A 70,907-nucleotide genomic window follows, 5' to 3' on the forward strand; every position below is an offset into this window, starting at 1 on the left:
ACAGGCACAGGGCTCTTAGGAGACCTAGGGCAGTCTATTGTCTAGGCACGTCGCTACATGTACAACACCCTGTGCAGAAAACTTGATTCTGGGAAGAGCCAAGTAGCTAGCTAGGTCTCTTTTGTCCTCTTAGAAACCACAGATACTTACGCTGCGTGTCAATCTGGAAACAGGACCTGATGGGACTAGCCTTGTTTCCCATCATGAAAGCTCCTTTTATGCGCCTTGAAGCTAAGTGAAAAACACTGTTGGTGTCGGGCTTATACACACGACAGGCATGGCTGTGAGAGGGAAAAAGAGGTGTCACGAAGAAACATGGTATTCCAGTTTCTGAGTCAGAGCTGATCCTGTCCTGTTCTATAGCTAAAGGGAAACTCAAAGTGAGGCCTAACTTCGAAGGAGGGCCCTGATATGCCTTACAGCGGGTTAGGCGTGCAACAGCTTCCATGAGGCCTTAGTCGCTCTCCTGCTTTAGTTGAACGCTAGTAAGCTTTTCAGGCCGCCTAGATCCCTCGCGGCAGCACTCGTTTCCGTACAAGGATACTGAGTACCCGCAGGCTCCCCTGGGCTTGCTGGGCCGCACTCAGACCCGTAGGCCCATCAGGGTGCCCCTGGGTAGGCCGAGTGAAGGGTAACCCGCTGCACTCTTCCTTGGGCGAGCTAGATATCCCCAGCTCACCAACGGCTTCATGAACACGGTTCTAGCAAGGCCAGCATACCATGGAAGTCGTCCTCGTTGCCCTAGTCTGGGCGGTACTGAGAAAAACTCTCTGCTTACAAGTCCTTCTAGGACCTCATCCCTGAAGTCACCGTATCTCTAGGAGAAAGGCAGCTTGCACAGCAACTTCCACTACAGCACAGTTTTGTGTGGAACACTTCAGGTTTTTGGGAGAGGCACAGGACCCTAGGAGACCTAGGGCAGTCTGTCATCGAAGCAGTTCGCTACACGCAGAGCGCCCTATGCAGAAAAGTTGAATCAGGGAAGAGCCAGGGAGGTAGCTAGGTCTCTTTTGACCTGCCAGTACCCACAGACACTTATGCTGCATGTCAATCTGGTGATGGTGCCTGATGCGACTGGCCTTGTTTTCCCACCTTGAAAGCTCTTCTTCTGCGCCTTGAAGCTCCCTTAAAAACACTGTGGTTGTCAGGCTTATACTCACGGCAGGCATGGCTGTGAGAGGGCAAAAGAGGTTTCACGACGAGACAGGGTATTTCAGTTTCTAAATCAGAGCTGATCCTGTCCTGTTTTATAGCTAAGGGGAAACTCAAAGTGAGCCCTCGCTTCGAAGGCGGCCCCTGATATGCCTTACAGCGGGGTAGGCGTGCAACAGCTTCCATGAGGCCTGAGTCGCTCTTCTGCTTTAGTTGAACGCCAGTAAGCTTTTCAGGCCTCCTAGATCCCTCGCGGCAGCACTCGTTTCCGTGCAAGGATACTGAGTACCCGCAGGCTCCCCTGGGCTTGCTGGGCCACACTCAGACCCGTAGGCCCATCAGGGTGCCCCTGGGTAGGCCGAGTGAAGGGTCACCCGCTGCACTCTTCCTTGGGCGAGCTAGATATCCCCAGCTCACCAACGGCTTCATGAACACGGTTCTAGCAAGGCCAGCATACCATGGAAGTCGTCCTCGTTGCCCTAGTCTGAGCGGTACTGAGAAAAACTCTCTGCTTACAAGTCCTTCTAGGACCTCATCCCTGAAGTCACCGTATCTCTAGGAGAAAGGCAGCTTGCACTGCAACTTCCACTACAGCACAGTTTTGTGTGGAACACTTCAGGTTTTTGGGAGAGGCACAGGACCCTAGGAGACCTAGGGCAGTCTTTCATCTAAGCAGTTCGCTACACGCAGAGCGCCCTATGCAGAAAAGTTGAATCAGGGAAGAGCCAGGGAGGTAGCTAGGTCTCTTTTGACCTGCCAGTACCCACGGACACTTTTGCTGCGTGTCAACCTGCTGATGGTGCCTCATGCGACTGGCTTTGTTTTCCCACCTTGAAAGCTCTTCTTCTGCGCCTTGAAGCTCCCTTAAAAACACTGTGGTTGTCAGGCTTATACTCACGGCAGGCATGGCTGTGAGAGGGAAAAAGAGGTTACACGAAGAGACAGGGTATTTCAGTTTCTGAGTCAGAGCTCATCCTGCCTTGTTATGTAGCTAAATGGAAACTCAAAGTGAGCCCTAGCTTCGAAGGAGGGCCCTGATATGCCATGCAGCGGGATAGGCGTACAACAGCTTCTATGAAGCCTTAGTCACTCTTCTGCTTTAGCTGAAGGCTAGTAAGCTTTTCTGGACTCCTAGACCCCTCGCGGCAGCACTCGCTTCCCTACCAAGGCACTGAGCACCCCCAGGCTCTCCTGGGCTTGCTGGGCCACACTCAGACCCGTAGGCCCATCAGGGTGCCCCTGGGTAGGCCGAGTGAAGGTCACCCGCTGCACTCTTCCTTGGGCGAGCTAGATATCCCCAGCTCACCAACGGCTTCATGAACACGGTTCTAGCAAGGCCAGCATACCATGGAAGTCGTCCTCGTTGCCCTAGTCTGAGCGGTACTGAGAAAAACTCTCTGCTTACAAGTCCTTCCAGGACCTCATCCCTGAAGTCACCGTATCTCTAGGAGAAAGGCAGCTTGCACAGCAACTTCCACTACAGCACAGTTTTGTGTGGAACACTTCAGGTTTTTGGGAGAGGCACAGGACCCTAGGAGACCTAGGGCAGTCTTTCATCTAAGCAGTTCGCTACACGCAGAGGGCCCTATGCAGAAAAGTTGAATCAGGGAAGAGCCAGGGAGGTAGCTAGGTCTCTTTTGACCTGCCAGTACCCACGGACACTTATGCTGCGTGTCAACCTGGTGATGGTGCCTCATGCGACTGGCTTTGTTTTCCCACCTTGAAAGCTCTTCTTCTGCGCCTTGAAGCTCCCTTAAAAACACTGTGGTTGTCAGGCTTATACTCACGGCAGGCATGGCTGTGAGAGGGAAAAAGAGGTTACACGAAGAGACAGGGTATTTCAGTTTCTGAGTCAGAGCTCATCCTGCCTTGTTATGTAGCTAAATGGAAACTCAAAGTGAGCCCTAGCTTCGAAGGAGGGCCCTGATATGCCATGCAGCGGGATAGGCGTACAACAGCTTCTATGAAGCCTTAGTCACTCTTCTGCTTTAGCTGAAGGCTAGTAAGCTTTTCTGGACTCCTAGACCCCTCGCGGCAGCACTCGCTTCCCTACCAAGGCACTGAGCACCCCCAGGCTCTCCTGAGTCGAAGATCAACATTCAGACACGTAGACCCTTCGGAGTACCCGTGTTTGTGCCGAGTGAAGGAGAGCATGATGCACACTTCGTCGCGGGACCTAGATTTTCTCAGCTCACCAATAGCCTCAGGAACATGATTCTAGGAGGTGCAGCATGCCATGCAAGTCTGCCTGCTTACAGTAGTCCGAGCTGTACTGAGAAAAACTCTTTGCTTACAATTCCTTCTACCACCTCATAGCTGAAGTCAACCTACCTCTAGGAGAAAGTCGGCTTGTGGTCCAAGTGCAACTAGAGCACACTTTCTGGTATAATGCTACAGGCTTTTGGAAGATGCCCAGGAGCCAGGACACCTAGGGAATTCTTTCATTTAGGCAGTTCGCTACACGCAGAACACCCGGCATAGGAAAGTGGATTCTCCAAGACCCAGGGAGTAGCTAGGTCTCTTTTGACTTGTTAGAAAGCACAGATGCTTCTTCTGCGTGTCAACCTGGAAATGGCGGCCTTAGGAGTCAAGCCTTGTTTTCCCGTCTTGAAAGCTCCATTCAAGCGGCCTTAAAGCTACCTGAGAAACACTGTGGTTGTGGGACTTGTATTCACTCCAGGCATGGCTCTGGAAGAATATGAGTTATCTCGAAAGAAAGCGGGTGCTTCCAGGCTCTGGTTAGGAGCATATCCTGCCCTGCACTAGAGCTAAGGGGAATCTTGACGTGCACTCTACCCTGGCCTACAGCTCTGATTTGCCCTCCAGAAGGGTAGTTGTGCAGCCTTTTCCTTGAGTCCTTAGTCACAGTTCTGCATTAGTTTAAAGGTACTAATCTTCTCAGGACTCCAGTCCCACTCGTGCCAGTACCCGTTTCCGTACAAGAACTCTGAGTACCCCAGGGCTCCCCTGGGCTTGCCGGGCCACACTCACACCCGTAGGCCCTTCACTGTGCCCCTCTGTAGGCCGAGTGAAGCATAACAAACTGCACTCTTTCTTGGGAAAGCTAGATTTCCTCAGCTCACCAGCAGCCTCTGGAACACGGTTCTAGCAAGTCCAGCATACCATGGAAGTCTGCCTCATCGCCCTATTCTGAGCTGTACTGAGCAAAACTCTCTGCTTTGAAGTCCTTCGAGGACCTCATACCTGAAGTCACCGTATCTCAAGGAGAAAGACGGCTTGCATTCCAACTTCCACTAAAGCACAGTTTTCTGTGTAACACTTCAGGCTTTGGGGACAGGCACAGGGCTCTTAGGAGACCTAGGGCAGTCTATTGTCTAGGCACGTCGCTACATGTACAACACCCTGTGCAGAAAACTTGATTCTGGGAAGAGCCAAGTAGCTAGCTAGGTCTCTTTTGTCCTCTTAGAAACCACAGATACTTACGCTGCGTGTCAATCTGGAAACAGGACCTGATGGGACTAGCCTTGTTTCCCATCATGAAAGCTCCTTTTATGCGCCTTGAAGCTAAGTGAAAAACACTGTTGGTGTCGGGCTTATACACACGACAGGCATGGCTGTGAGAGGGAAAAAGAGGTGTCACGAAGAAACATGGTATTCCAGTTTCTGAGTCAGAGCTGATCCTGTCCTGTTCTATAGCTAAAGGGAAACTCAAAGTGAGGCCTAACTTCGAAGGAGGGCCCTGATATGCCTTACAGCGGGTTAGGCGTGCAACAGCTTCCATGAGGCCTTAGTCGCTCTCCTGCTTTAGTTGAACGCTAGTAAGCTTTTCAGGCCGCCTAGATCCCTCGCGGCAGCACTCGTTTCCGTACAAGGATACTGAGTACCCGCAGGCTCCCCTGGGCTTGCTGGGCCACACTCAGACCCGTAGGCCCATCAGGGTGCCCCTGGGTAGGCCGAGTGAAGGGTAACCCGCTGCACTCTTCCTTGGGCGAGCTAGATATCCCCAGCTCACCAACGGCTTCATGAACACGGTTCTAGCAAGGCCAGCATACCATGGAAGTCGTCCTCGTTGCCCTAGTCTGAGCGGTACTGAGAAAAACTCTCTGCTTACAAGTCCTTCTAGGACCTCATCCCTGAAGTCACCGTATCTCTAGGAGAAAGGCAGCTTGCACAGCAACTTCCACTACAGCACAGTTTTGTGTGGAACACTTCAGGTTTTTGGGAGAGGCACAGGACCCTAGGAGACCTAGGGCAGTCTGTCATCGAAGCAGTTCGCTACACGCAGAGGGCCCTATGCAGAAAAGTTGAATCAGGGAAGAGCCAGGGAGGTAGCTAGGTCTCTTTTGACCTGCCAGTACCCACAGACACTTATGCTGCATGTCAATCTGGTGATGGTGCCTGATGCGACTGGCCTTGTTTTCCCACCTTGAAAGCTCTTCTTCTGCGCCTTGAAGCTCCCTTAAAAACACTGTGGTTGTCAGGCTTATACTCACGGCAGGCATGGCTGTGAGAGGGCAAAAGAGGTTTCACGACGAGACAGGGTATTTCAGTTTCTAAATCAGAGCTGATCCTGTCCTGTTTTATAGCTAAGGGGAAACTCAAAGTGAGCCCTCGCTTCGAAGGCGGCCCCTGATATGCCTTACAGCGGGGTAGGCGTGCAACAGCTTCCATGAGGCCTGAGTCGCTCTTCTGCTTTAGTTGAACGCCAGTAAGCTTTTCAGGCCTCCTAGATCCCTCGCGGCAGCACTCGTTTCCGTGCAAGGATACTGAGTACCCGCAGGCTCCCCTGGGCTTGCTGGGCCACACTCAGACCCGTAGGCCCATCAGGGTGCCCCTGGGTAGGCCGAGTGAAGGGTCACCCGCTGCACTCTTCCTTGGGCGAGCTAGATATCCCCAGCTCACCAACGGCTTCATGAACACGGTTCTAGCAAGGCCAGCATACCATGGAAGTCGTCCTCGTTGCCCTAGTCTGAGCGGTACTGAGAAAAACTCTCTGCTTACAAGTCCTTCTAGGACCTCATCCCTGAAGTCACCGTATCTCTAGGAGAAAGGCAGCTTGCACTGCAACTTCCACTACAGCACAGTTTTGTGTGGAACACTTCAGGTTTTTGGGAGAGGCACAGGACCCTAGGAGACCTAGGGCAGTCTTTCATCTAAGCAGTTCGCTACACGCAGAGCGCCCTATGCAGAAAAGTTGAATCAGGGAAGAGCCAGGGAGGTAGCTAGGTCTCTTTTGACCTTCCAGTACCCACGGACACTTTTGCTGCGTGTCAACCTGCTGATGGTGCCTCATGCGACTGGCTTTGTTTTCCCACCTTGAAAGCTCTTCTTCTGCGCCTTGAAGCTCCCTTAAAAACACTGTGGTTGTCAGGCTTATACTCACGGCAGGCATGGCTGTGAGAGGGAAAAAGAGGTTACACGAAGAGACAGGGTATTTCAGTTTCTGAGTCAGAGCTCATCCTGCCTTGTTATGTAGCTAAATGGAAACTCAAAGTGAGCCCTAGCTTCGAAGGAGGGCCCTGATATGCCATGCAGCGGGATAGGCGTACAACAGCTTCTATGAAGCCTTAGTCACTCTTCTGCTTTAGCTGAAGGCTAGTAAGCTTTTCTGGACTCCTAGACCCCTCGCGGCAGCACTCGCTTCCCTACCAAGGCACTGAGCACCCCCAGGCTCTCCTGGGCTTGCTGGGCCACACTCAGACCCGTAGGCCCATCAGGGTGCCCCTGGGTAGGCCGAGTGAAGGTCACCCGCTGCACTCTTCCTTGGGCGAGCTAGATATCCCCAGCTCACCAACGGCTTCATGAACACGGTTCTAGCAAGGCCAGCATACCATGGAAGTCGTCCTCGTTGCCCTAGTCTGAGCGGTACTGAGAAAAACTCTCTGCTTACAAGTCCTTCCAGGACCTCATCCCTGAAGTCACCGTATCTCTAGGAGAAAGGCAGCTTGCACAGCAACTTCCACTACAGCACAGTTTTGTGTGGAACACTTCAGGTTTTTGGGAGAGGCACAGGACCCTAGGAGACCTAGGGCAGTCTTTCATCTAAGCAGTTCGCTACACGCAGAGGGCCCTATGCAGAAAAGTTGAATCAGGGAAGAGCCAGGGAGGTAGCTAGGTCTCTTTTGACCTGCCAGTACCCACGGACACTTATGCTGCGTGTCAACCTGCTGATGGTGCCTCATGCGACTGGCTTTGTTTTCCCACCTTGAAAGCTCTTCTTATGCGCCTTGAAGCTCCCTTAAAAACACTGTGGTTGTCAGGCTTATACTCACGGCAGGCATGGCTGTGAGAGGGAAAAAGAGGTTACACGAAGAGACAGGGTATTTCAGTTTCTGAGTCAGAGCTCATCCTGCCTTGTTATGTAGCTAAATGGAAACTCAAAGTGAGCCCTAGCTTCGAAGGAGGGCCCTGATATGCCATGCAGCGGGATAGGCGTACAACAGCTTCTATGAAGCCTTAGTCACTCTTCTGCTTTAGCTGAAGGCTAGTAAGCTTTTCTGGACTCCTAGACCCCTCGCGGCAGCACTCGCTTCCCTACCAAGGCACTGAGCACCCCCAGGCTCTCCTGAGTCGAAGATCAACATTCAGACACGTAGACCCTTCGGAGTACCCGTGTCTGTGCCGAGTGAAGGAGAGCATGATGCACACTTCGTCGCGGGACCTAGATTTTCTCAGCTCACCAATAGCCTCAGGAACATGATTCTAGGAGGTGCAGCATGCCATGCAAGTCTGCCTGCTTACAGTAGTCCGAGCTGTACTGAGAAAAACTCTTTGCTTACAATTCCTTCTACCACCTCATAGCTGAAGTCAACCTACCTCTAGGAGAAAGTCGGCTTGTGGTCCAAGTGCAACTAGAGCACACTTTCTGGTATAATGCTACAGGCTTTTGGAAGATGCCCAGGAGCCAGGACACCTAGGGAATTCTTTCATTTAGGCAGTTCGCTACACGCAGAACACCCGGCATAGGAAAGTGGATTCTCCAAGACCCAGGGAGTAGCTAGGTCTCTTTTGACTTGTTAGAAAGCACAGATGCTTCTTCTGCGTGTCAACCTGGAAATGGCGGCCTTAGGAGTCAAGCCTTGTTTTCCCGTCTTGAAAGCTCCATTCAAGCGGCCTTAAAGCTACCTGAGAAACACTGTGGTTGTGGGACTTGTATTCACTCCAGGCATGGCTCTGGAAGAATATGAGTTATCTCGAAAGAAAGCGGGTGCTTCCAGGCTCTGGTTAGGAGCATATCCTGCCCTGCACTAGAGCTAAGGGGAATCTTGACGTGCACTCTACCCTGGCCTACAGCTCTGATTTGCCCTCCAGAAGGGTAGTTGTGCAGCCTTTTCCTTGAGTCCTTAGTCACAGTTCTGCATTAGTTTAAAGGTACTAATCTTCTCAGGACTCCAGTCCCACTCGTGCCAGTACCCGTTTCCGTACAAGAACTCTGAGTACCCCAGGGCTCCCCTGGGCTTGCCGGGCCACACTCACACCCGTAGGCCCTTCACTGTGCCCCTCTGTAGGCCGAGTGAAGCATAACAAACTGTACTCTTTCTTGGGAAAGCTAGATTTCCTCAGCTCACCAGCAGCCTCTGGAACACGGTTCTAGCAAGTCCAGCATACCATGGAAGTCTGCCTCATCGCCCTATTCTGAGCTGTACTGAGCAAAACTCTCTGCTTTGAAGTCCTTCGAGGACCTCACACCTGAAGTCACCGTATCTCAAGGAGAAAGACGGCTTGCATTCCAACTTCCACTAAAGCACAGTTTTCTGTGTAACACTTCAGGCTTTGGGGACATGCACAGGGCTCTTAGGAGACCTAGGGCAGTCTATTGTCTAGGCACGTCGCTACATGTACAACACCCTGTGCAGAAAACTTGATTCTGGGAAGAGCCAAGTAGCTAGCTAGGTCTCTTTTGTCCTCTTAGAAACCACAGATACTTACGCTGCGTGTCAATCTGGAAACAGGACCTGATGGGACTAGCCTTGTTTCCCATCATGAAAGCTCCTTTTATGCGCCTTGAAGCTAAGTGAAAAACACTGTTGGTGTCGTGCTTATACACACGACAGGCATGGCTGTGAGAGGGAAAAAGAGGTGTCACGAAGAAACATGGTATTCCAGTTTCTGAGTCAGAGCTGATCCTGTCCTGTTCTATAGCTAAAGGGAAACTCAAAGTGAGGCCTAACTTCGAAGGAGGGCCCTGATATGCCTTACAGCGGGTTAGGCGTGCAACAGCTTCCATGAGGCCTTAGTCGCTCTCCTGCTTTAGTTGAACGCTAGTAAGCTTTTCAGGCCGCCTAGATCCCTCGCGGCAGCACTCGTTTCCGTACAAGGATACTGAGTACCCGCAGGCTCCCCTGGGCTTGCTGGGCCGCACTCAGACCCGTAGGCCCATCAGGGTGCCCCTGGGTAGGCCGAGTGAAGGGTAACCCGCTGCACTCTTCCTTGGGCGAGCTAGATATCCCCAGCTCACCAACGGCTTCATGAACACGGTTCTAGCAAGGCCAGCATACCATGGAAGTCGTCCTCGTTGCCCTAGTCTGAGCGGTACTGAGAAAAACTCTCTGCTTACAAGTCCTTCTAGGACCTCATCCCTGAAGTCACCGTATCTCTAGGAGAAAGGCAGCTTGCACAGCAACTTCCACTACAGCACAGTTTTGTGTGGAACACTTCAGGTTTTTGGGAGAGGCACAGGACCCTAGGAGACCTAGGGCAGTCTGTCATCGAAGCAGTTCGCTACACGCAGAGGGCCCTATGCAGAAAAGTTGAATCAGGGAAGAGCCAGGGAGGTAGCTAGGTCTCTTTTGACCTGCCAGTACCCACAGACACTTATGCTGCATGTCAATCTGGTGATGGTGCCTGATGCGACTGGCCTTGTTTTCCCACCTTGAAAGCTCTTCTTCTGCGCCTTGAAGCTCCCTTAAAAACACTGTGGTTGTCAGGCTTATACTCACGGCAGGCATGGCTGTGAGAGGGCAAAAGAGGTTTCACGACGAGACAGGGTATTTCAGTTTCTAAATCAGAGCTGATCCTGTCCTGTTTTATAGCTAAGGGGAAACTCAAAGTGAGCCCTCGCTTCGAAGGCGGCCCCTGATATGCCTTACAGCGGGGTAGGCGTGCAACAGCTTCCATGAGGCCTGAGTCGCTCTTCTGCTTTAGTTGAACGCCAGTAAGCTTTTCAGGCCTCCTAGATCCCTCGCGGCAGCACTCGTTTCCGTACAAGGATACTGAGTACCCGCAGGCTCCCCTGGGCTTGCTGGGCCACACTCAGACCCGTAGGCCCATCAGGGTGCCCCTGGGTAGGCCGAGTGAAGGGTCACCCGCTGCACTCTTCCTTGGGCGAGCTAGATATCCCCAGCTCACCAACGGCTTCATGAACACGGTTCTAGCAAGGCCAGCATACCATGGAAGTCGTCCTCGTTGCCCTAGTCTGAGCGGTACTGAGAAAAACTCTCTGCTTACAAGTCCTTCTAGGACCTCATCCCTGAAGTCACCGTATCTCTAGGAGAAAGGCAGCTTCCACTGCAACTTCCACTACAGCACAGTTTTGTGTGGAACACTTCAGGTTTTTGGGAGAGGCACAGGACCCTAGGAGACCTAGGGCAGTCTTTCATCTAAGCAGTTCGCTACACGCAGAGCGCCCTATGCAGAAAAGTTGAATCAGGGAAGAGCCAGGGAGGTAGCTAGGTCTCTTTTGACCTTCCAGTACCCACGGACACTTTTGCTGCGTGTCAACCTGCTGATGGTGCCTCATGCGACTGGCTTTGTTTTCCCACCTTGAAAGCTCTTCTTCTGCGCCTTGAAGCTCCCTTAAAAACACTGTGGTTGTCAGGCTTATACTCACGGCAGGCATGGCTGTGAGAGGGAAAAAGAGGTTACACGAAGAGACAGGGTATTTCAGTTTCTGAGTCAGAGCTCATCCTGCCTTGTTATGTAGCTAAATGGAAACTCAAAGTGAGCCCTAGCTTCGAAGGAGGGCCCTGATATGCCATGCAGCGGGATAGGCGTACAACAGCTTCTATGAAGCCTTAGTCACTCTTCTGCTTTAGCTGAAGGCTAGTAAGCTTTTCTGGACTCCTAGACCCCTCGCGGCAGCACTCGCTTCCCTACCAAGGCACTGAGCACCCCCAGGCTCTCCTGAGTCGAAGATCAACATTCAGACACGTAGACCCTTCGGAGTACCCGTGTCTGTGCCGAGTGAAGGAGAGCATGATGCACACTTCGTCGCGGGACCTAGATTTTCTCAGCTCACCAATAGCCTCAGGAACATGATTCTAGGAGGTGCAGCATGCCATGCAAGTCTGCCTGCTTACAGTAGTCCGAGCTGTACTGAGAAAAACTCTTTGCTTACAATTCCTTCTACCACCTCATAGCTGAAGTCAACCTACCTCTAGGAGAAAGTCGGCTTGTGGTCCAAGTGCAACTAGAGCACACTTTCTGGTATAATGCTACAGGCTTTTGGAAGATGCCCAGGAGCCAGGACACCTAGGGAATTCTTTCATTTAGGCAGTTCGCTACATGCAGAACACCCGGCATAGGAAAGTGGATTCTCCAAGATCCAGGGAGTAGCTAGGTCTCTTTTGACTTGTTAGAAAGCACAGATGCTTCTTCTGCGTGTCAACCTGGAAATGGCGGCCTTAGGAGTCAAGCCTTGTTTTCCCGTCTTGAAAGCTCCATTGAAGCGGCCTTAAAGATACCTGAGAAACACTGTGGTTGTGGGACTTGTATTCACTCCAGGCATGGCTCTGGAAGAATATGAGTTATCTCGAAAGAAAGCGGGTGCTTCCAGGCTCTGGTTAGGAGCATATCCTGCCCTGCACTAGAGCTAAGGGGAATCTTGACGTGCACTCTACCCTGGCCTACAGCTCTGATTTGCCCTCCAGAAGGGTAGTTGTGCAGCCTTTTCCTTGAGTCCTTAGTCACAGTTCTGCATTAGTTTAAAGGTACTAATCTTCTCAGGACTCCAGTCCCACTCGTGCCAGTACCCGTTTCCGTACAAGAACTCTGAGTACCCCAGGGCTCCCCTGGGCTTGCCGGGCCACACTCACACCCGTAGGCCCTTCACTGTGCCCCTCTGTAGGCCGAGTGAAGCATAACAAACTGCACTCTTTCTTGGGAAAGCTAGATTTCCTCAGCTCACCAGCAGCCTCTGGAACACGGTTCTAGCAAGTCCAGCATACCATGGAAGTCTGCCTCATCGCCCTATTCTGAGCTGTACTGAGCAAAACTCTCTGCTTTGAAGTCCTTCGAGGACCTAATACCTGAAGTCACCGTATCTCTAGGAGAAAGGCAGCTTGCACAGCAACTTCCACTACAGCACAGTTTTGTGTGGAACACTTCAGGTTTTTGGGAGAGGCACAGGACCCTAGGAGACCTAGGGCAGTCTGTCATCGAAGCAGTTCGCTACACGCAGAGGGCCCTATGCAGAAAAGTTGAATCAGGGAAGAGCCAGGGAGGTAGCTAGGTCTCTTTTGACCTGCCAGTACCCACAGACACTTATGCTGCATGTCAATCTGGTGATGGTGCCTGATGCGACTGGCCTTGTTTTCCCACCTTGAAAGCTCTTCTTCTGCGCCTTGAAGCTCCCTTAAAAACACTGTGGTTGTCAGGCTTATACTCACGGCAGGCATGGCTGTGAGAGGGCAAAAGAGGTTTCACGACGAGACAGGGTATTTCAGTTTCTAAATCAGAGCTGATCCTGTCCTGTTTTATAGCTAAGGGGAAACTCAAAGTGAGCCCTCGCTTCGAAGGCGGCCCCTGATATGCCTTACAGCGGGGTAGGCGTGCAACAGCTTCCATGAGGCCTGAGTCGCTCTTCTGCTTTAGTTGAACGCCAGTAAGCTTTTCAGGCCTCCTAGATCCCTCGCGGCAGCACTCGTTTCCGTGCAAGGATACTGAGTACCCGCAGGCTCCCCTGGGCTTGCTGGGCCACACTCAGACCCGTAGGCCCATCAGGGTGCCCCTGGGTAGGCCGAGTGAAGGGTCACCCGCTGCACTCTTCCTTGGGCGAGCTAGATATCCCCAGCTCACCAACGGCTTCATGAACACGGTTCTAGCAAGGCCAGCATACCATGGAAGTCGTCCTCGTTGCCCTAGTCTGAGCGGTACTGAGAAAAACTCTCTGCTTACAAGTCCTTCTAGGACCTCATCCCTGAAGTCACCGTATCTCTAGGAGAAAGGCAGCTTGCACAGCAACTTCCACTACAGCACAGTTTTGTGTGGAACACTTCAGGTTTTTGGGAGAGGCACAGGACCCTAGGAGACCTAGGGCAGTCTTTCATCTAAGCAGTTCGCTACACGCAGAGCGCCCTATGCAGAAAAGTTGAATCAGGGAAGAGCCAGGGAGGTAGCTAGGTCTCTTTTGACCTTCCAGTACCCACGGACACTTTTGCTGCGTGTCAACCTGCTGATGGTGCCTCATGCGACTGGCTTTGTTTTCCCACCTTGAAAGCTCTTCTTCTGCGCCTTGAAGCTCCCTTAAAAACACTGTGGTTGTCAGGCTTATACTCACGGCAGGCATGGCTGTGAGAGGGAAAAAGAGGTTACACGAAGAGACAGGGTATTTCAGTTTCTGAGTCAGAGCTCATCCTGCCTTGTTATGTAGCTAAATGGAAACTCAAAGTGAGCCCTAGCTTCGAAGGAGGGCCCTGATATGCCATGCAGCGGGATAGGCGTACAACAGCTTCTATGAAGCCTTAGTCACTCTTCTGCTTTAGCTGAAGGCTAGTAAGCTTTTCTGGACTCCTAGACCCCTCGCGGCAGCACTCGCTTCCCTACCAAGGCACTGAGCACCCCCAGGCTCTCCTGAGTCGAAGATCAACATTCAGACACGTAGACCCTTCGGAGTACCCGTGTCTGTGCCGAGTGAAGGAGAGCATGATGCACACTTCGTCGCGGGACCTAGATTTTCTCAGCTCACCAATAGCCTCAGGAACATGATTCTAGGAGGTGCAGCATGCCATGCAAGTCTGCCTGCTTACAGTAGTCCGAGCTGTACTGAGAAAAACTCTTTGCTTACAATTCCTTCTACCACCTCATAGCTGAAGTCAACCTACCTCTAGGAGAAAGTCGGCTTGTGGTCCAAGTGCAACTAGAGCACACTTTCTGGTATAATGCTACAGGCTTTTGGAAGATGCCCAGGAGCCAGGACACCTAGGGAATTCTTTCATTTAGGCAGTTCGCTACACGCAGAACACCCGGCATAGGAAAGTGGATTCTCCAAGACCCAGGGAGTAGCTAGGTCTCTTTTGACTTGTTAGAAAGCACAGATGCTTCTTCTGCGTGTCAACCTGGAAATGGCGGCCTTAGGAGTCAAGCCTTGTTTTCCCGTCTTGAAAGCTCCATTCAAGCGGCCTTAAAGCTACCTGAGAAACACTGTGGTTGTGGGACTTGTATTCACTCCAGGCATGGCTCTGGAAGAATATGAGTTATCTCGAAAGAAAGCGGGTGCTTCCAGGCTCTGGTTAGGAGCATATCCTGCCCTGCACTAGAGCTAAGGGGAATCTTGACGTGCACTCTACCCTGGCCTACAGCTCTGATTTGCCCTCCAGAAGGGTAGTTGTGCAGCCTTTTCCTTGAGTCCTTAGTCACAGTTCTGCATTAGTTTAAAGGTACTAATCTTCTCAGGACTCCAGTCCCACTCGTGCCAGTACCCGTTTCCGTACAAGAACTCTGAGTACCCCAGGGCTCCCCTGGGCTTGCCGGGCCACACTCACACCCGTAGGCCCTTCACTGTGCCCCTCTGTAGGCCGAGTGAAGCATAACAAACTGCACTCTTTCTTGGGAAAGCTAGATTTCCTCAGCTCACCAGCAGCCTCTGGAACACGGTTCTAGCAAGTCCAGCATACCATGGAAGTCTGCCTCATCGCCCTATTCTGAGCTGTACTGAGCAAAACTCTCTGCTTTGAAGTCCTTCGAGGACCTCATACCTGAAGTCACCGTATCTCAAGGAGAAAGACGGCTTGCATTCCAACTTCCACTAAAGCACAGTTTTCTGTGTAACACTTCAGGCTTTGGGGACAGGCACAGGGCTCTTAGGAGACCTAGGGCAGTCTATTGTCTAGGCACGTCGCTACATGTACAACACCCTGTGCAGAAAACTTGATTCTGGGAAGAGCCAAGTAGCTAGCTAGGTCTCTTTTGTCCTCTTAGAAACCACAGATACTTACGCTGCGTGTCAATCTGGAAACAGGACCTGATGGGACTAGCCTTGTTTCCCATCATGAAAGCTCCTTTTATGCGCCTTGAAGCTAAGTGAAAAACACTGTTGGTGTCGTGCTTATACACACGACAGGCATGGCTGTGAGAGGGAAAAAGAGGTGTCACGAAGAAACATGGTATTCCAGTTTCTGAGTCAGAGCTGATCCTGTCCTGTTCTATAGCTAAAGGGAAACTCAAAGTGAGGCCTAACTTCGAAGGAGGGCCCTGATATGCCTTACAGCGGGTTAGGCGTGCAACAGCTTCCATGAGGCCTTAGTCGCTCTCCTGCTTTAGTTGAACGCTAGTAAGCTTTTCAGGCCGCCTAGATCCCTCGCGGCAGCACTCGTTTCCGTACAAGGATACTGAGTACCCGCAGGCTCCCCTGGGCTTGCTGGGCCGCACTCAGACCCGTAGGCCCATCAGGGTGCCCCTGGGTAGGCCGAGTGAAGGGTAACCCGCTGCACTCTTCCTTGGGCGAGCTAGATATCCCCAGCTCACCAACGGCTTCATGAACACGGTTCTAGCAAGGCCAGCATACCATGGAAGTCGTCCTCGTTGCCCTAGTCTGAGCGGTACTGAGAAAAACTCTCTGCTTACAAGTCCTTCTAGGACCTCATCCCTGAAGTCACCGTATCTCTAGGAGAAAGGCAGCTTGCACAGCAACTTCCACTACAGCACAGTTTTGTGTGGAACACTTCAGGTTTTTGGGAGAGGCACAGGACCCTAGGAGACCTAGGGCAGTCTGTCATCGAAGCAGTTCGCTACACGCAGAGGGCCCTATGCAGAAAAGTTGAATCAGGGAAGAGCCAGGGAGGTAGCTAGGTCTCTTTTGACCTGCCAGTACCCACAGACACTTATGCTGCATGTCAATCTGGTGATGGTGCCTGATGCGACTGGCCTTGTTTTCCCACCTTGAAAGCTCTTCTTCTGCGCCTTGAAGCTCCCTTAAAAACACTGTGGTTGTCAGGCTTATACTCACGGCAGGCATGGCTGTGAGAGGGCAAAAGAGGTTTCACGACGAGACAGGGTATTTCAGTTTCTAAATCAGAGCTGATCCTGTCCTGTTTTATAGCTAAGGGGAAACTCAAAGTGAGCCCTCGCTTCGAAGGCGGCCCCTGATATGCCTTACAGCGGGGTAGGCGTGCAACAGCTTCCATGAGGCCTGAGTCGCTCTTCTGCTTTAGTTGAACGCCAGTAAGCTTTTCAGGCCTCCTAGATCCCTCGCGGCAGCACTCGTTTCCGTACAAGGATACTGAGTACCCGCAGGCTCCCCTGGGCTTGCTGGGCCACACTCAGACCCGTAGGCCCATCAGGGTGCCCCTGGGTAGGCCGAGTGAAGGGTCACCCGCTGCACTCTTCCTTGGGCGAGCTAGATATCCCCAGCTCACCAACGGCTTCATGAACACGGTTCTAGCAAGGCCAGCATACCATGGAAGTCGTCCTCGTTGCCCTAGTCTGAGCGGTACTGAGAAAAACTCTCTGCTTACAAGTCCTTCCAGGACCTCATCCCTGAAGTCACCGTATCTCTAGGAGAAAGGCAGCTTGCACAGCAACTTCCACTACAGCACAGTTTTGTGTGGAACACTTCAGGTTTTTGGGAGAGGCACAGGACCCTAGGAGACCTAGGGCAGTCTTTCATCTAAGCAGTTCGCTACACGCAGAGCGCCCTATGCAGAAAAGTTGAATCAGGGAAGAGCCAGGGAGGTAGCTAGGTCTCTTTTGACCTTCCAGTACCCACGGACACTTTTGCTGCGTGTCAACCTGCTGATGGTGCCTCATGCGACTGGCTTTGTTTTCCCACCTTGAAAGCTCTTCTTCTGCGCCTTGAAGCTCCCTTAAAAACACTGTGGTTGTCAGGCTTATACTCACGGCAGGCATGGCTGTGAGAGGGAAAAAGAGGTTACACGAAGAGACAGGGTATTTCAGTTTCTGAGTCAGAGCTCATCCTGCCTTGTTATGTAGCTAAATGGAAACTCAAAGTGAGCCCTAGCTTCGAAGGAGGGCCCTGATATGCCATGCAGCGGGATAGGCGTACAACAGCTTCTATGAAGCCTTAGTCACTCTTCTGCTTTAGCTGAAGGCTAGTAAGCTTTTCTGGACTCCTAGACCCCTCGCGGCAGCACTCGCTTCCCTACCAAGGCACTGAGCACCCCCAGGCTCTCCTGAGTCGAAGATCAACATTCAGACACGTAGACCCTTCGGAGTACCCGTGTCTGTGCCGAGTGAAGGAGAGCATGATGCACACTTCGTCGCGGGACCTAGATTTTCTCAGCTCACCAATAGCCTCAGGAACATGATTCTAGGAGGTGCAGCATGCCATGCAAGTCTGCCTGCTTACAGTAGTCCGAGCTGTACTGAGAAAAACTCTTTGCTTACAATTCCTTCTACCACCTCATAGCTGAAGTCAACCTACCTCTAGGAGAAAGTCGGCTTGTGGTCCAAGTGCAACTAGAGCACACTTTCTGGTATAATGCTACAGGCTTTTGGAAGATGCCCAGGAGCCAGGACACCTAGGGAATTCTTTCATTTAGGCAGTTCGCTACACGCAGAACACCCGGCATAGGAAAGTGGATTCTCCAAGACCCAGGGAGTAGCTAGGTCTCTTTTGACTTGTTAGAAAGCACAGATGCTTCTTCTGCGTGTCAACCTGGAAATGGCGGCCTTAGGAGTCAAGCCTTGTTTTCCCGTCTTGAAAGCTCCATTCAAGCGGCCTTAAAGCTACCTGAGAAACACTGTGGTTGTGGGACTTGTATTCACTCCAGGCATGGCTCTGGAAGAATATGAGTTATCTCGAAAGAAAGCGGGTGCTTCCAGGCTCTGGTTAGGAGCATATCCTGCCCTGCACTAGAGCTAAGGGGAATCTTGACGTGCACTCTACCCTGGCCTACAGCTCTGATTTGCCCTCCAGAAGGGTAGTTGTGCAGCCTTTTCCTTGAGTCCTTAGTCACAGTTCTGCATTAGTTTAAAGGTACTAATCTTCTCAGGACTCCAGTCCCACTCGTGCCAGTACCCGTTTCCGTACAAGAACTCTGAGTACCCCAGGGCTCCCCTGGGCTTGCCGGGCCACACTCACACCCGTAGGCCCTTCACTGTGCCCCTCTGTAGGCCGAGTGAAGCATAACAAACTGCACTCTTTCTTGGGAAAGCTAGATTTCCTCAGCTCACCAGCAGCCTCTGGAACACGGTTCTAGCAAGTCCAGCATACCATGGAAGTCTGCCTCATCGCCCTATTCTGAGCTGTACTGAGCAAAACTCTCTGCTTTGAAGTCCTTCGAGGACCTCATACCTGAAGTCACCGTATCTCAAGGAGAAAGACGGCTTGCATTCCAACTTCCACTAAAGCACAGTTTTCTGTGTAACACTTCAGGCTTTGGGGACAGGCACAGGGCTCTTAGGAGACCTAGGGCAGTCTATTGTCTAGGCACGTCGCTACATGTACAACACCCTGTGCAGAAAACTTGATTCTGGGAAGAGCCAAGTAGCTAGCTAGGTCTCTTTTGTCCTCTTAGAAACCACAGATACTTACGCTGCGTGTCAATCTGGAAACAGGACCTGATGGGACTAGCCTTGTTTCCCATCATGAAAGCTCCTTTTATGCGCCTTGAAGCTAAGTGAAAAACACTGTTGGTGTCGTGCTTATACACACGACAGGCATGGCTGTGAGAGGGAAAAAGAGGTGTCACGAAGAAACATGGTATTCCAGTTTCTGAGTCAGAGCTGATCCTGTCCTGTTCTATAGCTAAAGGGAAACTCAAAGTGAGGCCTAACTTCGAAGGAGGGCCCTGATATGCCTTACAGCGGGTTAGGCGTGCAACAGCTTCCATGAGGCCTTAGTCGCTCTCCTGCTTTAGTTGAACGCTAGTAAGCTTTTCAGGCCGCCTAGATCCCTCGCGGCAGCACTCGTTTCCGTACAAGGATACTGAGTACCCGCAGGCTCCCCTGGGCTTGCTGGGCCGCACTCAGACCCGTAGGCCCATCAGGGTGCCCCTGGGTAGGCCGAGTGAAGGGTAACCCGCTGCACTCTTCCTTGGGCGAGCTAGATATCCCCAGCTCACCAACGGCTTCATGAACACGGTTCTAGCAAGGCCAGCATACCATGGAAGTCGTCCTCGTTGCCCTAGTCTGAGCGGTACTGAGAAAAACTCTCTGCTTACAAGTCCTTCTAGGACCTCATCCCTGAAGTCACCGTATCTCTAGGAGAAAGGCAGCTTGCACAGCAACTTCCACTACAGCACAGTTTTGTGTGGAACACTTCAGGTTTTTGGGAGAGGCACAGGACCCTAGGAGACCTAGGGCAGTCTGTCATCGAAGCAGTTCGCTACACGCAGAGGGCCCTATGCAGAAAAGTTGAATCAGGGAAGAGCCAGGGAGGTAGCTAGGTCTCTTTTGACCTGCCAGTACCCACAGACACTTATGCTGCATGTCAATCTGGTGATGGTGCCTGATGCGACTGGCCTTGTTTTCCCACCTTGAAAGCTCTTCTTCTGCGCCTTGAAGCTCCCTTAAAAACACTGTGGTTGTCAGGCTTATACTCACGGCAGGCATGGCTGTGAGAGGGCAAAAGAGGTTTCACGACGAGACAGGGTATTTCAGTTTCTAAATCAGAGCTGATCCTGTCCTGTTTTATAGCTAAGGGGAAACTCAAAGTGAGCCCTCGCTTCGAAGGCGGCCCCTGATATGCCTTACAGCGGGGTAGGCGTGCAACAGCTTCCATGAGGCCTGAGTCGCTCTTCTGCTTTAGTTGAACGCCAGTAAGCTTTTCAGGCCTCCTAGATCCCTCGCGGCAGCACTCGTTTCCGTACAAGGATACTGAGTACCCGCAGGCTCCCCTGGGCTTGCTGGGCCACACTCAGACCCGTAGGCCCATCAGGGTGCCCCTGGGTAGGCCGAGTGAAGGGTCACCCGCTGCACTCTTCCTTGGGCGAGCTAGATATCCCCAGCTCACCAACGGCTTCATGAACACGGTTCTAGCAAGGCCAGCATACCATGGAAGTCGTCCTCGTTGCCCTAGTCTGAGCGGTACTGAGAAAAACTCTCTGCTTACAAGTCCTTCCAGGACCTCATCCCTGAAGTCACCGTATCTCTAGGAGAAAGGCAGCTTGCACAGCAACTTCCACTACAGCACAGTTTTGTGTGGAACACTTCAGGTTTTTGGGAGAGGCACAGGACCCTAGGAGACCTAGGGCAGTCTTTCATCTAAGCAGTTCGCTACACGCAGAGCGCCCTATGCAGAAAAGTTGAATCAGGGAAGAGCCAGGGAGGTAGCTAGGTCTCTTTTGACCTTCCAGTACCCACGGACACTTTTGCTGCGTGTCAACCTGCTGATGGTGCCTCATGCGACTGGCTTTGTTTTCCCACCTTGAAAGCTCTTCTTCTGCGCCTTGAAGCTCCCTTAAAAACACTGTGGTTGTCAGGCTTATACTCACGGCAGGCATGGCTGTGAGAGGGAAAAAGAGGTTACACGAAGAGACAGGGTATTTCAGTTTCTGAGTCAGAGCTCATCCTGCCTTGTTATGTAGCTAAATGGAAACTCAAAGTGAGCCCTAGCTTCGAAGGAGGGCCCTGATATGCCATGCAGCGGGATAGGCGTACAACAGCTTCTATGAAGCCTTAGTCACTCTTCTGCTTTAGCTGAAGGCTAGTAAGCTTTTCTGGACTCCTAGACCCCTCGCGGCAGCACTCGCTTCCCTACCAAGGCACTGAGCACCCCCAGGCTCTCCTGAGTCGAAGATCAACATTCAGACACGTAGACCCTTCGGAGTACCCGTGTCTGTGCCGAGTGAAGGAGAGCATGATGCACACTTCGTCGCGGGACCTAGATTTTCTCAGCTCACCAATAGCCTCAGGAACATGATTCTAGGAGGTGCAGCATGCCATGCAAGTCTGCCTGCTTACAGTAGTCCGAGCTGTACTGAGAAAAACTCTTTGCTTACAATTCCTTCTACCACCTCATAGCTGAAGTCAACCTACCTCTAGGAGAAAGTCGGCTTGTGGTCCAAGTGCAACTAGAGCACACTTTCTGGTATAATGCTACAGGCTTTTGGAAGATGCCCAGGAGCCAGGACACCTAGGGAATTCTTTCATTTAGGCAGTTCGCTACACGCAGAACACCCGGCATAGGAAAGTGGATTCTCCAAGACCCAGGGAGTAGCTAGGTCTCTTTTGACTTGTTAGAAAGCACAGATGCTTCTTCTGCGTGTCAACCTGGAAATGGCGGCCTTAGGAGTCAAGCCTTGTTTTCCCGTCTTGAAAGCTCCATTCAAGCGGCCTTAAAGCTACCTGAGAAACACTGTGGTTGTGGGACTTGTATTCACTCCAGGCATGGCTCTGGAAGAATATGAGTTATCTCGAAAGAAAGCGGGTGCTTCCAGGCTCTGGTTAGGAGCATATCCTGCCCTGCACTAGAGCTAAGGGGAATCTTGACGTGCACTCTACCCTGGCCTACAGCTCTGATTTGCCCTCCAGAAGGGTAGTTGTGCAGCCTTTTCCTTGAGTCCTTAGTCACAGTTCTGCATTAGTTTAAAGGTACTAATCTTCTCAGGACTCCAGTCCCACTCGTGCCAGTACCCGTTTCCGTACAAGAACTCTGAGTACCCCAGGGCTCCCCTGGGCTTGCCGGGCCACACTCACACCCGTAGGCCCTTCACTGTGCCCCTCTGTAGGCCGAGTGAAGCATAACAAACTGCACTCTTTCTTGGGAAAGCTAGATTTCCTCAGCTCACCAGCAGCCTCTGGAACACGGTTCTAGCAAGTCCAGCATACCATGGAAGTCTGCCTCATCGCCCTATTCTGAGCTGTACTGAGCAAAACTCTCTGCTTTGAAGTCCTTCGAGGACCTCATACCTGAAGTCACCGTATCTCAAGGAGAAAGACGGCTTGCATTCCAACTTCCACTAAAGCACAGTTTTCTGTGTAACACTTCAGGCTTTGGGGACAGGCACAGGGCTCTTAGGAGACCTAGGGCAGTCTATTGTCTAGGCACGTCGCTACATGTACAACACCCTGTGCAGAAAACTTGATTCTGGGAAGAGCCAAGTAGCTAGCTAGGTCTCTTTTGTCCTCTTAGAAACCACAGATACTTACGCTGCGTGTCAATCTGGAAACAGGACCTGATGGGACTAGCCTTGTTTCCCATCATGAAAGCTCCTTTTATGCGCCTTGAAGCTAACTGAAAAACACTGTTGGTGTCGTGCTTATACACACGACAGGCATGGCTGTGAGAGGGAAAAAGAGGTGTCACGAAGAAACATGGTATTCCAGTTTCTGAGTCAGAGCTGATCCTGTCCTGTTCTATAGCTAAAGGGAAACTCAAAGTGAGGCCTAACTTCGAAGGAGGGCCCTGATATGCCTTACAGCGGGTTAGGCGTGCAACAGCTTCCATGAGGCCTTAGTCGCTCTCCTGCTTTAGTTGAACGCTAGTAAGCTTTTCAGGCCGCCTAGATCCCTCGCGGCAGCACTCGTTTCCGTACAAGGATACTGAGTACCCGCAGGCTCCCCTGGGCTTGCTGGGCCGCACTCAGACCCGTAGGCCCATCAGGGTGCCCCTGGGTAGGCCGAGTGAAGGGTAACCCGCTGCACTCTTCCTTGGGCGAGCTAGATATCCCCAGCTCACCAACGGCTTCATGAACACGGTTCTAGCAAGGCCAGCATACCATGGAAGTCGTCCTCGTTGCCCTAGTCTGAGCGGTACTGAGAAAAACTCTCTGCTTACAAGTCCTTCTAGGACCTCATCCCTGAAGTCACCGTATCTCTAGGAGAAAGGCAGCTTGCACAGCAACTTCCACTACAGCACAGTTTTGTGTGGAACACTTCAGGTTTTTGGGAGAGGCACAGGACCCTAGGAGACCTAGGGCAGTCTGTCATCGAAGCAGTTCGCTACACGCAGAGGGCCCTATGCAGAAAAGTTGAATCAGGGAAGAGCCAGGGAGGTAGCTAGGTCTCTTTTGACCTGCCAGTACCCACAGACACTTATGCTGCATGTCAATCTGGTGATGGTGCCTGATGCGACTGGCCTTGTTTTCCCACCTTGAAAGCTCTTCTTCTGCGCCTTGAAGCTCCCTTAAAAACACTGTGGTTGTCAGGCTTATACTCACGGCAGGCATGGCTGTGAGAGGGCAAAAGAGGTTTCACGACGAGACAGGGTATTTCAGTTTCTAAATCAGAGCTGATCCTGTCCTGTTTTATAGCTAAGGGGAAACTCAAAGTGAGCCCTCGCTTCGAAGGCGGCCCCTGATATGCCTTACAGCGGGGTAGGCGTGCAACAGCTTCCATGAGGCCTGAGTCGCTCTTCTGCTTTAGTTGAACGCCAGTAAGCTTTTCAGGCCTCCTAGATCCCTCGCGGCAGCACTCGTTTCCGTACAAGGATACTGAGTACCCGCAGGCTCCCCTGGGCTTGCTGGGCCACACTCAGACCCGTAGGCCCATCAGGGTGCCCCTGGGTAGGCCGAGTGAAGGGTCACCCGCTGCACTCTTCCTTGGGCGAGCTAGATATCCCCAGCTCACCAACGGCTTCATGAACACGGTTCTAGCAAGGCCAGCATACCATGGAAGTCGTCCTCGTTGCCCTAGTCTGAGCGGTACTGAGAAAAACTCTCTGCTTACAAGTCCTTCCAGGACCTCATCCCTGAAGTCACCGTATCTCTAGGAGAAAGGCAGCTTGCACAGCAACTTCCACTACAGCACAGTTTTGTGTGGAACACTTCAGGTTTTTGGGAGAGGCACAGGACCCTAGGAGACCTAGGGCAGTCTTTCATCTAAGCAGTTCGCTACACGCAGAGCGCCCTATGCAGAAAAGTTGAATCAGGGAAGAGCCAGGGAGGTAGCTAGGTCTCTTTTGACCTTCCAGTACCCACGGACACTTTTGCTGCGTGTCAACCTGCTGATGGTGCCTCATGCGACTGGCTTTGTTTTCCCACCTTGAAAGCTCTTCTTCTGCGCCTTGAAGCTCCCTTAAAAACACTGTGGTTGTCAGGCTTATACTCACGGCAGGCATGGCTGTGAGAGGGAAAAAGAGGTTACACGAAGAGACAGGGTATTTCAGTTTCTGAGTCAGAGCTCATCCTGCCTTGTTATGTAGCTAAATGGAAACTCAAAGTGAGCCCTAGCTTCGAAGGAGGGCCCTGATATGCCATGCAGCGGGATAGGCGTACAACAGCTTCTATGAAGCCTTAGTCACTCTTCTGCTTTAGCTGAAGGCTAGTAAGCTTTTCTGGACTCCTAGACCCCTCGCGGCAGCACTCGCTTCCCTACCAAGGCACTGAGCACCCCCAGGCTCTCCTGAGTCGAAGATCAACATTCAGACACGTAGACCCTTCGGAGTACCCGTGTCTGTGCCGAGTGAAGGAGAGCATGATGCACACTTCGTCGCGGGACCTAGATTTTCTCAGCTCACCAATAGCCTCAGGAACATGATTCTAGGAGGTGCAGCATGCCATGCAAGTCTGCCTGCTTACAGTAGTCCGAGCTGTACTGAGAAAAACTCTTTGCTTACAATTCCTTCTACCACCTCATAGCTGAAGTCAACCTACCTCTAGGAGAAAGTCGGCTTGTGGTCCAAGTGCAACTAGAGCACACTTTCTGGTATAATGCTACAGGCTTTTGGAAGATGCCCAGGAGCCAGGACACCTAGGGAATTCTTTCATTTAGGCAGTTCGCTACACGCAGAACACCCGGCATAGGAAAGTGGATTCTCCAAGACCCAGGGAGTAGCTAGGTCTCTTTTGACTTGTTAGAAAGCACAGATGCTTCTTCTGCGTGTCAACCTGGAAATGGCGGCCTTAGGAGTCAAGCCTTGTTTTCCCGTCTTGAAAGCTCCATTCAAGCGGCCTTAAAGCTACCTGAGAAACACTGTGGTTGTGGGACTTGTATTCACTCCAGGCATGGCTCTGGAAGAATATGAGTTATCTCGAAAGAAAGCGGGTGCTTCCAGGCTCTGGTTAGGAGCATATCCTGCCCTGCACTAGAGCTAAGGGGAATCTTGACGTGCACTCTACCCTGGCCTACAGCTCTGATTTGCCCTCCAGAAGGGTAGTTGTGCAGCCTTTTCCTTGAGTCCTTAGTCACAGTTCTGCATTAGTTTAAAGGTACTAATCTTCTCAGGACTCCAGTCCCACTCGTGCCAGTACCCGTTTCCGTACAAGAACTCTGAGTACCCCAGGGCTCCCCTGGGCTTGCCGGGCCACACTCACACCCGTAGGCCCTTCACTGTGCCCCTCTGTAGGCCGAGTGAAGCATAACAAACTGCACTCTTTCTTGGGAAAGCTAGATTTCCTCAGCTCACCAGCAGCCTCTGGAACACGGTTCTAGCAAGTCCAGCATACCATGGAAGTCTGCCTCATCGCCCTATTCTGAGCTGTACTGAGCAAAACTCTCTGCTTTGAAGTCCTTCGAGGACCTCATACCTGAAGTCACCGTATCTCAAGGAGAAAGACGGCTTGCATTCCAACTTCCACTAAAGCACAGTTTTCTGTGTAACACTTCAGGCTTTGGGGACAGGCACAGGGCTCTTAGGAGACCTAGGGCAGTCTATTGTCTAGGCACGTCGCTACATGTACAACACCCTGTGCAGAAAACTTGATTCTGGGAAGAGCCAAGTAGCTAGCTAGGTCTCTTTTGTCCTCTTAGAAACCACAGATACTTACGCTGCGTGTCAATCTGGAAACAGGACCTGATGGGACTAGCCTTGTTTCCCATCATGAAAGCTCCTTTTATGCGCCTTGAAGCTAAGTGAAAAACACTGTTGGTGTCGGGCTTATACACACGACAGGCATGGCTGTGAGAGGGAAAAAGAGGTGTCACGAAGAAACATGGTATTCCAGTTTCTGAGTCAGAGCTGATCCTGTCCTGTTCTATAGCTAAAGGGAAACTCAAAGTGAGGCCTAACTTCGAAGGAGGGCCCTGATATGCCTTACAGCGGGTTAGGCGTGCAACAGCTTCCATGAGGCCTTAGTCGCTCTCCTGCTTTAGTTGAACGCTAGTAAGCTTTTCAGGCCGCCTAGATCCCTCGCAGCAGCACTCGTTTCCGTACAAGGATACTGAGTACCCGCAGGCTCCCCTGGGCTTGCTGGGCCGCACTCAGACCCGTAGGCCCATCAGGGTGCCCCTGGGTAGGCCGAGTGAAGGGTAACCCGCTGCACTCTTCCTTGGGCGAGCTAGATATCCCCAGCTCACCAACGGCTTCATGAACACGGTTCTAGCAAGGCCAGCATACCATGGAAGTCGTCCTCGTTGCCCTAGTCTGAGCGGTACTGAGAAAAACTCTCTGCTTACAAGTCCTTCTAGGACCTCATCCCTGAAGTCACCGTATCTCTAGGAGAAAGGCAGCTTGCACAGCAACTTCCACTACAGCACAGTTTTGTGTGGAACACTTCAGGTTTTTGGGAGAGGCACAGGACCCTAGGAGACCTAGGGCAGTCTGTCATCGAAGCAGTTCGCTACACGCAGAGGGCCCTATGCAGAAAAGTTGAATCAGGGAAGAGCCAGGGAGGTAGCTAGGTCTCTTTTGACCTGCCAGTACCCACAGACACTTATGCTGCATGTCAATCTGGTGATGGTGCCTGATGCGACTGGCCTTGTTTTCCCACCTTGAAAGCTCTTCTTATGCGCCTTGAAGCTCCCTTAAAAACACTGTGGTTGTCAGGCTTATACTCACGGCAGGCATGGCTGTGAGAGGGCAAAAGAGGTTTCACGACGAGACAGGGTATTTCAGTTTCTAAATCAGAGCTGATCCTGTCCTGTTTTATAGCTAAGGGGAAACTCAAAGTGAGCCCTCGCTTCGAAGGCGGCCCCTGATATGCCTTACAGCGGGGTAGGCGTGCAACAGCTTCCATGAGGCCTGAGTCGCTCTTCTGCTTTAGTTGAACGCCAGTAAGCTTTTCAGGCCTCCTAGATCCCTCGCGGCAGCACTCGTTTCCGTACAAGGATACTGAGTACCCGCAGGCTCCCCTGGGCTTGCTGGGCCACACTCAGACCCGTAGGCCCATCAGGGTGCCCCTGGGTAGGCCGAGTGAAGGGTCACCCGCTGCACTCTTCCTTGGGCGAGCTAGATATCCCCAGCTCACCAACGGCTTCATGAACACGGTTCTAGCAAGGCCAGCATACCATGGAAGTCGTCCTCGTTGCCCTAGTCTGAGCGGTACTGAGAAAAACTCTCTGCTTACAAGTCCTTCCAGGACCTCATCCCTGAAGTCACCGTATCTCTAGGAGAAAGGCAGCTTGCACAGCAACTTCCACTACAGCACAGTTTTGTGTGGAACACTTCAGGTTTTTGGGAGAGGCACAGGACCCTAGGAGACCTAGGGCAGTCTTTCATCTAAGCAGTTCGCTACACGCAGAGCGCCCTATGCAGAAAAGTTGAATCAGGGAAGAGCCAGGGAGGTAGCTAGGTCTCTTTTGACCTTCCAGTACCCACGGACACTTTTGCTGCGTGTCAACCTGCTGATGGTGCCTCATGCGACTGGCTTTGTTTTCCCACCTTGAAAGCTCTTCTTCTGCGCCTTGAAGCTCCCTTAAAAACACTGTGGTTGTCAGGCTTATACTCACGGCAGGCATGGCTGTGAGAGGGAAAAAGAGGTTACACGAAGAGACAGGGTATTTCAGTTTCTGAGTCAGAGCTCATCCTGCCTTGTTATGTAGCTAAATGGAAACTCAAAGTGAGCCCTAGCTTCGAAGGAGGGCCCTGATATGCCATGCAGCGGGATAGGCGTACAACAGCTTCTATGAAGCCTTAGTCACTCTTCTGCTTTAGCTGAAGGCTAGTAAGCTTTTCTGGACTCCTAGACCCCTCGCGGCAGCACTCGCTTCCCTACCAAGGCACTGAGCACCCCCAGGCTCTCCTGAGTCGAAGATCAACATTCAGACACGTAGACCCTTCGGAGTACCCGTGTCTGTGCCGAGTGAAGGAGAGCATGATGCACACTTCGTCGCGGGACCTAGATTTTCTCAGCTCACCAATAGCCTCAGGAACATGATTCTAGGAGGTGCAGCATGCCATGCAAGTCTGCCTGCTTACAGTAGTCCGAGCTGTACTGAGAAAAACTCTTTGCTTACAATTCCTTCTACCACCTCATAGCTGAAGTCAACCTACCTCTAGGAGAAAGTCGGCTTGTGGTCCAAGTGCAACTAGAGCACACTTTCTGGTATAATGCTACAGGCTTTTGGAAGATGCCCAGGAGCCAGGACACCTAGGGAATTCTTTCATTTAGGCAGTTCGTTACACGCAGAACACCCGGCATAGGAAAGTGGATTCTCCAAGACCCAGGGAGTAGCTAGGTCTCTTTTGACTTGTTAGAAAGCACAGATGCTTCTTCTGCGTGTCAACCTGGAAATGGCGGCCTTAGGAGTCAAGCCTTGTTTTCCCATCTTGAAAGCTCCATTCAAGCGGCCTTAAAGCTACCTGAGAAACACTGTGGTTGTGGGACTTGTATTCACTCCAGGCATGGCTCTGGAAGAATATGAGTTATCTCGAAAGAAAGCGGGTGCTTCCAGGCTCTGGTTAGGAGCATATCCTGCCCTGCACTAGAGCTAAGGGGAATCTTGACGTGCACTCTACCCTGGCCTACAGCTCTGATTTGCCCTCCAGAAGGGTAGTTGTGCAGCCTTTTCCTTGAGTCCTTAGTCACAGTTCTGCATTAGTTTAAAGGTACTAATCTTCTCAGGACTCCAGTCCCACTCGTGCCAGTACCCGTTTCCGTACAAGAACTCTGAGTACCCCAGGGCTCCCCTGGGCTTGCCGGGCCACACTCACACCCGTAGGCCCTTCACTGTGCCCCTCTGTAGGCCGAGTGAAGCATAACAAACTGCACTCTTTCTTGGGAAAGCTAGATTTCCTCAGCTCACCAGCAGCCTCTGGAACACGGTTCTAGCAAGTCCAGCATACCATGGAAGTCTGCCTCATCGCCCTATTCTGAGCTGTACTGAGCAAAACTCTCTGCTTTGAAGTCCTTCGAGGACCTCATACCTGAAGTCACCGTATCTCAAGGAGAAAGACGGCTTGCATTCCAACTTCCACTAAAGCACAGTTTTCTGTGTAACACTTCAGGCTTTGGGGACAGGCACAGGGCTCTTAGGAGACCTAGGGCAGTCTATTGTCTAGGCACGTCGCTACATGTACAACACCCTGTGCAGAAAACTTGATTCTGGGAAGAGCCAAGTAGCTAGCTAGGTCTCTTTTGTCCTCTTAGAAACCACAGATACTTACGCTGCGTGTCAATCTGGAAACAGGACCTGATGGGACTAGCCTTGTTTCCCATCATGAAAGCTCCTTTTATGCGCCTTGAAGCTAAGTGAAAAACACTGTTGGTGTCGTGCTTATACACACGACAGGCATGGCTGTGAGAGGGAAAAAGAGGTGTCACGAAGAAACATGGTATTCCAGTTTCTGAGTCAGAGCTGATCCTGTCCTGTTCTATAGCTAAAGGGAAACTCAAAGTGAGGCCTAACTTCGAAGGAGGGCCCTGATATGCCTTACAGCGGGTTAGGCGTGCAACAGCTTCCATGAGGCCTTAGTCGCTCTCCTGCTTTAGTTGAACGCTAGTAAGCTTTTCAGGCCGCCTAGATCCCTCGCGGCAGCACTCGTTTCCGTACAAGGATACTGAGTACCCGCAGGCTCCCCTGGGCTTGCTGGGCCGCACTCAGACCCGTAGGCCCATCAGGGTGCCCCTGGGTAGGCCGAGTGAAGGGTAACCCGCTGCACTCTTCCTTGGGCGAGCTAGATATCCCCAGCTCACCAACGGCTTCATGAACACGGTTCTAGCAAGGCCAGCATACCATGGAAGTCGTCCTCGTTGCCCTAGTCTGAGCGGTACTGAGAAAAACTCTCTGCTTACAAGTCCTTCTAGGACCTCATCCCTGAAGTCACCGTATCTCTAGGAGAAAGGCAGCTTGCACAGCAACTTCCACTACAGCACAGTTTTGTGTGGAACACTTCAGGTTTTTGGGAGAGGCACAGGACCCTAGGAGACCTAGGGCAGTCTGTCATCGAAGCAGTTCGCTACACGCAGAGGGCCCTATGCAGAAAAGTTGAATCAGGGAAGAGCCAGGGAGGTAGCTAGGTCTCTTTTGACCTGCCAGTACCCACGGACACTTATGCTGCGTGTCAACCTGGTGATGGTGCCTCATGCGACTGGCTTTGTTTTCCCACCTTGAAAGCTCTTCTTCTGCGCCTTGAAGCTCCCTTAAAAACACTGTGGTTGTCAGGCTTATACTCACGGCAGGCATGGCTGTGAGAGGGCAAAAGAGGTTTCACGACGAGACAGGGTATTTCAGTTTCTAAATCAGAGCTGATCCTGTCCTGTTTTATAGCTAAGGGGAAACTCAAAGTGAGCCCTCGCTTCGAAGGCGGCCCCTGATATGCCTTACAGCGGGGTAGGCGTGCAACAGCTTCCATGAGGCCTGAGTCGCTCTTCTGCTTTAGTTGAACGCCAGTAAGCTTTTCAGGCCTCCTAGATCCCTCGCGGCAGCACTCGTTTCCGTACAAGGATACTGAGTACCCGCAGGCTCCCCTGGGCTTGCTGGGCCACACTCAGACCCGTAGGCCCATCAGGGTGCCCCTGGGTAGGCCGAGTGAAGGGTCACCCGCTGCACTCTTCCTTGGGCGAGCTAGATATCCCCAGCTCACCAACGGCTTCATGAACACGGTTCTAGCAAGGCCAGCATACCATGGAAGTCGTCCTCGTTGCCCTAGTCTGAGCGGTACTGAGAAAAACTCTCTGCTTACAAGTCCTTCCAGGACCTCATCCCTGAAGTCACCGTATCTCTAGGAGAAAGGCAGCTTGCACAGCAACTTCCACTACAGCACAGTTTTGTGTGGAACACTTCAGGTTTTTGGGAGAGGCACAGGACCCTAGGAGACCTAGGGCAGTCTTTCATCTAAGCAGTTCGCTACACGCAGAGCGCCCTATGCAGAAAAGTTGAATCAGGGAAGAGCCAGGGAGGTAGCTAGGTCTCTTTTGACCTGCCAGTACCCACGGACACTTATGCTGCGTGTCAACCTGGTGATGGTGCCTCATGCGACTGGCTTTGTTTTCCCACCTTGAAAGCTCTTCTTCTGCGCCTTGAAGCTCCCTTAAAAACACTGTGGTTGTCAGGCTTATACTCACGGCAGGCATGGCTGTGAGAGGGAAAAAGAGGTTACACGAAGAGACAGGGTATTTCAGTTTCTGAGTCAGAGCTCATCCTGCCTTGTTATGTAGCTAAATGGAAACTCAAAGTGAGCCCTAGCTTCGAAGGAGGGCCCTGATATGCCATGCAGCGGGATAGGCGTACAACAGCTTCTATGAAGCCTTAGTCACTCTTCTGCTTTAGCTGAAGGCTAGTAAGCTTTTCTGGACTCCTAGACCCCTCGCGGCAGCACTCGCTTCCCTACAAAGGCACTGAGCACCCCCAGGCTCTCCTGAGTCGAAGATCAACATTCAGACACGTAGACCCTTCGGAGTACCCGTGTCTGTGCCGAGTGAAGGAGAGCATGATGCACACTTCGTCGCGGGACCTAGATTTTCTCAGCTCACCAATAGCCTCAGGAACATGATTCTAGGAGGTGCAGCATGCCATGCAAGTCTGCCTGCTTACAGTAGTCCGAGCTGTACTGAGAAAAACTCTTTGCTTACAATTCCTTCTACCACCTCATAGCTGAAGTCAACCTACCTCTAGGAGAAAGTCGGCTTGTGGTCCAAGTGCAACTAGAGCACACTTTCTGGTATAATGCTACAGGCTTTTGGAAGATGCCCAGGAGCCAGGACACCTAGGGAATTCTTTCATTTAGGCAGTTCGCTACACGCAGAACACCCGGCATAGGAAAGTGGATTCTCCAAGACCCAGGGAGTAGCTAGGTCTCTTTTGACTTGTTAGAAAGCACAGATGCTTCTTCTGCGTGTCAACCTGGAAACGGCGGCCTTAGGAGTCAAGCCTTGTTTTCCCGTCTTGAAAGCTCCATTCAAGCGGCCTTAAAGCTACCTGAGAAACACTGTGGTTGTGGGACTTGTATTCACTCCAGGCATGGCTCTGGAAGAATATGAGTTATCTCGAAAGAAAGCGGGTGCTTCCAGGCTCTGGTTAGGAGCATATCCTGCCCTGCACTAGAGCTAAGGGGAATCTTGACGTGCACTCTACCCTGGCCTACAGCTCTGATTTGCCCTCCAGAAGGGTAGTTGTGCAGCCTTTTCCTTGAGTCCTTAGTCACAGTTCTGCATTAGTTTAAAGGTACTAATCTTCTCAGGACTCCAGTCCCACTCGTGCCAGTACCCGTTTCCGTACAAGAACTCTGAGTACCCCAGGGCTCCCCTGGGCTTGCCGGGCCACACTCACACCCGTAGGCCCTTCACTGTGCCCCTCTGTAGGCCGAGTGAAGCATAACAAACTGCACTCTTTCTTGGGAAAGCTAGATTTCCTCAGCTCACCAGCAGCCTCTGGAACACGGTTCTAGCAAGTCCAGCATACCATGGAAGTCTGCCTCATCGCCCTATTCTGAGCTGTACTGAGCAAAACTCTCTGCTTTGAAGTCCTTCGAGGACCTCATACCTGAAGTCACCGTATCTCAAGGAGAAAGACGGCTTGCATTCCAACGTCCACTAAAGCACAGTTTTCTGTGTAACACTTCAGGCTTTGGGGACAGGCACAGGGCTCTTAGGAGACCTAGGGCAGTCTATTGTCTAGGCACGTCGCTACATGTACAACACCCTGTGCAGAAAACTTGATTCTGGGAAGAGCCAAGTAGCTAGCTAGGTCTCTTTTGTCCTCTTAGAAACCACAGATACTTACGCTGCGTGTCAATCTGGAAACAGGACCTGATGGGACTAGCCTTGTTTCCCATCATGAAAGCTCCTTTTATGCGCCTTGAAGCTAAGTGAAAAACACTGTTGGTGTCGTGCTTATACACACGACAGGCATGGCTGTGAGAGGGAAAAAGAGGTGTCACGAAGAAACATGGTATTCCAGTTTCTGAGTCAGAGCTGATCCTGTCCTGTTCTATAGCTAAAGGGAAACTCAAAGTGAGGCCTAACTTCGAAGGAGGGCCCTGATATGCCTTACAGCGGGTTAGGCGTGCAACAGCTTCCATGAGGCCTTAGTCGCTCTCCTGCTTTAGTTGAACGCTAGTAAGCTTTTCAGGCCGCCTAGATCCCTCGCGGCAGCACTCGTTTCCGTACAAGGATACTGAGTACCCGCAGGCTCCCCTGGGCTTGCTGGGCCGCACTCAGACCCGTAGGCCCATCAGGGTGCCCCTGGGTAGGCCGAGTGAAGGGTAACCCGCTGCACTCTTCCTTGGGCGAGCTAGATATCCCCAGCTCACCAACGGCTTCATGAACACGGTTCTAGCAAGGCCAGCATACCATGGAAGTCGTCCTCGTTGCCCTAGTCTGAGCGGTACTGAGAAAAACTCTCTGCTTACAAGTCCTTCTAGGACCTCATCCCTGAAGTCACCGTATCTCTAGGAGAAAGGCAGCTTGCACAGCAACTTCCACTACAGCACAGTTTTGTGTGGAACACTTCAGGTTTTTGGTAGAGGCACAGGACCCTAGGAGACCTAGGGCAGTCTGTCATCGAAGCAGTTCGCTACACGCAGAGGGCCCTATGCAGAAAAGTTGAATCAGGGAAGAGCCAGGGAGGTAGCTAGGTCTCTTTTGACCAGCCAGTACCCACAGACACTTATGCTGCATGTCAATCTGGTGATGGTGCCTGATGCGACTGGCCTTGTTTTCCCACCTTGAAAGCTCTTCTTATGCGCCTTGAAGCTCCCTTAAAAACACTGTGGTTGTCAGGCTTATACTCACGGCAGGCATGGCTGTGAGAGGGCAAAAGAGGTTTCACGACGAGACAGGGTATTTCAGTTTCTAAATCAGAGCTGATCCTGTCCTGTTTTATAGCTAAGGGGAAACTCAAAGTGAGCCCTCGCTTCGAAGGCGGCCCCTGATATGCCTTACAGCGGGGTAGGCGTGCAACAGCTTCCATGAGGCCTGAGTCGCTCTTCTGCTTTAGTTGAACGCCAGTAAGCTTTTCAGGCCTCCTAGATCCCTCGCGGCAGCACTCGTTTCCGTACAAGGATACTGAGTACCCCCAGGCTCCCCTGGGCTTGCTGGGCCACACTCAGACCCGTAGGCCCATCAGGGTGCCCCTGGGTAGGCCGAGTGAAGGGTCACCCGCTGCACTCTTCCTTGGGCGAGCTAGATATCCCCAGCTCACCAACGGCTTCATGAACACGGTTCTAGCAAGGCCAGCATACCATGGAAGTCGTCCTCGTTGCCCTAGTCTGAGCGGTACTGAGAAAAACTCTCTGCTTACAAGTCCTTCTAGGACCTCATCCCTGAAGTCACCGTATCTCTAGGAGAAAGGCAGCTTGCACAGCAACTTCCACTACAGCACAGTTTTGTGTGGAACACTTCAGGTTTTTGGGAGAGGCACAGGACCCTAGGAGACCTAGGGCAGTCTTTCATCTAAGCAGTTCGCTACACGCAGAGCGCCCTATGCAGAAAAGTTGAATCAGGGAAGAGCCAGGGAGGTAGCTAGGTCTCTTTTGACCTGCCAGTACCCACGGACACTTTTGCTGCGTGTCAACCTGCTGATGGTGCCTCATGCGACTGGCTTTGTTTTCCCACCTTGAAAGCTCTTCTTCTGCGCCTTGAAGCTCCCTTAAAAACACTGTGGTTGTCAGGCTTATACTCACGGCAGGCATGGCTGTGAGAGGGAAAAAGAGGTTACACGAAGAGACAGGGTATTTCAGTTTCTGAGTCAGAGCTCATCCTGCCTTGTTATGTAGCTAAATGGAAACTCAAAGTGAGCCCTAGCTTCGAAGGAGGGCCCTGATATGCCATGCAGCGGGATAGGCGTACAACAGCTTCTATGAAGCCTTAGTCACTCTTCTGCTTTAGCTGAAGGCTAGTAAGCTTTTCTGGACTCCTAGACCCCTCGCGGCAGCACTCGCTTCCATACCAAGGCACTGAGCACCCCCAGGCTCTCCTGAGTCGAAGATCAACATTCAGACACGTAGACCCTTCGGAGTACCCGTGTCTGTGCCGAGTGAAGGAGAGCATGATGCACACTTCGTCGCGGGACCTAGATTTTCTCAGCTCACCAATAGCCTCAGGAACATGATTCTAGGAGGTGCAGCATGCCATGCAAGTCTGCCTGCTTACAGTAGTCCGAGCTGTACTGAGAAAAACTCTTTGCTTACAATTCCTTCTACCACCTCATAGCTGAAGTCAACCTACCTCTAGGAGAAAGTCGGCTTGTGGTCCAAGTGCAACTAGAGCACACTTTCTGGTATAATGCTACAGGCTTTTGGAAGATGCCCAGGAGCCAGGACACCTAGGGAATTCTTTCATTTAGGCAGTTCGCTACACGCAGAACACCCGGCATAGGAAAGTGGATTCTCCAAGACCCAGGGAGTAGCTAGGTCTCTTTTGACTTGTTAGAAAGCACAGATGCTTCTATTGCGTGTCAACCTGGAAATGGCGGCCTTAGGAGTCAAGCCTTGTTTTCCCGTCTTGAAAGCTCCATTCAAGCGGCCTTAAAGCTACCTGAGAAACACTGTGGTTGTGGGACTTGTATTCACTCCAGGCATGGCTCTGGAAGAACATGAGTTATCTCGAAAGAAAGCGGGTGCTTCCAGGCTCTGGTTAGGAGCATATCCTGCCCTGCACTAGAGCTAAGGGGAATCTTGACGTGCACTCTACCCTGGCCTACAGCTCTGATTTGCCCTCCAGAAGGGTAGTTGTGCAGCCTTTTCCTTGAGTCCTTAGTCACAGTTCTGCATTAGTTTAAAGGTACTAATCTTCTCAGGACTCCAGTCCCACTCGTGCCAGTACCCGTTTCCGTACAAGAACTCTGAGTACCCCAGGGCTCCCCTGGGCTTGCCGGGCCACACTCACACCCATAGGCCCTTCACTGTGCCCCTCTGTAGGCCGAGTGAAGCATAACAAACTGCACTCTTTCTTGGGAAAGCTAGATTTCCTCAGCTCACCAGCAGCCTCTGGAACACGGTTCTAGCAAGTCCAGCATACCATGGAAGTCTGCCTCATCGCCCTATTCTGAGCTGTACTGAGCAAAACTCTCTGCTTTGAAGTCCTTCGAGGACCTCATACCTGAAGTCACCGTATCTCAAGGAGAAAGACGGCTTGCATTCCAACTTCCACTAAAGCACAGTTTTCTGTGTAACACTTCAGGCTTTGGGGACAGGCACAGGGCTCTTAGGAGACCTAGGGCAGTCTATTGTCTAGGCACGTCGCTACATGTACAACACCCTGTGCAGAAAACTTGATTCTGGGAAGAGCCAAGTAGCTAGCTAGGTCTCTTTTGTCCTCTTAGAAACCACAGATACTTACGCTGCGTGTCAATCTGGAAACAGGACCTGATGGGACTAGCCTTGTTTCCCATCATGAAAGCTCCTTTTATGCGCCTTGAAGCTAAGTGAAAAACACTGTTGGTGTCGTGCTTATACACACGACAGGCATGGCTGTGAGAGGGAAAAAGAGGTGTCACGAAGAAACATGGTATTCCAGTTTCTGAGTCAGAGCTGATCCTGTCCTGTTCTATAGCTAAAGGGAAACTCAAAGTGAGGCCTAACTTCGAAGGAGGGCCCTGATATGCCTTACAGCGGGTTAGGCGTGCAACAGCTTCCATGAGGCCTTAGTCGCTCTCCTGCTTTAGTTGAACGCTAGTAAGCTTTTCAGGCCGCCTAGATCCCTCGCGGCAGCACTCGTTTCCGTACAAGGATACTGAGTACCCGCAGGCTCCCCTGGGCTTGCTGGGCCGCACTCAGACCCGTAGGCCCATCAGGGTGCCCCTGGGTAGGCCGAGTGAAGGGTAACCCGCTGCACTCTTCCTTGGGCGAGCTAGATATCCCCAGCTCACCAACGGCTTCATGAACACGGTTCTAGCAAGGCCAGCATACCATGGAAGTCGTCCTCGTTGCCCTAGTCTGAGCGGTACTGAGAAAAACTCTCTGCTTACAAGTCCTTCTAGGACCTCATCCCTGAAGTCACCGTATCTCTAGGAGAAAGGCAGCTTGCACAGCAACTTCCACTACAGCACAGTTTTGTGTGGAACACTTCAGGTTTTTGGGAGAGGCACAGGACCCTAGGAGACCTAGGGCAGTCTGTCATCGAAGCAGTTCGCTACACGCAGAGGGCCCTATGCAGAAAAGTTGAATCAGGGAAGAGCCAGGGAGGTAGCTAGGTCTCTTTTGACCTGCCAGTACCCACAGACACTTATGCTGCATGTCAATCTGGTGATGGTGCCTGATGCGACTGGCCTTGTTTTCCCACCTTGAAAGCTCTTCTTATGCGCCTTGAAGCTCCCTTAAAAACACTGTGGTTGTCAGGCTTATACTCACGGCAGGCATGGCTGTGAGAGGGCAAAAGAGGTTTCACGACGAGACAGGGTATTTCAGTTTCTAAATCAGAGCTGATCCTGTCCTGTTTTATAGCTAAGGGGAAACTCAAAGTGAGCCCTCGCTTCGAAGGCGGCCCCTGATATGCCTTACAGCGGGGTAGGCGTGCAACAGCTTCCATGAGGCCTGAGTCGCTCTTCTGCTTTAGTTGAACGCCAGTAAGCTTTTCAGGCCTCCTAGATCCCTCGCGGCAGCACTCGTTTCCGTACAAGGATACTGAGTACCCCCAGGCTCCCCTGGGCTTGCTGGGCCACACTCAGACCCGTAGGCCCATCAGGGTGCCCCTGGGTAGGCCGAGTGAAGGGTCACCCGCTGCACTCTTCCTTGGGCGAGCTAGATATCCCCAGCTCACCAACGGCTTCATGAACACGGTTCTAGCAAGGCCAGCATACCATGGAAGTCGTCCTCGTTGCCCTAGTCTGAGCGGTACTGAGAAAAACTCTCTGCTTACAAGTCCTTCTAGGACCTCATCCCTGAAGTCACCGTATCTCTAGGAGAAAGGCAGCTTGCACAGCAACTTCCACTACAGCACAGTTTTGTGTGGAACACTTCAGGTTTTTGGGAGAGGCACAGGACCCTAGGAGACCTAGGGCAGTCTTTCATCTAAGCAGTTCGCTACACGCAGAGCGCCCTATGCAGAAAAGTTGAATCAGGGAAGAGCCAGGGAGGTAGCTAGGTCTCTTTTGACCTGCCAGTACCCACGGACACTTTTGCTGCGTGTCAACCTGCTGATGGTGCCTCATGCGACTGGCTTTGTTTTCCCACCTTGAAAGCTCTTCTTATGCGCCTTGAAGCTCCCTTAAAAACACTGTGGTTGTCAGGCTTATACTCACGGCAGGCATGGCTGTGAGAGGGAAAAAGAGGTTACACGAAGAGACAGGGTATTTCAGTTTCTGAGTCAGAGCTCATCCTGCCTTGTTATGTAGCTAAATGGAAACTCAAAGTGAGCCCTAGCTTCGAAGGAGGGCCCTGATATGCCATGCAGCGGGATAGGCGTACAACAGCTTCTATGAAGCCTTAGTCACTCTTCTGCTTTAGCTGAAGGCTAGTAAGCTTTTCTGGACTCCTAGACCCCTCGCGGCAGCACTCGCTTCCATACCAAGGCACTGAGCACCCCCAGGCTCTCCTGAGTCGAAGATCAACATTCAGACACGTAGACCCTTCGGAGTACCCGTGTCTGTGCCGAGTGAAGGAGAGCATGATGCACACTTCGTCGCGGGACCTAGATTTTCTCAGCTCACCAATAGCCTCAGGAACATGATTCTAGGAGGTGCAGCATGCCATGCAAGTCTGCCTGCTTACAGTAGTCCGAGCTGTACTGAGAAAAACTCTTTGCTTACAATTCCTTCTACCACCTCATAGCTGAAGTCAACCTACCTCTAGGAGAAAGTCGGCTTGTGGTCCAAGTGCAACTAGAGCACACTTTCTGGTATAATGCTACAGGCTTTTGGAAGATGCCCAGGAGCCAGGACACCTAGGGAATTCTTTCATTTAGGCAGTTCGCTACACGCAGAACACCCGGCATAGGAAAGTGGATTCTCCAAGACCCAGGGAGTAGCTAGGTCTCTTTTGACTTGTTAGAAAGCACAGATGCTTCTATTGCGTGTCAACCTGGAAATGGCGGCCTTAGGAGTCAAGCCTTGTTTTCCCGTCTTGAAAGCTCCATTCAAGCGGCCTTAAAGCTACCTGAGAAACACTGTGGTTGTGGGACTTGTATTCACTCCAGGCATGGCTCTGGAAGAATATGAGTTATCTCGAAAGAAAGCGGGTGCTTCCAGGCTCTGGTTAGGAGCATATCCTGCCCTGCACTAGAGCTAAGGGGAATCTTGACGTGCACTCTACCCTGGCCTACAGCTCTGATTTGCCCTCCAGAAGGGTAGTTGTGCAGCCTTTTCCTTGAGTCCTTAGTCACAGTTCTGCATTAGTTTAAAGGTACTAATCTTCTCAGGACTCCAGTCCCACTCGTGCCAGTACCCGTTTCCGTACAAGAACTCTGAGTACCCCAGGGCTCCCCTGGGCTTGCCGGGCCACACTCACACCCGTAGGCCCTTCACTGTGCCCCTCTGTAGGCCGAGTGAAGCATAACAAACTGCACTCTTTCTTGGGAAAGCTAGATTTCCTCAGCTCACCAGCAGCCTCTGGAACACGGTTCTAGCAAGTCCAGCATACCATGGAAGTCTGCCTCATCGCCCTATTCTGAGCTGTACTGAGCAAAACTCTCTGCTTTGAAGTCCTTCGAGGACCTCATACCTGAAGTCACCGTATCTCAAGGAGAAAGACGGCTTGCATTCCAACTTCCACTAAAGCACAGTTTTCTGTGTAACACTTCAGGCTTTGGGGACAGGCACAGGGCTCTTAGGAGACCTAGGGCAGTCTATTGTCTAGGCACGTCGCTACATGTACAACACCCTGTGCAGAAAACTTGATTCTGGGAAGAGCCAAGTAGCTAGCTAGGTCTCTTTTGTCCTCTTAGAAACCACAGATACTTACGCTGCGTGTCAATCTGGAAACAGGACCTGATGGGACTAGCCTTGTTTCCCATCATGAAAGCTCCTTTTATGCGCCTTGAAGCTAACTGAAAAACACTGTTGGTGTCGTGCTTATACACACGACAGGCATGGCTGTGAGAGGGAAAAAGAGGTGTCACGAAGAAACATGGTATTCCAGTTTCTGAGTCAGAGCTGATCCTGTCCTGTTCTATAGCTAAAGGGAAACTCAAAGTGAGGCCTAACTTCGAAGGAGGGCCCTGATATGCCTTACAGCGGGTTAGGCGTGCAACAGCTTCCATGAGGCCTTAGTCGCTCTCCTGCTTTAGTTGAACGCTAGTAAGCTTTTCAGGCCGCCTAGATCCCTCGCGGCAGCACTCGTTTCCGTACAAGGATACTGAGTACCCGCAGGCTCCCCTGGGCTTGCTGGGCCGCACTCAGACCCGTAGGCCCATCAGGGTGCCCCTGGGTAGGCCGAGTGAAGGGTAACCCGCTGCACTCTTCCTTGGGCGAGCTAGATATCCCCAGCTCACCAACGGCTTCATGAACACGGTTCTAGCAAGGCCAGCATACCATGGAAGTCGTCCTCGTTGCCCTAGTCTGAGCGGTACTGAGAAAAACTCTCTGCTTACAAGTCCTTCTAGGACCTCATCCCTGAAGTCACCGTATCTCTAGGAGAAAGGCAGCTTGCACAGCAACTTCCACTACAGCACAGTTTTGTGTGGAACACTTCAGGTTTTTGGGAGAGGCACAGGACCCTAGGAGACCTAGGGCAGTCTGTCATCGAAGCAGTTCGCTACACGCAGAGGGCCCTATGCAGAAAAGTTGAATCAGGGAAGAGCCAGGGAGGTAGCTAGGTCTCTTTTGACCTGCCAGTACCCACAGACACTTATGCTGCATGTCAATCTGGTGATGGTGCCTGATGCGACTGGCCTTGTTTTCCCACCTTGAAAGCTCTTCTTATGCGCCTTGAAGCTCCCTTAAAAACACTGTGGTTGTCAGGCTTATACTCACGGCAGGCATGGCTGTGAGAGGGCAAAAGAGGTTTCACGACGAGACAGGGTATTTCAGTTTCTAAATCAGAGCTGATCCTGTCCTGTTTTATAGCTAAGGGGAAACTCAAAGTGAGCCCTCGCTTCGAAGGCGGCCCCTGATATGCCTTACAGCGGGGTAGGCGTGCAACAGCTTCCATGAGGCCTGAGTCGCTCTTCTGCTTTAGTTGAACGCCAGTAAGCTTTTCAGGCCTCCTAGATCCCTCGCGGCAGCACTCGTTTCCGTACAAGGATACTGAGTACCCCCAGGCTCCCCTGGGCTTGCTGGGCCACACTCAGACCCGTAGGCCCATCAGGGTGCCCCTGGGTAGGCCGAGTGAAGGGTCACCCGCTGCACTCTTCCTTGGGCGAGCTAGATATCCCCAGCTCACCAACGGCTTCATGAACACGGTTCTAGCAAGGCCAGCATACCATGGAAGTCGTCCTCGTTGCCCTAGTCTGAGCGGTACTGAGAAAAAGTCTCTGCTTACAAGTCCTTCTAGGACCTCATCCCTGAAGTCACCGTATCTCTAGGAGAAAGGCAGCTTCCACTGCAACTTCCACTACAGCACAGTATTGTGTGGAACACTTCAGGTTTTTGGGAGAGGCACAGGACCCTAGGAGACCTAGGGCAGTCTTTCATCTAAGCAGTTCGCTACACGCAGAGCGCCCTATGCAGAAAAGTTGAATCAGGGAAGAGCCAGGGAGGTAGCTAGGTCTCTTTTGACCTGCCAGTACCCACGGACACTTTTGCTGCGTGTCAACCTGCTGATGGTGCCTCATGCGACTGGCTTTGTTTTCCCACCTTGAAAGCTCTTCTTCTGCGCCTTGAAGCTCCCTTAAAAACACTGTGGTTGTCAGGCTTATACTCACGGCAGGCATGGCTGTGAGAGGGAAAAAGAGGTTACACGAAGAGACAGGGTATTTCAGTTTCTGAGTCAGAGCTCATCCTGCCTTGTTATGTAGCTAAATGGAAACTCAAAGTGAGCCCTAGCTTCGAAGGAGGGCCCTGATATGCCATGCAGCGGGATAGGCGTACAACAGCTTCTATGAAGCCTTAGTCACTCTTCTGCTTTAGCTGAAGGCTAGTAAGCTTTTCTGGACTCCTAGACCCCTCGCGGCAGCACTCGCTTCCCTACCAAGGCACTGAGCACCCCCAGGCTCTCCTGAGTCGAAGATCAACATTCAGACACGTAGACCCTTCGGAGTACCCGTGTCTGTGCCGAGTGAAGGAGAGCATGATGCACACTTCGTCGCGGGACCTAGATTTTCTCAGCTCACCAATAGCCTCAGGAACATGATTCTAGGAGGTGCAGCATGCCATGCAAGTCTGCCTGCTTACAGTAGTCCGAGCTGTACTGAGAAAAACTCTTTGCTTACAATTCCTTCTACCACCTCATAGCTGAAGTCAACCTACCTCTAGGAGAAAGTCGGCTTGTGGTCCAAGTGCAACTAGAGCACACTTTCTGGTATAATGCTACAGGCTTTTGGAAGATGCCCAGGAGCCAGGACACCTAGGGAATTCTTTCATTTAGGCAGTTCGCTACACGCAGAACACCCGGCATAGGAAAGTGGATTCTCCAAGACCCAGGGAGTAGCTAGGTCTCTTTTGACTTGTTAGAAAGCACAGATGCTTCTTCTGCGTGTCAACCTGGAAATGGCGGCCTTAGGAGTCAAGCCTTGTTTTCCCATCTTGAAAGCTCCATTCAAGCGGCCTTAAAGCTACCTGAGAAACACTGTGGTTGTGGGACTTGTATTCACTCCAGGCATGGCTCTGGAAGAATATGAGTTATCTCGAAAGAAAGCGGGTGCTTCCAGGCTCTGGTTAGGAGCATATCCTGCCCTGCACTAGAGCTAAGGGGAATCTTGACGTGCACTCTACCCTGGCCTACAGCTCTGATTTGCCCTCCAGAAGGGTAGTTGTGCAGCCTTTTCCTTGAGTCCTTAGTCACAGTTCTGCATTAGTTTAAAGGTACTAATCTTCTCAGGACTCCAGTCCCACTCGTGCCAGTACCCGTTTCCGTACAAGAACTCTGAGTACCCCAGGGCTCCCCTGGGCTTGCTGGGCCACACTCACACCCGTAGGCCCTTCACTGTGCCCCTCTGTAGGCCGAGTGAAGCATAACAAACTGCACTCTTTCTTGGGAAAGCTAGATTTCCTCAGCTCACCAGCAGCCTCTGGAACACGGTTCTAGCAAGTCCAGCATACCATGGAAGTCTGCCTCATCGCCCTATTCTGAGCTGTACTGAGCAAAACTCTCTGCTTTGAAGTCCTTCGAGGACCTCATACCTGAAGTCACCGTATCTCAAGGAGAAAGACGGCTTGCATTCCAACTTCCACTAAAGCACAGTTTTCTGTGTAACACTTCAGGCTTTGGGGACAGGCACAGGGCTCTTAGGAGACCTAGGGCAGTCTATTGTCTAGGCACGTCGCTACATGTACAACACCCTGTGCAGAAAACTTGATTCTGGGAAGAGCCAAGTAGCTAGCTAGGTCTCTTTTGTCCTCTTAGAAACCACAGATACTTACGCTGCGTGTCAATCTGGAAACAGGACCTGATGGGACTAGCCTTGTTTCCCATCATGAAAGCTCCTTTTATGCGCCTTGAAGCTAAGTGAAAAACACTGTTGGTGTCGTGCTTATACACACGACAGGCATGGCTGTGAGAGGGAAAAAGAGGTGTCACGAAGAAACATGGTATTCCAGTTTCTGAGTCAGAGCTGATCCTGTCCTGTTCTATAGCTAAAGGGAAACTCAAAGTGAGGCCTAACTTCGAAGGAGGGCCCTGATATGCCTTACAGCGGGTTAGGCGTGCAACAGCTTCCATGAGGCCTTAGTCGCTCTCCTGCTTTAGTTGAACGCTAGTAAGCTTTTCAGGCCGCCTAGATCCCTCGCGGCAGCACTCGTTTCCGTACAAGGATACTGAGTACCCGCAGGCTCCCCTGGGCTTGCTGGGCCGCACTCAGACCCGTAGGCCCATCAGGGTGCCCCTGGGTAGGCCGAGTGAAGGGTAACCCGCTGCACTCTTCCTTGGGCGAGCTAGATATCCCCAGCTCACCAACGGCTTCATGAACACGGTTCTAGCAAGGCCAGCATACCATGGAAGTCGTCCTCGTTGCCCTAGTCTGAGCGGTACTGAGAAAAACTCTCTGCTTACAAGTCCTTCTAGGACCTCATCCCTGAAGTCACCGTATCTCTAGGAGAAAGGCAGCTTGCACAGCAACTTCCACTACAGCACAGTTTTGTGTGGAACACTTCAGGTTTTTGGGAGAGGCACAGGACCCTAGGAGACCTAGGGCAGTCTGTCATCGAAGCAGTTCGCTACACGCAGAGGGCCCTATGCAGAAAAGTTGAATCAGGGAAGAGCCAGGGAGGTAGCTAGGTCTCTTTTGACCTGCCAGTACCCACAGACACTTATGCTGCATGTCAATCTGGTGATGGTGCCTGATGCGACTGGCCTTGTTTTCCCACCTTGAAAGCTCTTCTTCTGCGCCTTGAAGCTCCCTTAAAAACACTGTGGTTGTCAGGCTTATACTCACGGCAGGCATGGCTGTGAGAGGGCAAAAGAGGTTTCACGACGAGACAGGGTATTTCAGTTTCTAAATCAGAGCTGATCCTGTCCTGTTTTATAGCTAAGGGGAAACTCAAAGTGAGCCCTCGCTTCGAAGGCGGCCCCTGATATGCCTTACAGCGGGGTAGGCGTGCAACAGCTTCCATGAGGCCTGAGTCGCTCTTCTGCTTTAGTTGAACGCCAGTAAGCTTTTCAGGCCTCCTAGATCCCTCGCGGCAGCACTCGTTTCCGTACAAGGATACTGAGTACCCCCAGGCTCCCCTGGGCTTGCTGGGCCACACTCAGACCCGTAGGCCCATCAGGGTGCCCCTGGGTAGGCCGAGTGAAGGGTCACCCGCTGCACTCTTCCTTGGGCGAGCTAGATATCCCCAGCTCACCAACGGCTTCATGAACACGGTTCTAGCAAGGCCAGCATACCATGGAAGTCGTCCTCGTTGCCCTAGTCTGAGCGGTACTGAGAAAAACTCTCTGCTTACAAGTCCTTCTAGGACCTCATCCCTGAAGTCACCGTATCTCTAGGAGAAAGGCAGCTTGCACTGCAACTTCCACTACAGCACAGTTTTGTGTGGAACACTTCAGGTTTTTGGGAGAGGCACAGGACCCTAGGAGACCTAGGGCAGTCTTTCATCTAAGCAGTTCGCTACACGCAGAGCGCCCTATGCAGAAAAGTTGAATCAGGGAAGAGCCAGGGAGGTAGCTAGGTCTCTTTTGACCTGCCAGTACCCACGGACACTTTTGCTGCGTGTCAACCTGCTGATGGTGCCTCATGCGACTGGCTTTGTTTTCCCACCTTGAAAGCTCTTCTTCTGCGCCTTGAAGCTCCCTTAAAAACACTGTGGTTGTCAGGCTTATACTCACGGCAGGCATGGCTGTGAGAGGGAAAAAGAGGTTACACGAAGAGACAGGGTATTTCAGTTTCTGAGTCAGAGCTCATCCTGCCTTGTTATGTAGCTAAATGGAAACTCAAAGTGAGCCCTAGCTTCGAAGGAGGGCCCTGATATGCCATGCAGCGGGATAGGCGTACAACAGCTTCTATGAAGCCTTAGTCACTCTTCAGCTTTAGCTGAAGGCTAGTAAGCTTTTCTGGACTCCTAGACCCCTCGCGGCAGCACTCGCTTCCCTACCAAGGCACTGAGCACCCCCAGGCTCTCCTGGGCTTGCTGGGCCACACTCAGACCCGTAGGCCCATCAGGGTGCCCCTGGGTAGGCCGAGTGAAGGGTCACCCGCTGCACTCTTCCTTGGGCGAGCTAGATATCCCCAGCTCACCAACGGCTTCATGAACACGGTTCTAGCAAGGCCAGCATACCATGGAAGTCGTCCTCGTTGCCCTAGTCTGAGCGGTACTGAGAAAAACTCTCTGCTTACAAGTCCTTCCAGGACCTCATCCCTGAAGTCACCGTATCTCTAGGAGAAAGGCAGCTTCCACTGCAACTTCCACTACAGCACTGTTTTGCGTGGAACACTTCAGGTTTTTGGGAGAGGCACAGGACCCTAGGAGACCTAGGGCAGTCTTTCATCTAAGCAGTTCGCTACACGCAGAGCGCCCTATGCAGAAAAGTTGAATCAGGGAAGAGCCAGGGATGTAGCTAGGTCTCTTTTGACCTGCCAGTACCCACGGACACTTTTGCTGCGTGTCAACCTGGTGATGGTGCCTCATGCGACTGGCTTTGTTTTCCCACCTTGAAAGCTCTTCTTCTGCGCCTTGAAGCTCCCTTAAAAACACTGTGGTTGTCAGGCTTATACTCACGGCAGGCATGGCTGTGAGAGGGAAAAAGAGGTTACACGAAGAGACAGGGTATTTCAGTTTCTGAGTCAGAGCTCATCCTGCCTTGTTATGTAGCTAAATGGAAACTCAAAGTGAGCCCTAGCTTCGAAGGAGGGCCCTGATATGCCATGCAGCGGGATAGGCGTACAACAGCTTCTATGAAGCCTTAGTCACTCTTCTGCTTTAGCTGAAGGCTAGTAAGCTTTTCTGGACTCCTAGACCCCTCGCGGCAGCACTCGCTTCCCTACCAAGGCACTGAGCACCCCCAGGCTCTCCTGGGCTTGCTGGGCCACACTCAGACCCGTAGGCCCATCAGGGTGCCCCTGGGTAGGCCGAGTGAAGGGTCACCCGCTGCACTCTTCCTTGGGCGAGCTAGATATCCCCAGCTCACCAACGGCTTCATGAACACGGTTCTAGCAAGGCCAGCATACCATGGAAGTCGTCCTCGTTGCCCTAGTCTGAGCGGTACTGAGAAAAACTCTCTGCTTACAAGTCCTTCCAGGACCTCATCCCTGAAGTCACCGTATCTCTAGGAGAAAGGCAGCTTCCACTGCAACTTCCACTACAGCACTGTTTTGCGTGGAACACTTCAGGTTTTTGGGAGAGGCACAGGACCCTAGGAGACCTAGGGCAGTCTTTCATCTAAGCAGTTCGCTACACGCAGAGCGCCCTATGCAGAAAAGTTGAATCAGGGAAGAGCCAGGGATGTAGCTAGGTCTCTTTTGACCTGCCAGTACCCACGGACACTTTTGCTGCGTGTCAACCTGGTGATGGTGCCTCATGCGACTGGCTTTGTTTTCCCACCTTGAAAGCTCTTCTTATGCGCCTTGAAGCTCCCTTAAAAACACTGTGGTTGTCAGGCTTATACTCACGGCAGGCATGGCTGTGAGAGGGAAAAAGAGGTTACACGAAGAGACAGGGTATTTCAGTTTCTGAGTCAGAGCTCATCCTGCCTTGTTATGTAGCTAAATGGAAACTCAAAGTGAGCCCTAGCTTCGAAGGAGGGCCCTGATATGCCATGCAGCGGGATAGGCGTACAACAGCTTCTATGAAGCCTTAGTCACTCTTCTGCTTTAGCTGAAGGCTAGTAAGCTTTTTTGGACTCCTAGACCCCTCGCGGCAGCACTCGCTTCCCTACCAAGGCACTGAGCACCCCCAGGCTCTCCTGAGTCGAAGATCAACATTCAGACACGTAGACCCTTCGGAGTACCCGTGTCTGTGCCGAGTGAAGGAGAGCATGATGCACACTTCGTCGCGGGACCTAGATTTTCTCAGCTCACCAATAGCCTCAGGAACATGATTCTAGGAGGTGCAGCATGCCATGCAAGTCTGCCTGCTTACAGTAGTCCGAGCTGTACTGAGAAAAACTCTTTGCTTACAATTCCTTCTACCACCTCATAGCTGAAGTCAACCTACCTCTAGGAGAAAGTCGGCTTGTGGTCCAAGTGCAACTAGAGCACACTTTCTGGTATAATGCTACAGGCTTTTGGAAGATGCCCAGGAGCCAGGACACCTAGGGAATTCTTTCATTTAGGCAGTTCGCTACACGCAGAACACCCGGCATAGGAAAGTGGATTCTCCAAGACCCAGGGAGTAGCTAGGTCTCTTTTGACTTGTTAGAAAGCACAGATGCTTCTTCTGCGTGTCAACCTGGAAATGGCGGCCTTAGGAGTCAAGCCTTGTTTTCCCGTCTTGAAAGCTCCATTCAAGCGGCCTTAAAGCTACCTGAGAAACACTGTGGTTGTGGGACTTGTATTCACTCCAGGCATGGCTCTGGAAGAATATGAGTTATCTCGAAAGAAAGCGGGTGCTTCCAGGCTCTGGTTAGGAGCATATCCTGCCCTGCACTAGAGCTAAGGGGAATCTTGACGTGCACTCTACCCTGGCCTACAGCTCTGATTTGCCCTCCAGAAGGGTAGTTGTGCAGCCTTTTCCTTGAGTCCTTAGTCACAGTTCTGCATTAGTTTAAAGGTACTAATCTTCTCAGGACTCCAGTCCCACTCGTGCCAGTACCCGTTTCCGTACAAGAACTCTGAGTACCCCAGGGCTCCGCTGGGCTTGCCGGGCCACACTCACACCCGTAGGCCCTTCACTGTGCCCCTCTGTAGGCCGAGTGAAGCATAACAAACTGCACTCTTTCTTGGGAAAGCTAGATTTCCTCAGCTCACCAGCAGCCTCTGGAACACGGTTCTAGCAAGTCCAGCATACCATGGAAGTCTGCCTCATCGCCCTATTCTGAGCTGTACTGAGCAAAACTCTCTGCTTTGAAGTCCTTCGAGGACCTAATACCTGAAGTCACCGTATCTCTAGGAGAAAGGCAGCTTGCACAGCAACTTCCACTACAGCACAGTTTTGTGTGGAACACTTCAGGTTTTTGGGAGAGGCACAGGACCCTAGGAGACCTAGGGCAGTCTGTCATCGAAGCAGTTCGCTACACGCAGAGGGCCCTATGCAGAAAAGTTGAATCAGGGAAGAGCCAGGGAGGTAGCTAGGTCTCTTTTGACCTGCCAGTACCCACAGACACTTATGCTGCATGTCAATCTGGTGATGGTGCCTGATGCGACTGGCCTTGTTTTCCCACCTTGAAAGCTCTTCTTATGCGCCTTGAAGCTCCCTTAAAAACACTGTGGTTGTCAGGCTTATACTCACGGCAGGCATGGCTGTGAGAGGGCAAAAGAGGTTTCACGACGAGACAGGGTATTTCAGTTTCTAAATCAGAGCTGATCCTGTCCTGTTTTATAGCTAAGGGGAAACTCAAAGTGAGCCCTCGCTTCGAAGGCGGCCCCTGATATGCCTTACAGCGGGGTAGGCGTGCAACAGCTTCCATGAGGCCTGAGTCGCTCTTCTGCTTTAGTTGAACGCCAGTAAGCTTTTCAGGCCTCCTAGATCCCTCGCGGCAGCACTCGTTTCCGTACAAGGATACTGAGTACCCGCAGGCTCCCCTGGGCTTCCTGGGCCACACTCAGACCCGTAGGCCCAACAGGGTGCCCCTGGGTAGGCCGAGTGAAGGGTCACCCGCTGCACTCTTCCTTGGGCGAGCTAGATATCCCCAGCTCACCAACGGCTTCATGAACACGGTTCTAGCAAGGCCAGCATACCATGGAAGTCGTCCTCGTTGCCCTAGTCTGAGCGGTACTGAGAAAAACTCTCTGCTTACAAGTCCTTCTAGGACCTCATCCCTGAAGTCACCGTATCTCTAGGAGAAAGGCAGCTTGCACAGCAACTTCCACTACAGCACAGTTTCGTGTGGAACACTTCAGGTTTTTGGGAGAGGCACAGGACCCTAGGAGACCTAGGGCAGTCTGTCATCGAAGCAGTTCGCTACACGCAGAGGGCCCTATGCAGAAAAGTTGAATCAGGGAAGAGCCAGGGAGGTAGCTAGGTCTCTTTTGACCTGCCAGTACCCACAGACACTTATGCTGCATGTCAATCTGGTGATGGTGCCTGATGCGACTGGCCTTGTTTTCCCACCTTGAAAGCTCTTCTTCTGCGCCTTGAAGCTCCCTTAAAAACACTGTGGTTGTCAGGCTTATACTCACGGCAGGCATGGCTGTGAGAGGGCAAAAGAGGTTTCACGACGAGACAGGGTATTTCAGTTTCTAAATCAGAGCTGATCCTGTCCTGTTTTATAGCCAAGGGGAAACTCAAAGTGAGCCCTCGCTTCGAAGGCGGCCCCTGATATGCCTTACAGCGGGGTAGGCGTGCAACAGCTTCCATGAGGCCTGAGTCGCTCTTCTGCTTTAGTTGAACGCCAGTAAGCTTTTCAGGCCTCCTAGATCCCTCGCGGCAGCACTCGTTTCCGTACAAGGATACTGAGTACCCGCAGGCTCCCCTGGGCTTGCTGGGCCACACTCAGACCCGTAGGCCCATCAGGGTGCCCCTGGGTAGGCCGAGTGAAGGGTAACCCGCTGCACTCTTCCTTGGGCGAGCTAGATATCCCCAGCTCACCAACGGCTTCATGAACACGGTTCTAGCAAGGCCAGCATACCATGGAAGTCGTCCTCGTTGCCCTAGTCTGAGCGGTACTGAGAAAAACTCTCTGCTTTGAAGTCCTTCGAGGACCTCATACCTGAAGTCACCGTATCTCAAGGAGAAAGACGGCTTGCATTCCAACTTCCACTAAAGCACAGTTTTCTGTGTAACACTTCAGGCTTTGGGGACAGGCACAGGGCTCTTAGGAGACCTAGGGCAGTCTATTGTCTAGGCACGTCGCTACATGTACAACACCCTGTGCAGAAAACTTGATTCTGGGAAGAGCCAAGTAGCTAGCTAGGTCTCTTTTGTCCTCTTAGAAACCACAGATACTTACGCTGCGTGTCAATCTGGAAACAGGACCTGATGGGACTAGCCTTGTTTCCCATCATGAAAGCTCCTTTTATGCGCCTTGAAGCTAAGTGAAAAACACTGTTGGTGTCGTGCTTATACACACGACAGGCATGGCTGTGAGAGGGAAAAAGAGGTGTCACGAAGAAACATGGTATTCCAGTTTCTGAGTCAGAGCTGATCCTGTCCTGTTCTATAGCTAAAGGGAAACTCAAAGTGAGGCCTAACTTCGAAGGAGGGCCCTGATATGCCTTACAGCGGGGAAGGCGTGCAACAGCTTCCATGAGGCCTTAGTCGCTCTCCTGCTTTAGTTGAACGCTAGTAAGCTTTTCAGGCCGCCTAGATCCCTCGCGGCAGCACTCGTTTCCGTACAAGGATACTGAGTACCCGCAGGCTCCCCTGGGCTTGCTGGGCCACACTCAGACCCGTAGGCCCATCAGGGTGCCCCTGGGTAGGCCGAGTGAAGGGTAACCCGCTGCACTCTTCCTTGGGCGAGCTAGATATCCCCAGCTCACCAACGGCTTCATGAACACGGTTCTAGCAAGGCCAGCATACCATGGAAGTCGTCCTCGTTGCCCTAGTCTGAGCGGTACTGAGAAAAACTCTCTGCTTACAAGTCCTTCCAGGACCTCATCCCTGAAGTCACCGTATCTCTAGGAGAAAGGCAGCTTGCACAGCAACTTCCACTACAGCACAGTTTTGTGTGGAACACTTCAGGTTTTTGGGAGAGGCACAGGACCCTAGGAGACCTAGGGCAGTCTTTCATCTAAGCAGTTCGCTACACGCAGAGCGCCCTATGCAGAAAAGTTGAATCAGGGAAGAGCCAGGGAGGTAGCTAGGTCTCTTTTGACCTGCCAGTACCCACGGACACTTATGCTGCGTGTCAACCTGGTGATGGTGCCTCATGCGACTGGCTTTGTTTTCCCACCTTGAAAGCTCTTCTTCTGCGCCTTGAAGCTCCCTTAAAAACACTGTGGTTGTCAGGCTTATACTCACGGCAGGCATGGCTGTGAGAGGGAAAAAGAGGTTACACGAAGAGACAGGGTATTTCAGTTTCTGAGTCAGAGCTCATCCTGCCTTGTTATGTAGCTAAATGGAAACTCAAAGTGAGCCCTAGCTTCGAAGGAGGGCCCTGATATGCCATGCAGCGGGATAGGCGTACAACAGCTTCTATGAAGCCTTAGTCACTCTTCTGCTTTAGCTGAAGGCTAGTAAGCTTTTCTGGACTCCTAGACCCCTCGCGGCAGCACTCGCTTCCCTACCAAGGCACTGAGCACCCCCAGGCTCTCCTGAGTCGAAGATCAACATTCAGACACGTAGACCCTTCGGAGTACCCGTGTCTGTGCCGAGTGAAGGAGAGCATGATGCACACTTCGTCGCGGGACCTAGATTTTCTCAGCTCACCAATAGCCTCAGGAACATGATTCTAGGAGGTGCAGCATGCCATGCAAGTCTGCCTGCTTACAGTAGTCCGAGCTGTACTGAGAAAAACTCTTTGCTTACAATTCCTTCTACCACCTCATAGCTGAAGTCAACCTACCTCTAGGAGAAAGTCGGCTTGTGGTCCAAGTGCAACTAGAGCACACTTTCTGGTATAATGCTACAGGCTTTTGGAAGATGCCCAGGAGCCAGGACACCTAGGGAATTCTTTCATTTAGGCAGTTCGCTACACGCAGAACACCCGGCATAGGAAAGTGGATTCTCCAAGACCCAGGGAGTAGCTAGGTCTCTTTTGACTTGTTAGAAAGCACAGATGCTTCTATTGCGTGTCAACCTGGAAATGGCGGCCTTAGGAGTCAAGCCTTGTTTTCCCGTCTTGAAAGCTCCATTCAAGCGGCCTTAAAGCTACCTGAGAAACACTGTGGTTGTGGGACTTGTATTCACTCCAGGCATGGCTCTGGAAGAATATGAGTTATCTCGAAAGAAAGCGGGTGCTTCCAGGCTCTGGTTAGGAGCATATCCTGCCCTGCACTAGAGCTAAGGGGAATCTTGACGTGCACTCTACCCTGGCCTACAGCTCTGATTTGCCCTCCAGAAGGGTAGTTGTGCAGCCTTTTCCTTGAGTCCTTAGTCACAGTTCTGCATTAGTTTAAAGGTACTAATCTTCTCAGGACTCCAGTCCCACTCGTGCCAGTACCCGTTTCCGTACAAGAACTCTGAGTACCCCAGGGCTCCCCTGGGCTTGCCGGGCCACACTCACACCCGTAGGCCCTTCACTGTGCCCCTCTGTAGGCCGAGTGAAGCATAACAAACTGCACTCTTTCTTGGGAAAGCTAGATTTCCTCAGCTCACCAGCAGCCTCTGGAACACGGTTCTAGCAAGTCCAGCATACCATGGAAGTCTGCCTCATCGCCCTATTCTGAGCTGTACTGAGCAAAACTCTCTGCTTTGAAGTCCTTCGAGGACCTCATACCTGAAGTCACCGTATCTCAAGGAGAAAGACGGCTTGCATTCCAACTTCCACTAAAGCACAGTTTTCTGTGTAACACTTCAGGCTTTGGGGACAGGCACAGGGCTCTTAGGAGACCTAGGGCAGTCTATTGTCTAGGCACGTCGCTACATGTACAACACCCTGTGCAGAAAACTTGATTCTGGGAAGAGCCAAGTAGCTAGCTAGGTCTCTTTTGTCCTCTTAGAAACCACAGATACTTACGCTGCGTGTCAATCTGGAAACAGGACCTGATGGGACTAGCCTTGTTTCCCATCATGAAAGCTCCTTTTATGCGCCTTGAAGCTAAGTGAAAAACACTGTTGGTGTCGGGCTTATACACACGACAGGCATGGCTGTGAGAGGGAAAAAGAGGTGTCACGAAGAAACATGGTATTCCAGTTTCTGAGTCAGAGCTGATCCTGTCCTGTTCTATAGCTAAAGGGAAACTCAAAGTGAGGCCTAACTTCGAAGGAGGGCCCTGATATGCCTTACAGCGGGTTAGGCGTGCAACAGCTTCCATGAGGCCTTAGTCGCTCTCCTGCTTTAGTTGAACGCTAGTAAGCTTTTCAGGCCGCCTAGATCCCTCGCGGCAGCACTCGTTTCCGTACAAGGATACTGAGTACCCGCAGGCTCCCCTGGGCTTGCTGGGCCGCACTCAGACCCGTAGGCCCATCAGGGTGCCCCTGGGTAGGCCGAGTGAAGGGTAACCCGCTGCACTCTTCCTTGGGCGAGCTAGATATCCCCAGCTCACCAACGGCTTCATGAACACGGTTCTAGCAAGGCCAGCATACCATGGAAGTCGTCCTCGTTGCCCTAGTCTGAGCGGTACTGAGAAAAACTCTCTGCTTACAAGTCCTTCCAGGACCTCATCCCTGAAGTCACCGTATCTCTAGGAGAAAGGCAGCTTGCACAGCAACTTCCACTACAGCACAGTTTTGTGTGGAACACTTCAGGTTTTTGGGAGAGGCACAGGACCCTAGGAGACCTAGGGCAGTCTGTCATCGAAGCAGTTCGCTACACGCAGAGGGCCCTATGCAGAAAAGTTGAATCAGGGAAGAGCCAGGGAGGTAGCTAGGTCTCTTTTGACCTGCCAGTACCCACAGACACTTATGCTGCATGTCAATCTGGTGATGGTGCCTGATGCGACTGGCCTTGTTTTCCCACCTTGAAAGCTCTTCTTATGCGCCTTGAAGCTCCCTTAAAAACACTGTGGTTGTCAGGCTTATACTCACGGCAGGCATGGCTGTGAGAGGGCAAAAGAGGTTTCACGACGAGACAGGGTATTTCAGTTTCTAAATCAGAGCTGATCCTGTCCTGTTTTATAGCTAAGGGGAAACTCAAAGTGAGCCCTCGCTTCGAAGGCGGCCCCTGATATGCCTTACAGCGGGGTAGGCGTGCAACAGCTTCCATGAGGCCTGAGTCGCTCTTCTGCTTTAGTTGAACGCCAGTAAGCTTTTCAGGCCTCCTAGATCCCTCGCGGCAGCACTCGTTTCCGTACAAGGATACTGAGTACCCCCAGGCTCCCCTGGGCTTGCTGGGCCACACTCAGACCCGTAGGCCCATCAGGGTGCCCCTGGGTAGGCCGAGTGAAGGGTCACCCGCTGCACTCTTCCTTGGGCGAGCTAGATATCCCCAGCTCACCAACGGCTTCATGAACACGGTTCTAGCAAGGCCAGCATACCATGGAAGTCGTCCTCGTTGCCCTAGTCTGAGCGGTACTGAGAAAAACTCTCTGCTTACAAGTCCTTCTAGGACCTCATCCCTGAAGTCACCGTATCTCTAGGAGAAAGGCAGCTTGCACAGCAACTTCCACTACAGCACAGTTTTGTGTGGAACACTTCAGGTTTTTGGGAGAGGCACAGGACCCTAGGAGACCTAGGGCAGTCTGTCATCGAAGCAGTTCGCTACACGCAGAGGGCCCTATGCAGAAAAGTTGAATCAGGGAAGAGCCAGGGAGGTAGCTAGGTCTCTTTTGACCTGCCAGTACCCACAGACACTTATGCTGCATGTCAATCTGGTGATGGTGCCTGATGCGACTGGCCTTGTTTTCCCACCTTGAAAGCTCTTCTTATGCGCCTTGAAGCTCCCTTAAAAACACTGTGGTTGTCAGGCTTATACTCATGGCAGGCATGGCTGTGAGAGGGCAAAAGAGGTTTCACGACGAGACAGGGTATTTCAGTTTCTAAATCAGAGCTGATCCTGTCCTGTTTTATAGCTAAGGGGAAACTCAAAGTGAGCCCTCGCTTCGAAGGCGGCCCCTGATATGCCTTACAGCGGGGTAGGCGTGCAACAGCTTCCATGAGGCCTGAGTCGCTCTTCTGCTTTAGTTGAACGCCAGTAAGCTTTTCAGGCCTCCTAGATCCCTCGCGGCAGCACTCGTTTCCGTACAAGGATACTGAGTACCCGCAGGCTCCCCTGGGCTTGCTGGGCCACACTCAGACCCGTAGGCCCATCAGGGTGCCCCTGGGTAGGCCGAGTGAAGGGTAACCCGCTGCACTCTTCCTTGGGCGAGCTAGATATCCCCAGCTCACCAACGGCTTCATGAACACGGTTCTAGCAAGGCCAGCATACCATGGAAGGCGTTCTCGTTGCCCTAGTCTGAGCGGTACTGAGAAAAACTCTCTGCTTACAAGTCCTTCTAGGACCTCATCCCTGAAGTCACCGTATCTCTAGGAGAAAGGTAGCTTGCACAGCAACTTCCACTACAGCACAGTTTTGCGTGGAACACTTCAGGTTTTTGGGAGAGGCACAGGACCCTAGGAGACCTAGGGCAGTCTTTCATCTAAGCAGTTCGCTACACGCAGAGCGCCCTATGCAGAAAAGTTGAATCAGGGAAGAGCCAGGGAGGTAGCTAGGTCTCTTTTGACCTGCCAGTACCCACGGACACTTATGCTGCGTGTCAACCTGGTGATGGTGCCTCATGCGACTGGCTTTGTTTTCCCACCTTGAAAGCTCTTCTTATGCGCCTTGAAGCTCCCTTAAAAACACTGTGGTTGTCAGGCTTATACTCACGGCAGGCATGGTTGTGAGAGGGAAAAAGAGGTTACACGAAGAGACAGGGTATTTCAGTTTCTGAGTCAGAGCTCATCCTGCCTTGTTATGTAGCTAAATGGAAACTCAAAGTGAGCCCTAGCTTCGAAGGAGGGCCCTGATATGCCATGCAGCGGGATAGGCGTACAACAGCTTCTATGAAGCCTTAGTCACTCTTCTGCTTTAGCTGAAGGCTAGTAAGCTTTTCTGGACTCCTAGACCCCTCGCGGCAGCACTCGCTTCCCTACAAAGGCACTGAGCACCCCCAGGCTCTCCTGAGTCGAAGATCAACATTCAGACACGTAGACCCTTCGGAGTACCCGTGTCTGTGCCGAGTGAAGGAGAGCATGATGCACACTTCGTCGCGGGACCTAGATTTTCTCAGCTCACCAATAGCCTCAGGAACATGATTCTAGGAGGTGCAGCATGCCATGCAAGTCTGCCTGCTTACAGTAGTCCGAGCTGTACTGAGAAAAACTCTTTGCTTACAATTCCTTCTACCACCTCATAGCTGAAGTCAACCTACCTCTAGGAGAAAGTCGGCTTGTGGTCCAAGTGCAACTAGAGCACACTTTCTGGTATAATGCTACAGGCTTTTGGAAGATGCCCAGGAGCCAGGACACCTAGGGAATTCTTTCATTTAGGCAGTTCGCTACACGCAGAACACCCGGCATAGGAAAGTGGATTCTCCAAGACCCAGGGAGTAGCTAGGTCTCTTTTGACTTGTTAGAAAGCACAGATGCTTCTTCTGCGTGTCAACCTGGAAACGGCGGCCTTAGGAGTCAAGCCTTGTTTTCCCGTCTTGAAAGCTCCATTCAAGCGGCCTTAAAGCTACCTGAGAAACACTGTGGTTGTGGGACTTGTATTCACTCCAGGCATGGCTCTGGAAGAACATGAGTTATCTCGAAAGAAAGCGGGTGCTTCCAGGCTCTGGTTAGGAGCATATCCTGCCCTGCACTAGAGCTAAGGGGAATCTTGACGTGCACTCTACCCTGGCCTACAGCTTTGATTTGCCCTCCAGAAGGGTAGTTGTGCAGCCTTTTCCTTGAGTCCTTAGTAACAGTTCTGCATTACTTTAAAGGTACTAATCTTCTCAGGACTCCAGTCCCACTCGTGCCAGTACCCGTTTCCGTACAAGAACTCTGAGTACCCCAGGGCTCCCCTGGGCTTGCCGGGCCACACTCACACCCGTAGGCCCTTCACTGTGCCCCTCTGTAGGCCGAGTGAAGCATAACAAACTGCACTCTTTCTTGGGAAAGCTAGAATTCCTCAGCTCACCAGCAGCCTCTGGAACACGGTTCTAGCAAGTCCAGCATACCATGGAAGTCTGCCTCATCGCCCTATTCTGAGCTGTACTGAGCAAAACTCTCTGCTTTGAAGTCCTTCGAGGACCTCACACCTGAAGTCACCGTATCTCAAGGAGAAAGACGGCTTGCATTCCAACTTCCACTAAAGCACAGTTTTCTGTGTAACACTTCAGGCTTTGGGGACAGGCACAGGGCTCTTAGGAGACCTAGGGCAGTCTATTGTCTAGGCACGTCGCTACATGTACAACACCCTGTGCAGAAAACTTGATTCTGGGAAGAGCCAAGTAGCTAGCTAGGTCTCTTTTGTCCTCTTAGAAACCACAGATACTTACGCTGCGTGTCAATCTGGAAACAGGACCTGATGGGACTAGCCTTGTTTCCCATCATGAAAGCTCCTTTTATGCGCCTTGAAGCTAAGTGAAAAACACTGTTGGTGTCGTGCTTATACACACGACAGGCATGGCTGTGAGAGGGAAAAAGAGGTGTCACGAAGAAACATGGTATTCCAGTTTCTGAGTCAGAGCTGATCCTGTCCTGTTCTATAGCTAAAGGGAAACTCAAAGTGAGGCCTAACTTCGAAGGAGGGCCCTGATATGCCTTACAGCGGGTTAGGCGTGCAACAGCTTCCATGAGGACTTAGTCGCTCTCCTGCTTTAGTTGAACGCTAGTAAGCTTTTCAGGCCGCCTAGATCCCTCGCGGCAGCACTCGTTTCCGTACAAGGATACTGAGTACCCGCAGGCTCCCCTGGGCTTGCTGGGCCGCACTCAGACCCGTAGGCCCATCAGGGTGCCCCTGGGTAGGCCGAGTGAAGGGTAACCCGCTGCACTCTTCCTTGGGCGAGCTAGATATCCCCAGCTCACCAACGGCTTCATGAACACGGTTCTAGCAAGGCCAGCATACCATGGAAGTCGTCCTCGTTGCCCTAGTCTGAGCGGTACTGAGAAAAACTCTCTGCTTACAAGTCCTTCTAGGACCTCATCCCTGAAGTCACCGTATCTCTAGGAGAAAGGCAGCTTGCACAGCAACTTCCACTACAGCACAGTTTTGTGTGGAACACTTCAGGTTTTTGGGAGAGGCACAGGACCCTAGGAGACCTAGGGCAGTCTGTCATCGAAGCAGTTCGCTACACGCAGAGGGCCCTATGCAGAAAAGTTGAATCAGGGAAGAGCCAGGGAGGTAGCTAGGTCTCTTTTGACCTGCCAGTACCCACAGACACTTATGCTGCATGTCAATCTGGTGATGGTGCCTGATGCGACTGGCCTTGTTTTCCCACCTTGAAAGCTCTTCTTATGCGCCTTGAAGCTCCCTTAAAAACACTGTGGTTGTCAGGCTTATACTCACGGCAGGCATGGCTGTGAGAGGGCAAAAGAGGTTTCACGACGAGACAGGGTATTTCAGTTTCTAAATCAGAGCTGATCCTGTCCTGTTTTATAGCTAAGCGGAAACTCAAAGTGAGCCCTCGATTCGAAGGCGGCCCCTGATATGCCTTACAGCGGGGTAGGCGTGCAACAGCTTCCATGAGGCCTGAGTCGCTCTTCTGCTTTAGATGAACGCCAGTAAGCTTTTCAGGCCTCCTAGATCCCTCGCGGCAGCACTCGTTTCCGTACAAGGATACTGAGTACCCCCAGGCTCCCCTGGGCTTGCTGGGCCACACTCAGACCCGTAGGCCCATCAGGGTGCCCCTGGGTAGGCCGAGTGAAGGGTAACCCGCTGCACTCTTCCTTGGGCGAGCTAGATATCCCCAGCTCACCAACGGCTTCATGAACACGGTTCTAGCAAGGCCAGCATACCATGGAAGTCGTCCTCGTTGCCCTAGTCTGAGCGGTACTGAGAAAAACTCTCTGCTTACAAGTCCTTCCAGGACCTCATCCCTGAAGTCACCGTATCTCTAGGAGAAAGGCAGCTTGCACAGCAACTTCCACTACAGCACAGTTTTGTGTGGAACACTTCAGGTTTTTGGGAGAGGCACAGGACCCTAGGAGACCTAGGGCAGTCTTTCATCTAAGCAGTTCGCTACACGCAGAGCGCCCTATGCAGAAAAGTTGAATCAGGGAAGAGCCAGGGAGGTAGCTAGGTCTCTTTTGACCTGCCAGTACCCACGGACACTTATGCTGCGTGTCAACCTGGTGATGGTGCCTCATGCGACTGGCTTTGTTTTCCCACCTTGAAAGCTCTTCTTCTGCGCCTTGAAGCTCCCTTAAAAACACTGTGGTTGTCAGGCTTATACTCACGGCAGGCATGGCTGTGAGAGGGAAAAAGAGGTTACACGAAGAGACAGGGTATTTCAGTTTCTGAGTCAGAGCTCATCCTGCCTTGTTATGTAGCTAAATGGAAACTCAAAGTGAGCCCTAGCTTCGAAGGAGGGCCCTGATATGCCATGCAGCGGGATAGGCGTACAACAGCTTCTATGAAGCCTTAGTCACTCTTCTGCTTTAGCTGAAGGCTAGTAAGCTTTTCTGGACTCCTAGACCCCTCGCGGCAGCACTCGCTTCCCTACCAAGGCACTGAGCACCCCCAGGCTCTCCTGAGTCGAAGATCAACATTCAGACACGTAGACCCTTCGGAGTACCCGTGTCTGTGCCGAGTGAAGGAGAGCATGATGCACACTTCGTCGCGGGACCTAGATTTTCTCAGCTCACCAATAGCCTCAGGAACATGATTCTAGGAGGTGCAGCATGCCATGCAAGTCTGCCTGCTTACAGTAGTCCGAGCTGTACTGAGAAAAACTCTTTGCTTACAATTCCTTCTACCACCTCATAGCTGAAGTCAACCTACCTCTAGGAGAAAGTCGGCTTGTGGTCCAAGTGCAACTAGAGCACACTTTCTGGTATAATGCTACAGGCTTTTGGAAGATGCCCAGGAGCCAGGACACCTAGGGAATTCTTTCATTTAGGCAGTTCGCTACACGCAGAACACCCGGCATAGGAAAGTGGATTCTCCAAGACCCAGGGAGTAGCTAGGTCTCTTTTGACTTGTTAGAAAGCACAGATGCTTCTATTGCGTGTCAACCTGGAAATGGCGGCCTTAGGAGTCAAGCCTTGTTTTCCCGTCTTGAAAGCTCCATTCAAGCGGCCTTAAAGCTACCTGAGAAACACTGTGGTTGTGGGACTTGTATTCACTCCAGGCATGGCTCTGGAAGAATATGAGTTATCTCGAAAGAAAGCGGGTGCTTCCAGGCTCTGGTTAGGAGCATATCCTGCCCTGCACTAGAGCTAAGGGGAATCTTGACGTGCACTCTACCCTGGCCTACAGCTCTGATTTGCCCTCCAGAAGGGTAGTTGTGCAGCCTTTTCCTTGAGTCCTTAGTCACAGTTCTGCATTAGTTTAAAGGTACTAATCTTCTCAGGACTCCAGTCCCACTCGTGCCAGTACCCGTTTCCGTACAAGAACTCTGAGTACCCCAGGGCTCCCCTGGGCTTGCCGGGCCACACTCACACCCGTAGGCCCTTCACTGTGCCCCTCTGTAGGCCGAGTGAAGCATAACAAACTGCACTCTTTCTTGGGAAAGCTAGATTTCCTCAGCTCACCAGCAGCCTCTGGAACACGGTTCTAGCAAGTCCAGCATACCATGGAAGTCTGCCTCATCGCCCTATTCTGAGCTGTACTGAGCAAAACTCTCTGCTTTGAAGTCCTTCGAGGACCTAATACCTGAAGTCACCGTATCTCTAGGAGAAAGGCAGCTTGCACAGCAACTTCCACTACAGCACAGTTTTGTGTGGAACACTTCAGGGTTTTGGGAGAGGCACAGGACCCTAGGAGACCTAGGGCAGTCTGTCATCGAAGCAGTTCGCTACACGCAGAGGGCCCTATGCAGAAAAGTTGAATCAGGGAAGAGCCAGGGAGGTAGCTAGGTCTCTTTTGACCTGCCAGTACCCACAGACACTTATGCTGCATGTCAATCTGGTGATGGTGCCTGATGCGACTGGCCTTGTTTTCCCACCTTGAAAGCTCTTCTTATGCGCCTTGAAGCTCCCTTAAAAACACTGTGGTTGTCAGGCTTATACTCACGGCAGGCATGGCTGTGAGAGGGCAAAAGAGGTTTCACGACGAGACAGGGTATTTCAGTTTCTAAATCAGAGCTGATCCTGTCCTGTTTTATAGCTAAGGGGAAACTCAAAGTGAGCCCTCGCTTCGAAGGCGGCCCCTGATATGCCTTACAGCGGGGTAGGCGTGCAACAGCTTCCATGAGGCCTGAGTCGCTCTTCTGCTTTAGTTGAACGCCAGTAAGCTTTTCAGGCCTCCTAGATCCCTCGCGGCAGCACTCGTTTCCGTACAAGGATACTGAGTACCCGCAGGCTCCCCTGGGCTTGCTGGGCCACACTCAGACCCGTAGGCCCATCAGGGTGCCCCTGGGTAGGCCGAGTGAAGGGTCACCCGCTGCACTCTTCCTTGGGCGAGCTAGATATCCCCAGCTCACCAACGGCTTCATGAACACGGTTCTAGCAAGGCCAGCATACCATGGAAGTCGTCCTCGTTGCCCTAGTCTGAGCGGTACTGAGAAAAACTCTCTGCTTACAAGTCCTTCTAGGACCTCATCCCTGAAGTCACCGTATCTCTAGGAGAAAGGCAGCTTCCACTGCAACTTCCACTACAGCACAGTTTTGCGTGGAACACTTCAGGTTTTTGGGAGAGGCACAGGACCCTAGGAGACCTAGGGCAGTCTTTCATCTAAGCAGTTCGCTACACGCAGAGCGCCCTATGCAGAAAAGTTGAATCAGGGAAGAGCCAGGGAGGTAGCTAGGTCTCTTTTGACCTGCCAGTACCCACGGACACTTATGCTGCGTGTCAACCTGGTGATGGTGCCTCATGCGACTGGCTTTGTTTTCCCACCTTGAAAGCTCTTCTTCTGCGCCTTGAAGCTCCCTTAAAAACACTGTGGTTGTCAGGCTTATACTCACGGCAGGCATGGCTGTGAGAGGGAAAAAGAGGTTACACGAAGAGACAGGGTATTTCAGTTTCTGAGTCAGAGCTCATCCTGCCTTGTTATGTAGCTAAATGGAAACTCAAAGTGAGCCCTAGCTTCGAAGGAGGGCCCTGATATGCCATGCAGCGGGATAGGCGTACAACAGCTTCTATGAAGCCTTAGTCACTCTTCTGCTTTAGCTGAAGGCTAGTAAGCTTTTCTGGACTCCTAGACACCTCGTGGCAGCACTCGCTTCCCTACAAAGGCACTGAGCACCCCCAGGCTCTCCTGAGTCGAAGATCAACATTCAGACACGTAGACCCTTCGGAGTACCCGTGTCTGTGCCGAGTGAAGGAGAGCATGATGCACACTTCGTCGCGGGACCTAGATTTTCTCAGCTCACCAATAGCCTCAGGAACATGATTCTAGGAGGTGCAGCATGCCATGCAAGTCTGCCTGCTTACAGTAGTCCGAGCTGTACTGAGAAAAACTCTTTGCTTACAATTCCTTCTACCACCTCATAGCTGAAGTCAACCTACCTCTAGGAGAAAGTCGGCTTGTGGTCCAAGTGCAACTAGAGCACACTTTCTGGTATAATGCTACAGGCTTTTGGAAGATGCCCAGGAGCCAGGACACCTAGGGAATTCTTTCATTTAGGCAGTTCGCTACACGCAGAACACCCGGCATAGGAAAGTGGATTCTCCAAGACCCAGGGAGTAGCTAGGTCTCTTTTGACTTGTTAGAAAGCACAGATGCTTCTATTGCGTGTCAACCTGGAAATGGCGGCCTTAGGAGTCAAGCCTTGTTTTCCCGTCTTGAAAGCTCCATTCAAGCGGCCTTAAAGCTACCTGAGAAACACTGTGGTTGTGGGACTTGTATTCACTCCAGGCATGGCTCTGGAAGAACATGAGTTATCTCGAAAGAAAGCGGGTGCTTCCAGGCTCTGGTTAGGAGCATATCCTGCCCTGCACTAGAGCTAAGGGGAATCTTGACGTGCACTCTACCCTGGCCTACAGCTTTGATTTGCCCTCCAGAAGGGTAGTTGTGCAGCCTTTTCCTTGAGTCCTTAGTCACAGTTCTGCATTACTTTAAAGGTACTAATCTTCTCAGGACTCCAGTCCCACTCGTGCCAGTACCCGTTTCCGTACAAGAACTCTGAGTACCCCAGGGCTCCCCTGGGCTTGCCGGGCCACACTCACACCCGTAGGCCCTTCACTGTGCCCCTCTGTAGGCCGAGTGAAGCATAACAAACTGCACTCTTTCTTGGGAAAGCTAGAATTCCTCAGCTCACCAGCAGCCTCTGGAACACGGTTCTAGCAAGTCCAGCATACCATGGAAGTCTGCCTCATCGCCCTATTCTGAGCTGTACTGAGCAAAACTCTCTGCTTTGAAGTCCTTCGAGGACCTCACACCTGAAGTCACCGTATCTCAAGGAGAAAGACGGCTTGCATTCCAACTTCCACTAAAGCACAGTTTTCTGTGTAACACTTCAGGCTTTGGGGACAGGCACAGGGCTCTTAGGAGACCTAGGGCAGTCTATTGTCTAGGCACGTCGCTACATGTACAACACCCTGTGCAGAAAACTTGATTCTGGGAAGAGCCAAGTAGCTAGCTAGGTCTCTTTGTCCTCTTAGAAACCACAGATACTTACGCTGCGTGTCAATCTGGAAACAGGACCTGATGGGACTAGCCTTGTTTCCCATCATGAAAGCTCCTTTTATGCGCCTTGAAGCTAAGTGAAAAACACTGTTGGTGTCGTGCTTATACACACGACAGGCATGGCTGTGAGAGGGAAAAAGAGGTGTCACGAAGAAACATGGTATTCCAGTTTCTGAGTCAGAGCTGATCCTGTCCTGTTCTATAGCTAAAGGGAAACTCAAAGTGAGGCCTAATTTCGAAGGAGGGCCCTGATATGCCTTACAGCGGGGTAGGCGTGCAACAGCTTCCATGAGGCCTTAGTCGCTCTCCTGCTTTAGTTGAACGCTAGTAAGCTTTTCAGGCCGCCTAGATCCCTCGCGGCAGCACTCGTTTCCGTACAAGGATACTGAGTACCCGCAGGCTCCCCTGGGCTTGCTGGGCCGCACTCAGACCCGTAGGCCCATCAGGGTGCCCCTGGGTAGGCCGAGTGAAGGGTAACCCGCTGCACTCTTCCTTGGGCGAGCTAGATATCCCCAGCTCACCAACGGCTTCATGAACACGGTTCTAGCAAGGCCAGCATACCATGGAAGTCGTCCTCGTTGCCCTAGTCTGAGCGGTACTGAGAAAAACTCTCTGCTTACAAGTCCTTCCAGGACCTCATCCCTGAAGTCACCGTATCTGTAGGAGAAAGGCAGCTTGCACAGCAACTTCCACTACAGCACAGTTTTGTGTGGAACACTTCAGGTTTTTGGGAGAGGCACAGGACCCTAGGAGACCTAGGGCAGTCTGTCATCGAAGCAGTTCGCTACACGCAGAGGGCCCTATGCAGAAAAGTTGAATCAGGGAAGAGCCAGGGAGGTAGCTAGGTCTCTTTTGACCTGCCAGTACCCACAGACACTTATGCTGCATGTCAATCTGGTGATGGTGCCTGATGCGACTGGCCTTGTTTTCCCACCTTGAAAGCTCTTCTTATGCGCCTTGAAGCTCCCTTAAAAACACTGTGGTTGTCAGGCTTATACTCACGGCAGGCATGGCTGTGAGAGGGCAAAAGAGGTTTCACGACGAGACAGGGTATTTCAGTTTCTAAATCAGAGCTGATCCTGTCCTGTTTTATAGCTAAGGGGAAACTCAAAGTGAGCCCTCGCTTCGAAGGCGGCCCCTGATATGCCTTACAGCGGGGTAGGCGTGCAACAGCTTCCATGAGGCCTGAGTCGCTCTTCTGCTTTAGTTGAACGCCAGTAAGCTTTTCAGGCCTCCTAGATCCCTCGCGGCAGCACTCGTTTCCATACAAGGATACTGAGTACCCCCAGGCTCCCCTGGGCTTGCTGGGCCACACTCAGACCCGTAGGCCCATCAGGGTGCCCCTGGGTAGGCCGAGTGAAGGGTCACCCGCTGCACTCTTCCTTGGGCGAGCTAGATATCCCCAGCTCACCAACGGCTTCATGAACACGGTTCTAGCAAGGCCAGCATACCATGGAAGTCGTCCTCGTTGCCCTAGTCTGAGCGGTACTGAGAAAAACTCTCTGCTTACAAGTCCTTCTAGGACCTCATCCCTGAAGTCACCGTATCTCTAGGAGAAAGGCAGCTTGCACAGCAACTTCCACTACAGCACAGTTTTGTGTGGAACACTTCAGGTTTTTGGGAGAGGCACAGGACCCTAGGAGACCTAGGGCAGTCGTCATCGAAGCAGTTCGCTACACGCAGAGGGCCCTATGCAGAAAAGTTGAATCAGGGAAGAGCCAGGGAGGTAGCTAGGTCTCTTTTGACCTGCCAGTACCCACAGACACTTATGCTGCATGTCAATCTGGTGATGGTGCCTGATGCGACTGGCCTTGTTTTCCCACCTTGAAAGCTCTTCTTATGCGCCTTGAAGCTCCCTTAAAAACACTGTGGTTGTCAGGCTTATACTCACGGCAGGCATGGCTGTGAGAGGGCAAAAGAGGTTTCACGACGAGACAGGGTATTTCAGTTTCTAAATCAGAGCTGATCCTGTCCTGTTTTATAGCTAAGGGGAAACTCAAAGTGAGCCCTCGCTTCGAAGGCGGCCCCTGATATGCCTTACAGCGGGGTAGGCGTGCAACAGCTTCCATGAGGCCTGAGTCGCTCTTCTGCTTTAGTTGAACGCCAGTAAGCTTTTCAGGCCTCCTAGATCCCTCGCGGCAGCACTCGTTTCCGTACAAGGATACTGAGTACCCGCAGGCTCCCCTGGGCTTGCTGGGCCACACTCAGACCCGTAGGCCCATCAGGGTGCCCCTGGGTAGGCCGAGTGAAGGGTCACCCGCTGCAATCTTCCTTGGGCGAGCTAGATATCCCCAGCTCACCAACGGCTTCATGAACACGGTTCTAGCAAGGCCAGCATACCATGGAAGTCGTCCTCGTTGCCCTAGTCTGAGCGGTACTGAGAAAAACTCTCTGCTTACAAGTCCTTCTAGGACCTCATCCCTGAAGTCACCGTATCTCTAGGAGAAAGGTAGCTTGCACAGCAACTTCCACTACAGCACAGTTTTGCGTGGAACACTTCAGGTTTTTGGGAGAGGCACAGGACCCTAGGAGACCTAGGGCAGTCTTTCATCTAAGCAGTTCGCTACACGCAGAGCGCCCTATGCAGAAAAGTTGAATCAGGGAAGAGCCAGGGAGGTAGCTAGGTCTCTTTTGACCTGCCAGTACCCACGGACACTTATGCTGCGTGTCAACCTGGTGATGGTGCCTCATGCGACTGGCTTTGTTTTCCCACCTTGAAAGCTCTTCTTCTGCGCCTTGAAGCTCCCTTAAAAACACTGTGGTTGTCAGGCTTATACTCACGGCAGGCATGGCTGTGAGAGGGAAAAAGAGGTTACACGAAGAGACAGGGTATTTCAGTTTCTGAGTCAGAGCTCATCCTGCCTTGTTATGTAGCTAAATGGAAACTCAAAGTGAGCCCTAGCTTCGAAGGAGGGCCCTGATATGCCATGCAGCGGGATAGGCGTACAACAGCTTCTATGAAGCCTTAGTCACTCTTCTGCTTTAGCTGAAGGCTAGTAAGCTTTTCTGGACTCCTAGACCCCTCGCGGCAGCACTCGCTTCCCTACCAAGGCACTGAGCACCCCCAGGCTCTCCTGAGTCGAAGATCAACATTCAGACACGTAGACCCTTCGGAGTACCCGTGTCTGTGCCGAGTGAAGGAGAGCATGATGCACACTTCGTCGCGGGACCTAGATTTTCTCAGCTCACCAATAGCCTCAGGAACATGATTCTAGGAGGTGCAGCATGCCATGCAAGTCTGCCTGCTTACAGTAGTCCGAGCTGTACTGAGAAAAACTCTTTGCTTACAATTCCTTCTACCACCTCATAGCTGAAGTCAACCTACCTCTAGGAGAAAGTCGGCTTGTGGTCCAAGTGCAACTAGAGCACACTTTCTGGTATAATGCTACAGGCTTTTGGAAGATGCCCAGGAGCCAGGACACCTAGGGAATTCTTTCATTTAGGCAGTTCGCTACACGCAGAACACCCGGCATAGGAAAGTGGATTCTCCAAGACCCAGGGAGTAGCTAGGTCTCTTTTGACTTGTTAGAAAGCACAGATGCTTCTTCTGCATGTCAACCTGGAAATGGCGGCCTTAGGAGTCAAGCCTTGTTTTCCCGTCTTGAAAGCTCCATTCAAGCGGCCTTAAAGCTACCTGAGAAACACTGTGGTTGTGGGACTTGTATTCACTCCAGGCATGGCTCTGGAAGAACATGAGTTATCTCGAAAGAAAGCGGGTGCTTCCAGGCTCTGGTTAGGAGCATATCCTGTCCTGCACTAGAGCTAAGGGGAATCTTGACGTGCACTCTACCCTGGCCTACAGCTTTGATTTGCCCTCCAGAAGGGTAGTTGTGCAGCCTTTTCCTTGAGTCCTTAGTCACAGTTCTGCATTACTTTAAAGGTACTAATCTTCTCAGGACTCCAGTCCCACTCGTGCCAGTACCCGTTTCCGTACAAGAACTCTGAGTACCCCAGGGCTCCGCTGGGCTTGCCGGGCCACACTCACACCCGTAGGCCCTTCACTCTGCCCCTCTGTAGGCCGAGTGAAGCATAACAAACTGCACTCTTTCTTGGGAAAGCTAGAATTCCTCAGCTCACCAGCAGCCTCTGGAACACGGTTCTAGCAAGTCCAGCATACCATGGAAGTCTGCCTCATCGCCCTATTCTGAGCTGTACTGAGCAAAACTCTCTGCTTTGAAGTCCTTTGAGGACCTCACACCTGAAGTCACCGTATCTCAAGGAGAAAGACGGCTTGCATTCCAACTTCCACTAAAGCACAGTTTTCTGTGTAACACTTCAGGCTTTGGGGACAGGCACAGGGCTCTTAGGAGACCTAGGGCAGTCTATTGTCTAGGCACGTCGCTACATGTACAACACCCTGTGCAGAAAACTTGATTCTGGGAAGAGCCAAGTAGCTAGCTAGGTCTCTTTTGTCCTCTTAGAAACCACAGATACTTACGCTGCGTGTCAATCTGGAAACAGGACCTGATGGGACTAGCCTTGTTTCCCATCATGAAAGCTCCTTTTATGCGCCTTGAAGCTAAGTGAAAAACACTGTTGGTGTCGTGCTTATACACACGACAGGCATGGCTGTGAGAGGGAAAAAGAGGTGTCACGAAGAAACATGGTATTCCAGTTTCTGAGTCAGAGCTGATCCTGTCCTGTTCTATAGCTAAAGGGAAACTCAAAGTGAGGCCTAACTTCGAAGGAGGGCCCTGATATGCCTTACAGCGGGTTAGGCGTGCAACAGCTTCCATGAGGCCTTAGTCGCTCTCCTGCTTTAGTTGAACGCTAGTAAGCTTTTCAGGCCGCCTAGATCCCTCGCGGCAGCACTCGTTTCCGTACAAGGATACTGAGTACCCGCAGGCTCCCCTGGGCTTGCTGGGCCGCACTCAGACCCGTAGGCCCATCAGGGTGCCCCTGGGTAGGCCGAGTGAAGGGTAACCCGCTGCACTCTTCCTTGGGCGAGCTAGATATCCCCAGCTCACCAACGGCTTCATGAACACGGTTCTAGCAAGGCCAGCATACCATGGAAGTCGTCCTCGTTGCCCTAGTCTGAGCGGTACTGAGAAAAACTCTCTGCTTACAAGTCCTTCTAGGACCTCATCCCTGAAGTCACCGTATCTCTAGGAGAAAGGCAGCTTGCACAGCAACTTCCACTACAGCACAGTTTTGTGTGGAACACTTCAGGTTTTTGGGAGAGGCACAGGACCCTAGGAGACCTAGGGCAGTCTGTCATCGAAGCAGTTCGCTACACGCAGAGGGCCCTATGCAGAAAAGTTGAATCAGGGAAGAGCCAGGGAGGTAGCTAGGTCTCTTTTGACCTGCCAGTACCCACGGACACTTATGCTGCGTGTCAACCTGGTGATGGTGCCTCATGCGACTGGCTTTGTTTTCCCACCTTGAAAGCTCTTCTTCTGCGCCTTGAAGCTCCCTTAAAAACACTGTGGTTGTCAGGCTTATACTCACGGCAGGCATGGCTGTGAGAGGGAAAAAGAGGTTTCACGACGAGACAGGGTATTTCAGTTTCTAAATCAGAGCTGATCCTGTCCTGTTTTATAGCTAAGCGGAAACTCAAAGTGAGCCCTCGATTCGAAGGCGGCCCCTGATATGCCTTACAGCGGGGTAGGCGTGCAACAGCTTCCATGAGGCCTGAGTCGCTCTTCTGCTTTAGTTGAACGCCAGTAAGCTTTTCAGGCCTCCTAGATCCCTCGCGGCAGCACTCGTTTCCGTACAAGGATACTGAGTACCCCCAGGCTCCCCTGGGCTTGCTGGGCCACACTCAGACCCGTAGGCCCATCAGGGTGCCCCTGGGTAGGCCGAGTGAAGGGTAACCCGCTGCACTCTTCCTTGGGCGAGCTAGATATCCCCAGCTCACCAACGGCTTCATGAACACGGTTCTAGCAAGGCCAGCATACCATGGAAGTCGTCCTCGTTGCCCTAGTCTGAGCGGTACTGAGAAAAACTCTCTGCTTACAAGTCCTTCCAGGACCTCATCCCTGAAGTCACCGTATCTCTAGGAGAAAGGCAGCTTGCACAGCAACTTCCACTACAGCACAGTTTTGTGTGGAACACTTCAGGTTTTTGGGAGAGGCACAGGACCCTAGGAGACCTAGGGCAGTCTTTCATCTAAGCAGTTCGCTACACGCAGAGCGCCCTATGCAGAAAAGTTGAATCAGGGAAGAGCCAGGGAGGTAGCTAGGTCTCTTTTGACCTGCCAGTACCCACGGACACTTATGCTGCGTGTCAACCTGGTGATGGTGCCTCATGCGACTGGCTTTGTTTTCCCACCTTGAAAGCTCTTCTTCTGCGCCTTGAAGCTCCCTTAAAAACACTGTGGTTGTCAGGCTTATACTCACGGCAGGCATGGCTGTGAGAGGGAAAAAGAGGTTACACGAAGAGACAGGGTATTTCAGTTTCTGAGTCAGAGCTCATCCTGCCTTGTTATGTAGCTAAATGGAAACTCAAAGTGAGCCCTAGCTTCGAAGGAGGGCCCTGATATGCCATGCAGCGGGATAGGCGTACAACAGCTTCTATGAAGCCTTAGTCACTCTTCTGCTTTAGCTGAAGGCTAGTAAGCTTTTCTGGACTCCTAGACCCCTCGCGGCAGCACTCGCTTCCCTACCAAGGCACTGAGCACCCCCAGGCTCTCCTGAGTCGAAGATCAACATTCAGACACGTAGACCCTTCGGAGTACCCGTGTCTGTGCCGAGTGAAGGAGAGCATGATGCACACTTCGTCGCG

Source organism: Eubalaena glacialis, chromosome 9, assembly GCF_028564815.1.
Source record: "Eubalaena glacialis isolate mEubGla1 chromosome 9, mEubGla1.1.hap2.+ XY, whole genome shotgun sequence".
Taxonomy (NCBI): domain Eukaryota; kingdom Metazoa; phylum Chordata; class Mammalia; order Artiodactyla; family Balaenidae; genus Eubalaena; species Eubalaena glacialis.